Source organism: Lytechinus variegatus, chromosome 1, assembly GCF_018143015.1.
Source record: "Lytechinus variegatus isolate NC3 chromosome 1, Lvar_3.0, whole genome shotgun sequence".
NCBI lineage: Eukaryota > Metazoa > Echinodermata > Echinoidea > Temnopleuroida > Toxopneustidae > Lytechinus > Lytechinus variegatus.
The window spans coordinates 93,802,419-93,868,418 of NC_054740.1; the positions used below are offsets into that span (position 1 = coordinate 93,802,419).

Below are 66,000 nucleotides of genomic sequence, written 5' to 3' on the forward strand. Positions count from 1 at the left end.
TTTCCCGGTGAAATCCCCCGGGGAGGGGGCAGCTGTCCCCCTTCTTTTACGCCTCTGATTATTATGAAGTGCTTTGAGAATGTTCGATGGAAAAGCAATATGCAGAGAAAATTAAAAACAAAAATACATTAACAATATTGACTGTATAAGGCTCTCCGGGGGAGCACGAGCAGGATGCCCCCCCAGATCCGCCAGTGCTTACCAATGTCACTATTAAAGTGGAAGATTAGAGAAAGAAAGGGGGCAAATTTCTTTTGAAATGTCAATTATGACCTTTTTCGTTTTTGAAAGCTATACCTTCTCAATATCGTTTACAATATTCGGGACAATATTAAAAGTGCATGTCTATTGAATATTTTATTTGAGAAACTTTGATCATCTAGTTTTTGTTCAGTCGATATATGGATCGTTATGCTCTGTTTTAAGAAGACATAATCTTTCATATTTCATCATTTACATATAGGGTGAGCTTTCAACTTATTTTTTTTCAGAATAATATAGTCTTAATACCAAGACTAGAAATCTAACGATGCTGAACGAGAGGCGTCGTTGTGATTTGATTCAGCACCGAAGATTACAAGTGCAGCCTCCGTGGCCTAATGGATAAGGCATCGGTCTCCTAAACCGGGAATTGTGGGTTCGAGTCCCACCGGAGGTGGCGGTCGACATGCCTTCTTTTTTGTCTATTCATATCATCTGAAAAAGATAGTTTTATTTTGTGTACTGTTAGATGAGTGTATATCGGGTCAAGAAAACAATTGTGGTTATTGGTTTTTATGATGGCCCTTTTATTGTGGACAACACTCTTCCAGTTTGTCAAATTGGATACCAATTTTCTTCACCTATCATGCCTATAGCAACAAATCTATCCTCACCAAAATCAATAAATATATATCAATAAATGTTCCAATGTGTCCCAGATTGTAATTATAATACACGGGACTTTGCACTTTGAATATACAGGAGCTACATCTTATTCAAGACCAACAGACTGTTTACTGGACGAGGAACAATTTTTAAAGGTAAAGGGTATGAAACACTAGCGCTCCTATATCCCCGGTCCTTTTCTTTGACTGAATATCGAAGGGTGAGAAAATGGTTATTGTTTGGGCGGAGGGGCGAGATAAGTCTGTATTGTTATCCTTCTGTAAAATAGTCTTTGTATGGACTCATGGGTTCATGCACTGGCTGGATCATTATGAAATCTAGATCCTCTGCTATACAGTGAACTGCTATTGTCCTGGGATATTCACTTGAAAAGATAACCTAACACAATGTCGATGGTCTGATCTATTATTATCGCTTTTTGTCACGTGTTCTTGTAAATACTGTTGACATCAAAGCAATGACATACAAGATTGGGAGATTACTATATAGGCTAGAGCATCGATATTAGACGCTATTTGAAACGCTGTGTATACCAGTAAAAAAATTTCGTTACTCGACACGTTACATAACAATTGTCATCTGATCTTCGTGTTTTTCAGGAAAGAAGCGGATAAGCACAATTTTGGCCTTTTCTATAAACCTACAAATTTTTTATCAGGAGGCATGCACCGCAACATAGTCTAGGTAGTAATGTGCACTGAAATCATAATCCAAATTAAATAGGACCCGGGAATATAGGAAAGCCAGCTTTGATTAGAAAATACCAGTTGAATAGATCATCAACCTTGTGAACCTTACGAGAAGTGGTCTACATGTATATATTGACACCATAGCATTAATGTTTTTCATGTTTTGATGCATCGAGAATATCGGACTATAATGTAGGATCGAAGAATATACATTGGACATTAGCTATTTCATATCAGGACTGTGCTGAATTATTTCGTTTCTTGTTTTCCTCGGGAAGAAACTTAAAAAAATTCTGATTTAATGCAATGCTGGAATACACATTTTATCTCTATAAAGTCAATTGAGCAACAAGATTTCATGACCTTATCCGGATACGGACTTTCTGCTGGCCCTGCATCTTCTGAATAAATAAATATTTTCTTGTGGGTGCATGTGACCTCTTGATAGTGTATTTTCATACTCTTGGACTTCAAGTTGGTAAGTCATATCTTTCTAAATTCTTAGTAACAAACCTTTTGGGGATGAGTTTCTTTTAAGACAGCCACCCAAAGCGATCAATACCGGTATTGGGGTCGGGGTTATGGTTAGGACAAGGGTTAATAAGGTTGGTTGCGGCATTGGGTCCATGGATGTCGCAAAGGAACTCTTTCCCAAACTTTCTAGTCTCCATTATCCACTAGAGCATTTAATCATGTCAATTCTCCTGAAAGATTTCCTACTAAATTTTATTAACACATATGTAGATATCAATTTTACTAGATGAAGAGCATTTCCACGTGATTCCAGTTAAAAGAGCCATAACATAGACAAAATTCCATGTCTGTAAGGCTACATGTATCATAACCTTGTTCACTGAATGAGTGCATGTATGGGGTATAATTATAAAGTATACCGTGCCGGGAATCGATCCTTAAATTTTCAAGCGTTTACGTTTATAGTCAGGCGCCATACAGACCACTCGGCCACAACAAGGGCTTGTTTTCTGCTATTTACATGTTCATATTTAACCCCTGGATGATTTTATACATCGGAATGCCTTCATTGGGCTCATATCTCCAAAAGCAGGGGAGCAGCTTTTTAAAATTTTCCCTTCTTTCCCTTTTTTCCCTCTTTCTCCCTTTTTCCCCTTCTCGGTCCTTTTTTTTCTATATTTTTCCCGAGAGCTGCGTTGATTTACTGACGTTATCCAAATTAGTGGGGGTGTCGCCCCCCGGCCTTAGCGACGGCCCTGGCAGTACACTAATCTATCGGTAAAAGCATGTTGAATCTTATTCTTAAACCCAGAAGGCTCTGTACAGCCTAGCTATTTATTACTATTTATCTATTCATTCATTTTAATTCTTCTTTTTTTTGGGGGGGGGGTGCGGGGGTTTCTGTTTCTGTTTGTGGTAACTCCCGTAGGAACTCGGCAGGACAGCATTTTGCTGGTAAACGCCAAACTGGTATATAACCAATTACCTATGAAACATTTTACGTCTAGGTTAATCAGTCATAGTGGCTGACGTTATAGACGACAGATATCACTCTCGGGCCTTTTTATCAAAGTGAAGACAATGGCAGAGTTGGGATTCGAACTCACAACCTTGCGATTATGAGTCCAATGCTCTAACCACTGGACCACACGACCCGTTAATGCTGAGAAGATGAATAAATCGAATTAAAATAAAATAAACGAAAAAATTACTAGATATACATGTATGTATTTGAGCTTCGATCTCCCCAATAACATCTTTGCCCCCCCCCCTCTCTCTCTCTCTTTCCCTCTCTCGTGTCCATCTACAATGTTTATTTTAATTCGATTTATTCATCTTCTCAGCATAAAAGTTATAAATAGCATGCGTGCACTATAGCTGTTGGATAAGAATGGAAATATTGAATAGGAGCATGGATATACATTCTTGATACTCCATTATCATGATTATTGACTGTTTATTGTTCACGGACTATAGACTTTGACACTGATACCATGTACATGTAGCTCCATGCTGACATCATCCCCGGTTAATACACATACTTTATTGTGTCAAAATTTCGTGTTCGACACAATGGTGTATTTTTAAGTCAAATCATCTCTCCCTACCGGTTCGATGACATTTGCTTCGACGACGATTGCTCAGTTACTTCAACATATGCACTAATCAAATAACTAACTTCAACCCTATACTGTAGTCATGCTAGTGGAATTCGACACTATTACCTAACCACAAACCTAACATAAAACCCTGCAAGAAACCAAATCCAACTTATAACCCTAAGCCCGGACTTTACGGTCCTATATCGTGTCATCTCATCTCCATCTACCAGCTACCATGGGGCGGGGCTTTCCCTTAAAAAGTTTTATAAAAGAAGAAAAAGGTGAAGGGACATGAAAGGGCAAAATATGATTATGATTTCTGGACGGTTTAAAAAATGTCATAAAAATTATATTTTAATTTAAAAGGGTTATTTTTTGCTCGCTCACTTATTTCGCTCGATTGCGACTACTCATGTGGAAATTCCCTCGCATGATGTGCCCCCTCAAATTGTTCACTCAATAATAATAAGCCATTGGTTTCTGTAGTTGATATACATTCATTTACCATACGTACATGACTCCTTCCAAAGACGCAGGAAATGAAATGTGACAAGTTTTTTTAACTTTGAACAAAACGAAATGACTGCGTACGAGTTTCAGTTATCCATGCATTAAAGGACAAGTCCGCCCCAACAAAAACTTGATTTGAATAAAAAGAGAAAACTTCCACAAGCATAACACTGAAAATTTCATCAAAATCGGATGTAAAATAAGAAAGTTATGGCATTTTAAAGTTTTGCTTCATTTCACAAAACAGTTATATGCACATCTCGGTCGGTATTCAAATGAAGAACTGATGGCATCACTCACTCACTATTTCTTTTGTATTTTATTATATGAAATATGAAATATTTTTATTTTTTGTCATTGTCATGTGAAATGAAGTTTCATTTCTCCCTGAACACGTGGAATTTCAATTATTTTAACATTTGTGCTTCAAGCAAGGAGGTCCTAATCGTCAAATTCGTAAAAATTGAAATATTGTATAATTCAAACAATAAAAAACAAAAGAAATGGTGAGTGAGTGACATTATTGACTCTCTCATTTGAATGTAACTGGCTCGTTCATATAACTATTTTGTTAAAAATAAATAATAACTTTCTTATTTTACATCCGATTTTGATGAAATTTTCAGCATCCTTGTCTGATTTTTCTCTATTGATTCAAATTAACATTTTTTTCTGAGGTAGACTTGACCTTTAAGTTTTATATTCTTAAATTGCTGTGTATATACATGTAGAATAGCAATGCCGTATACGCAGATTTTTTTTTTCGTTGGGACCGGTGCAACCTGTACAAACTTTTTCGAAAAAAAAATCGTAAGAGAGGGAGCGAGGCGACCGAGCTTGTCATTAGGGCGTTTTTGTACTTTTTTAAAAGTGAAATTGTAGGTTTTGGTGCATACCTTCGGTGAATTTTGTGAATTTTTAGTTAAAATGGCCAAGTCACCCTCAATATAGAGATCATTCAATATTTGAGTTCCGTTCACTTCTCCATTCTGTCTATGTCCAAACTCCCACTGTCATCATAATTATACCTGGGCCAAGCTTCTCTCCACAACTTGCCTTCTCTCAATACTCTACACATTCAAGTTGGAAATCTACCTGTAGAAGAGCTACATAATTCTGTATTAATGATGGAGACGCGGTATTGCAATGTCTTAATTTCCCTCTTCCTTTAGAGAAATCTTGCAATGCTTCCCAAGACAAATCTCTTGTACCCTTCCCTACTTTCTCCACATCTTCGTGTTGCATATGAGCCCAAATTTATTTTCACCTCTACCTATACACAGCAAAAACTGTGGTGTTTACCGGTGTACATACACATGTAGAGGACCACACCAGTTATTCTACACCGGTGTTAAATTGGTGGTGTTAGTTTTACACCTACATGTATAGGTGTTATTACAACACCTATGGTTGTTACATTTACACTCTTTGGTGTTATATTCAATTTCTAGGGTGTTATTTTAACACCTCAGGGTGTGGTCCTCTATCAACACCAATTGGTGTCAGTTTTAACACCACAGTTTTTACAGTGTACCATATACATTAAGCAATGTTTGGCAATCATCGGAAGATCCCAGATACAGGCTATGTGCCCCTGGGGATGTCCCGGGGATGGGGACTGCCTTCATCTCCTTGGCTCTAGCCCTGTCTTTCGGACGACGCCTCCATCAGAGTCCATCTCATTCGTTTCGCTGTAACACAGAAACTTAAACAACCTGGGGCCCGTTGCAGAAAGAGTTGCAATCAAGCGCAACTTGATTTTCAACCAATCAGCAGCGCGCATTTGGGACTTGCGATTGATTTTTTGACTTGCGTTTAAACGCAACTCTTTCTGCAACGGGCCCCAGATCTGTTTAACCTCAATGATCCTCTTTCCCTCTCAAACATTACCTTCTTCTTCTTCCTTCTCCTCTCTGTCAGGGGCCGCAATTTTTTTTCTTTAATGTCGGAGGGGGCTGACGATGCAAATTGTATCACAATTACATGTAGATGGTATTTTTGCGATTTTGTAAACGGATTAAAAAAATAGGGAAGGTTAAACACTGGCGTGAATCTGGTATGAACAGTGTGTGTGTGTGTGTGTGTGTTTGTGCCGGGGGTGATATAGTAATATATTGGAGGTGCTGTGGCCGAGTGGTCAAAGGCGCCTAGCTATACATGGAAAGTCCGGGGTTCGATCCCCGGACGCGGCACCTATGCCCGTGAGCATGGCATTCTGCTTTGAAATAAATGGAAATGGTATATGCATTATTGGTAACTAGGTGTGCACTTGTTTAACAGATACATATTTAGATAATACATATATGTAGGCCTATATATATATATATAGGCCTACATATATATATTATCTAAATATGTATCTGTTAAACAAGTGCACACCTAGTTACCAACACCTAGTTACAAGTCTCTGTTCACGAGTCATATATATTATATATGACTCGTGAAAGAGACACATATCTCACCAACAATGCGAGCGCAAAGGTCGAGCTGAATTTTTAGTATATAATACCGTATACCTGAAGACAGGAAACAGGTAGTACCTCACGCGGACGATAAATATCTCACTGAATACGCGAAGAGCGAAATATTGTGGTGGGGGGGGGGGGTGCAGGATCGTGACCTGAAGAGCTCAAGTAGAAATCCTTAAAGGAGAATGAAACCATTGGAACAAGATACATGTAGCTTGTGTGAAAACAGAAAAATCAAAGAAACAGATCAACGAAAGTTTGAGAAAAATTGGACAAATAATGAGAAAGTTATATTTGAATATTGCGATCACTAATGCTATGGAGATAGCAAATTGGCAATGCGACAGAGATGTGTGATGTCACTTGTGAACAACTCTCCCCATTACTTTAGTATATATTTCACTTGAATTGCCTCTTTTATCACATCGATCCATAAATCATACTGTTCTTTCTACATGAGGGCATGTAATACATATTTTTTAAGAATACATCATGGATAAAGAGTTTGTATCATAAGAAAAAGCAAAAAGAGACATTTTGAGGGTATTTTATAGTCCATCAAAGGGAAAGTTGTTCATCAGTGACATCACACATCCTTGTCGCATTGCCAATGTGAGGATCTTCATAGCATTAGTGATTGCAATATTCAAATGCTCATAACTTTCTCACTATTTGTCCGATTTTTCTCAAACTTTCTTTATTCTTATTCTTTGATTTTTCTGTTTCTACACAAGCCTATTTGTTCCAAAGGTTTCATTTCCCTTTTCAAATGGCCGAGAGGGGTTCTCAATGATCAGAAGATATAAAAATACCAATATACTTGCTGAAATGTTGATTATTATGTTTGTGTATTCAGTTTTGTTGTTGATGAAGGTCGTGCTTGAAAAGCAAACCGGGTATTGATCAGTGGTAGAGCGTCAGCCTCATGAACGGGGCTGGAGGCTGGGGGTTCGATCCCTAACAGAGTCATACAATATAATATATATATATATATATATATATGAATGGAAACTTCTGCCTTCTTGCTTGGCGCTCAGCATTCAGATTGGAGAAGGGTAGTAATAACATACATGAAAATGCAGGGCCCGCTGCAGTTCCCTAACCGAAATTGCTACCCTGAGTAAATAAAACATAATTATGATTATTATTAAAAGCCTGTTCACAAATCTATGTTCCCATATTATGTACATAGTCTTTGTACCAATCGTAATTTAATACATTCAATAGATCCTTCATAAAATGTGGAGCGTTGTGGCCCAGTGGATTAGTCTTCGGAGTAGAAACAGAGGGTCGTGGGTTCGAATCCCAGCCATGGCGTAATTTCCTTCAGCAAGAAACTGATCCACAATGTGCTGCACTCCACCCAGGTGAGGTAAATGGGTACCGGTAGAAAGTAATCCCTTAAAAAGCTGTATGCGCTATGAACGCCTATATAGCTTAGCCGGGTAATATAGGAGCGCCTTGATCACCTAACAAGGTGGATATGTGCGCAATATAAATACCCTATATCATTATAAACAGATAAAAGGGATTATCGAATACTAGATTACCCAACATCAGAGGAAATCAAATAGCATTTAGATTTCAAAAAGAGCTGAGTTCCCCCCCCCCTTGTAATTAAATGATCAAACCTCAACTCCAGATTAATAGTAGATCATCCTTTTTATTTTCTAATGTTTCCTTTTCTATACCGGTGTCAAGAGTAAGCTGAAAACTTGATATTCTAAGCATTTTTGTTTCCAATGATTAAGATGGGTATCTCAAAGAATAATGAATGCGAGCTCAAAGCGCGCGAGCTGAAATTTTTGATATTTCGATTTGAATAAATCATGACAGTTTAATAATGTGTTTAAGAGCAAGATATTTATCCAATAGACTATAATTGCATATCAAAACGGGAGTTCTTTTGAGGTTTAGAACTAAAAACGGGACAAGGCTGTTTAATCATGAAAAGTATGGGTTTTTTTGCAAAAGAAATGATGCGAGCGCGAAGCGTTATCTGAAAAAATATATTCCAATACCTGTAAAGCGGACATTTTGAGCAATATTTTAAATAAAGAACGGGTTGTGTATTTCAATCTCGCTTGCCGATTTCTGTGTGACATTGCAATCTTATTTTATTTTTGCCCATCCGGAATTATGGGGGGGGGGCAAAACGTTATGTTTGCCCCCATATTTTCATTGGTGGGGCGATCGCCCCCCCCCCGATCGACGCCTTAGCTATACGGGGGTATATGGCCGTGTATACCATCTCTCAGTTGTTTTTTTAACAAGTTTGCACCTATATGGTTATCAAGAATGTGTGTAGCATTTCCATTTATTTGAATGCAGGATAAAAGTGCATTGTCGATGAATTTCCTTGCTCATGTGCTATAGTAATGCTTTAGTAGTGATATATACTACTTTTGTTGTCATGTTGGCCTATATGTGTTGTCACAATGTTGTTTCTTCAATCTACCGGTATAATAGATGACAAGAATTGTTGCATAGAGTTGAATTCAAACATTCAAATGCTTTTACCAGGCCGAGATTTAATTAAAGATAATTGACGATTGCATCATTTCATAGAAATAATGAACCAATATAAAGCCATTACTTCATTTTATTTTATCTTATTTTTATTCTCGTCTTCGTTAATTGTTTGATTGTACCCATGGGCTGCGGAACAATTTCACACTGAGGAGTGCATCGTTGAACATAATTCATTTTTCTAATTAGGCCTATTATTATTTTTTGTTTTATAACATGTTTCCATTGTCTACTTTCGAGTCAAATAGGGGTCAAATACATGTATACAATAAGAATAAGTCTCAAGAGCAAAATCCCCGGGCAAAATCCAGTATCACAGAATTATACATTTTGTACAAACGATCATAGAAAAAGGAAAATATAATTGTGCACTAGCTAGATGATCGATTGCCATTTTCACTTGTGTATGTGTGTGTGGGTGGGGGTTACATGGTTACTTAAAAAATGTAGGATGCCCTGCAACCCCCCCCCCCCCCTTGTCCGCTGCCTGTGTACATGATTTCGGATAGAGTGTCGAATCCGATCCCTCTTCAAAGTTTAAGTTATTGAAGAACTACTTATGTAGTCTAAGCCTGCGAAGTTCCACAGATAAATTATTGCTCCATATCCCCTTTCAGGAAACAAAAGTAACACTTGGAGATCGTGCGCATTTGCTCTGACTTGCAAATTATGGAATTGAAAAGCCTGCTATAAGCTCTCCATCATTGACTATCTTCGAATCAAACTTAAAAACATATTTCTTAAAATTTGCTCTGTACCACTCTGTACAGTAGAATCAGAGACGTGTCTCCCCTCATGACCTTGGTAGAATTAAGTAAAAAGAGTTCTGAATCAACAAACCGCAGCTAAATATAATCATGTAAAAGCTGCGCTATACAAATTAATGCTTATTAATTTTACATGTAGGGAAAGATCGTATCTCTGTGGAAAACAAAAGGAGCTTACGTATACGTAAGATCGTATCTCTGTGCAAAACAGGAGAAAGAGCGCCACCTCATTGCGCGTTCATATTAGGTTCATTAATTAATTTTTGTAAACAACGGCATCGCCATCGGATCGATATCAAGCTTCCAAGATCAAGGGATTCAAGTCCTAAAATTTCCCCTGCTTAGCTTTTTGGAACCAAACTCATGGTTTTCTTAGAACCTTGTGCCTCATTCATCGATTTTCTGCCTATTGCAATGGTAAGCTAAGCTAAAATTGCATGTGTCAATGGAAATTATACGCCCCTCTCTATATGGTTTTGTGACTGTAGTCCCATATAATCATTTTCATGATGGTGTTCCAGAGGCCTAGCCGGTAGCCCACTAGGCCTCTCACTCGGGGTTCAGTCAGTCGGTGGTTCACTGCACTTGTTCACTGCTACCATCTGGCCTGTGGAGAATCTACAGGTAGGACTATGGTATGCCAATGCACAAACTTTAAAAAATCATTAAAATATCACTTTTGTGACCAAAATTACTAATTTCCATACAGTTTTATTTATTTATCATTAGTAATGTGGGAATAATTTTTGTATTCAGCAGAGCGCTCAAAAATTTGAATTTTGGGCATATTTTTGTGTACGCCCTCTATTGGTGGAAAGTAATATGGCAAGAAAATTTTCATTTTTTGATCTCTATTTTTAATCAAGAAAAAATGATATAAAGAATCAAATTTAAATAAGAGCCAAGCAGTATGAATTAACAGGTCTAATGGAAACTGTCAGTGTAAAAAAAATCAAGCATTTGCCCCAAAGAAAAAGAGAAAATAAGCCAAACATTGCCACCCTTATTTTGTCATACATGGAGATATAACTGAGAACAAGGTTATATTATAACCTTGTTCATTGAATGAGTGGTTCACTGCACTTGTTCACTGCAACCATCCTGCCTGTGGGGAATCTACAGGTAGGATTATGGTATGCCAATGCTGTATTCAATTTCAATTCAATTCAATTCATTTATTCAATTCCAATAAAACTTACACATATCATACAATTGCGTAAAAAACTTGAGCAGTGAAAAATTCAAAATATAGTATTGAAATATGATATACAATATAAAAAGAACACATCATTATTGGAATAGGGCGGTCATAAAAAACCAAAAGGAATTGTCTGGATAACCACCCTTGATAACATAGTATAGAATTAGATTAATTCAATTTATAAATCATATTTAAGTAAAGAAAATTTATGAATAGGTAATGGGCATATAATTGTATAATGAAAACAAAACAGAACACAACAAGATACAAAGTCCGCACAAACCCAAAACAATAACAGGCAGTGCAGTAAAGACAGAATTTAAGTACTAGTGATTAAATAAAATTTCAATTTCCTTTTGAAAGAATACATTGAGTTGAGAGACTTTATTGCAATGGGGAGATTATTCCACACGACTGGTGCATGATGTCTAAATGAAAATGATATATAATTTTTATTAACAGTCCACAAATGATATTTATTTTTATTTCTTGTGTTGTAATCATGCACAGATGAATTTACAATAAGCATCGAAGATAATGATTCATGAAGTAAATTGTGTTTATGTTTGAAAAGTAATATTGCACAGTGATATAAATTCAGTTGAAATACAGTAAGAATATTGAATTTGATAAATAATTCTTTTGAATGGGCTAATCTAGATGAGAATGTACATATGCGAATTATCTTTTTTTGTAACATATATATTGGGTTCAACTTCGTGGGATATGTGTTAGCCCATACTACATTGCAATAAGATATATAGGGTAATATAAGAGTATTATACAGAGTAAAAAGAATTTTTTGGGGTAAAAATATGCTGAGTTTGCGGATGATACCAACATTTTTTGAAATTTTGTTTGTGATATCTAAAATGTGATTTTTCCATGAAAGTTTTTCATCAATTATGACACCTAGAAATTTTAAATGAGCTACACGTTTAATATTATGATTGTTCATTTTGATGTGTAAAAAATCTGAAGTATTATGGGAAGTATTACTGAGAGAGAAATATATATAATTTGATTTATCCATATTTAAAGATAGTTTATTAGAATGAAACCAGTCAGTTACGTTTTTGAGCTCAGTGTTTATAACATTATTTAAAGATAGTATTGAATCATCAGAAATTAATATGTTGGTATCATCCGCAAAAAGTAGAAACTTTAATCTATTTGTACAGTTCGGTAGGTCATTTATGAATATTAAAAATAATAGCGGCCCGAGGATTGATCCCTGGGGCACGCCACACAAGACATTCAAAGGTTCAGATAAAACATTGTTAAAAAAAACATATTGTAATCGGTTTGATAAGTAACTTTTAAACCAAAGCAGCGGAAGACCCCTTATTCCATAGTACTGTAACTTACGTAATAAGATAGTAAAATCAATGCAATCAAAAGCTTTACTGAGATCTAAAAATATTCCAATTGTATGGTGCTTCTTATTCAATGAGTTAATTATATAATCATGTAAATTGATAACTGCCATTTCAGTTGATACATTTTTTAAAAAACCAAACTGATTATCATTTAAGAGAGAATTGATACATAGAAAATCATATAATCGATTATATACAGTTCTCTCAAGAATTTTTGAGAAAAATGGGAGCAAAGAAATTGGACGATAGTTAGAAATATCATGTAAATCATTTTTTTTAAATACAGGAATCACTTTGGAAATTTTCAATTTGGAAGGAACTATACCGGATGATAATGACAAGTTAAATATGTGACATAAGGGTTTAGAAATGAGTATAATCGTTTTTTTAATGACTATTGGACTTATACTATCAATTCCACAGCTTCTACTATTTTTCATTTTTTTAACAATATCAAGTATTTCAGTCTCAGTGATAGGTTTAAAAAATAAAGATTTCATACATTCCTGTGGCAAGAATTTGGCATAATCATTATTATCTAAGCAGTTTCCAGATTCATTTATCTTCAATCCAATCTTCACAAAAAAATCATTAAAACTGTTTCCTATATTCTTATCCCCGTGAACATTATTACCATTAACATTTATATAGTTAGGTAGCTTTTTCTTTTTGTTTCCAAGTACTTCTTTAATAATGTTCCATGTCTTTTTCAAATTACCACTAGACTCTCTAAACTTTTGTTCATAAAATCTTTTACGAGCATTCTTTAGTGCTATATTTACAAAATTACGTATTTTCACATATTTTTTCTTAGAAATCTCATTGGGATTTTCACGATATTTTTTAAATAGTCTATTCCTTTTCCTCATCTGTTTTAACAGTGTCAAATCAATCCATGGTTTCTTTGCTTTTCTCTTTTCTTTGGATCTTGAAACTTTTTGAAAGATATTGTTATATAAGTTACTGAATTTCATTAAAAATTTATTATAAACAATTTCAGTGTTTTGACAGAATTGTACATAGCACACACTTTAAAAAATCATTAAAATACAGGGTTGGCGGATTTAAATCATGTTGATTTAAATCGTGATTTAAATCACCATGATTATTTAAAAAAAATCATTGATTTAAATCATTTCCATTGAAACATGTACAAAGTATTTGTTCAAAGCAGTTTTAATTCTTCAAGTCAACTTAAAAACTTTGAATTAACTTTATATCAACAAAAGATCAACAAAGTCTTCATATCTACTTAAAACAAATTAAAATCAAATTAATAAAATCAGGTAATTCCTTAAAAACTGCAGATGTATGTTGTCATTAGGTACTTATTTTTTGTAAATTATGTTGAGTTTTTCTTCTGAAATTTTACATTCTTTGTCAGTTATTATTAGTCAATTTCTTTCTTAACATAAAGTTTTCACATAATCCAAAGACTTTTCAGAGAGCAGTTTGTAAAAAAAAAATATAATATATAAAAGTCAATGAGAAAAGGTTTGTTGGCAGTTTTCCAATTTTGATCCTTCGCCTACACATAACTACTTCTGTCATGTAAAATAAAAAATGATACCTGCATGTAATCAACATATTTAACATGCCTCTTATTTTGTATTGTTACATTTATCATGCATTTGATGTTTTGAATAACATAATTATAAAAATCACATTAACATAATGTAGTACAGTCATAATTTGACTGTTTAGAAAAGCTTTCTCTTATAAACCTTTTAAGTCACTGCAGCCCATTTTATGTTCAGTGCCTCAAATAATGGAAGTTTTGTATGATCTGCATGTAATAATGGAAAGAGCTCTATAACAACGATTTGCAAAACTCAGAATAAACATTTAACACTGCATTTAAATGTTAAGATGCAGGTATTTCAGTTACAATCATTGGCAGTTGTAAGCTGTGTCTCATTTAAAATAAAATACTTCTTTTTGTAATACATATGTTGTAATTTAAGCAGTTTTGCAGTTTTTATCCTTTAAGTTAAAAGTAAGTAGATTTTTTTTCATACTTCATGGATCAAACAGATTTTTTTGTAGAGAATATGGGAATAAAAATTGTAGATTAATGTAAAAAATCACAGTAACATAATGTACATGTAGTATAGTCACCCTTTGACTAAGCTATCTCTTATATTGTTCTCCAAAACTGAGAGTTTTGCATCTATATCTGTAGCAAGAGAAGAGCTTTTTACAAACTAAAAAGATCCTAAACATATACAGTTGTAGTCTCTCTTTAGCTATTGTAAAGCTGTGACTAATTGAAAAAAAAATCATTGATTTGAATTATTTCTCTTACAATATCCATGAATACTAGTAATTGGCAAAGGGTTTGTTGGCAGTTTTGATAAGGGATTTTTTCTCTTGGATTTTTTAAATATTTGAATGAAAAATCCCAGACGGGAATTTTCTCTACTCACTGGGAATTCCCTATGGAATATTCCTTCATAGGCCTATGTATGATAGAATTAAGTTCAGATACATGATTCCTCAAATTTATTTTTAATTGTCCATTTTAACTGGATTTTAATTACAAAATATGTGGATAAGAACAATATTAGGGGTGAAATGTATAACATCAATATTGATGTCATTGTAAGAGTAAGGGGGGGGGGATAATTACCCTTTTTTTTCGAAGAAACTTTTAAAAAATCAAAACAATCTGATTTAAATAAAAAAAATCTGATTTAAATAAAAAAATCTAATTTTTTTTATTTTTTTTAAAAAATCAAGAAAATCGCCAACCCTGTTAAAATATCACTTTTGTGACCAAAATTACCAATTTCCATACAGTTGCCATTCATTTTTTGGCATTATCGTGATATTGGGAACCACCCTTCACTTCATACAGCAGTGCTTTATTCAGTCACACGCACGGTTCCCCATTTCCACCCCCATTCACTTCGTACACAAATCTACGAGTGGTTCCCAAAAACACGATTTGGCCCATTTTTCATTAGTAATGTTGGAATAATTTTTTGCATTCACCAGAGACGAGCTCAAAAACTTGAATTTTTGGCTTTTTTTTGTACGCCCTCTATTGGTGGAAAGTAATATGGCAAGAAAATTTTCATTTTTCAATCTATATTTTCAATTAAGAAAAAATAATTTAAAGAATTAAATTTACATAAGAGCCAAGTTATATGATGAATAGCTGTAATGAAAACTGACAATGTAAGAAAGTCAAGCATTTTTCCCATAGAAAAAGAGAAAATAATCCAAACGTTGCCACCCTTATTTTGCCACACATGGAGATATAACTGAGAACAAGGTTGTATCATAACCTTGTTCATTGAATGAGTGGATGAGATTTGAAAGTGAAAGGTCAGTGAGCAGCACAGTCAAAAACATTTTGCATGTTCAGATTTAGCAAAAAAAATGTTTGGGGCCATCATGCCCCCCCCCCGGAGTATTTAGAGTTAAATATCAATGCCATTTTTTAATTAGCCAGAGGAAGATGACAGCTTGTTCATTGCAGGGTTGGGCGGTAAATACCGGTAGCAGTAATTACCGGTGTTAAATACCATCCGGTAAATAAGATGGGCGTCTGGTAAATATGTAAAAAGCGGGAAGTATGATTTATAATTCTTTTTTTCAATAATTTTAGTTGTTTTTAACCTCAACAAATGAAAATAGTGTTCTGAAATAATTAGAATAAAAAACAAAACTCATAGTAGAAACACACAAACAGATAAAATCCATACTGCATACATGTTCATACCCAAATACACATAGTATTGGATCTAAGTCCACACATACGTACACAAACTCAAATTATTTTCCTGGAAATTGAATAATCATATTAAAACAAACAAATATTTCTCGTGGTTTAACTTTTTACATGCCATTGTATCTCATTGCAATATGATATTTGTTTTTGAGTGTGAATAAAGCTCAGTATTCTACTTTGAAGCACATGGCATTTTGTTCATATGCTAATACAAGTTTATGCTCGTTAAATACATGTACATGTAGGTATTCATGAATATGGCACCCAAGGGTTCATTACCATCCTGTCTGTGGGGGATCTACAGGTAGGACTATAGTATGCCAATGCTGTACTCAGCACACAATTTAAAAAATCATTAAAATATCACTTTTGTGACCAAAAATACTAATTTCCATACAGTTTCAATTTATTTTTCATTAGTAACTTGGGGGTGATTTTTGTATTCACCAGAGTGCTCGAAAACTTGAATTTTTGGCATATTTTTGTGTACGCCCTCTATTGGTGGAAAGTAATATGGCAAGACAGTTGTAGTTTTTCAATCTTTATTTTCAATTAATAAAAAATAATTTAAGGAATCAAATTTACTTAAGAGCCAAGTTATATGATGAGTAGCTGTATTGGAACCCGACAGTGTAAAAAGAATAAAGCATTTGTCTCAAAGAAAAAGAGAAAATCAGCCAAACATTGCCGAACTAATTTCATCACACAGGGGGGGGGGGAGTAACAGAGAACATCATAACCTTGTTCATAGGATGAGTGTGAATATGGTAATTATTGACTGACTTAATGAAGAACATCATATCTGAATTAGATGTATATTTGGGAACTTTTTAGCATTTTATTGTAGTTTTTCCAGCATTTCATGATAACAGACAGTATAGATAACACCCAAACACAAACATAAACACACCAACAAACAAACAAACACACTCACACAAATAGTACACACCAGAGCAACCATACTCACCACCTTTGTTTTTATGTTAAAAATTTGACAATCCTTATAGAAAAGTGAGTAGAAAATTATATTTCCTGGTATTTCCCTGTGAAAAGTGGTAAATACCTGAAAAAAGTGGTAAATACCACTTATTTCCCGGCATCCGGGAAATAAGCCTCCGAAGCGGGAAATATGCCAACCATGGTTAATTGGAGAAAACTTATCATCCTAAGATGCATTACTGTAAATTTCAAGTCTTCTTAAAATTATCTTATGAAGACTTACTACATGTATAAGACATGAAAGTCTGGAATAACTTGTGGTCAGTAAATTCCAATAACTTTTTTGTGGTGCTTTATATTGATATAAGATTGTTTGCTGACCTCACATCCTATATGAAGAGAGCAGACACCTAATGTATCATAACTGTATCCTAGGTAAAACAACCTTGGCCTCTCATCAACAAAGAGTAACATGATTTTTTTTTTTGCAGATGACGCAAAAACCTGAACACTTTGTTCCTCCCTCGGCGGATTAGCTATTTTGAAAGCCTACATTCCTTCCGTGTTATGTCATACTTCAAACTCGATTTTACAATCATGGAATCTGACCCTGACCTCAGTTCAACTAATGAACTCAGTGATGAAGAAGAAGCTGATACCCTTCTGGATCGCATCCCACCTCCACCTGTTGACAGGACACACAAGGCCCGAGAAGGAAGCAGAGTCATCAAACCAAAGGAGCGGAAGCATATCTTGATTGCACTTGTAACAGTACTTGTCTTCACCACACAGTTTGCCTGTAGAGGATACCTGACAGGGGTTCTCTCCACTATCCAGCATAGTTTAGATATCTCACAAGCAGAAGCATGGCTTATTGATATAGCCTTTGATTTTGGCATCATCATTGGGATTGCCTTGTTGCTATCCTGCAGAAGATGTGTCAACCGACCCCGTTGTGTCGCTGGTGGGGCGTTTCTGATAGGCGTTGGTCTCTTTGCTTCGTCTGTGCCTTACTTTATGCTTCATCCATCTCCTGCTTGGTTGAAATCACCTGGTATCTCTAAAGTACCTCAGTATGAACTGTGTGATCTTGGTAAGGTGCCAGACAGTAATCCTGTTGATAATGATGATGATGAAACTCTTGATTACATCAAGAGTTTGAGTGGTAAGGAGTTGGCTATCATATGTGGAATGTTTGTTGCTGGTTTAGGAGCAGCTCCTCAGTGGGTCTTTGGTGTTCCCTATCTTCAAGATCGTACTCAGAAGCATCCTATCGTGATTGTTAGTAAGTATGACCAGACATTCTATTATTTATACAATGTTTACAGGACAAAACCCCAGGGGCCTTATGCATAAAACTGTACCCCTCAGGTCAGCACATTTCTGCCACTGACTTGAACACAGGAAAAACTTATGAAATAAAAATAACCTGACTCATACCTGACCCTTTTTTAGTGAAAAGATAGCTCAGGGATAACTGGTCTATGTTTCAACAAATCTTTTTTGCCAATATCATTTTCTTTCAATACTGTATAGGTCTTTTTAATTGATACAGTCTTCAACTTCATTTTAACTTGCAATTTGATTTTTTTTTCAGTGAAATGCTTACAGGTAAATATTTCTTGATGCTTTCAGATATCTAATTCACTCAGATAGTTATTAATTGATCATTATTAATTGATGAGATTCATTGTCTTGTACTTTTATCTTATTCTTCTACTTGTAGCTTTGTACACAATAGGATCGCTGTTAGGCCGTTGGACTGGAAGTCTTTTATCTTTTATCATTGAGCATAAGACAGAACCAATGAGCTCATATGGTGCTATATCAAGATGGTGGCTTGGATTCCTTTTGCTTGGTAAGTAAGGGTTATTTCACAAGAATTATGTCCAACTGAAAATTGCACTTTGATTTCCAGAGCGTGCGTTACATACTATACAACACATCATTGCATTGGTAAGATTCTGCTGTGGAATGCATGCCACTCGTGCCATGGCACAACATGGCATGATGAGGTTGTGCACAGTTTATGAGTAGTTCATGCCAATAACACCCCCTTCCTTTATAAGAATAATTATTTTAGATATTTGACACTAAAATGATGAATGTAAACCAATTCTTACATTTTATAGCATCCATGCTTTTTCTTAATTTTTTTTCATTAATGGTGAGGATCAGACACCATCCCCCCCATAACCCCCAAAAAATTATTTTTCAAACGGAAGATGGATTGCACACACGTTATAGGAAGGTGTTTTTTGCAACTGTCAGTAGAGAACAACCAGTTGTTGCACAACCGAATGTGATAGCTCATTTACTCTTTAATTCAGGTCTAAATGGTTTCTTGACTGCGCTCATTCTTGTGATGTACAATGATGTACCAGAGGGCGGTGGCTCAAAGACAACTAGGAATGGACGTCACACTAGACTGGACAGTGAATCTTCAACCCACGGCAACAATGACCAATCATCAGCCATTGGATCACCTATGGGGACACCTGATCAGAATGATAGTTTCTACTATATGCGTTTGGATGATGCTGGCAACATGCCTACAAGCTCAAGACACTGTAAGTTTACTAATTATCTAGCATTATTTGATGGATGTGTCTACCATCTTTCAGCCGTCAGTCAACACACTTCCATGATATCCAATCAATACTTCACTCTGTTCTATGAACAACAAATGGCAAACCATCGTATAGATTTTGTGGATTACCATGAAAAGGGTATTAAGAATATGACCAGGCATGGCAAAACCCACACAAAGTTTCACTGTGTGATTTTTTCAATCTATATGAGGACATCGTGAGTGGTTTGGGTCAGAATGGTCGAATTTGAGTTTTTAGTATTTCTTGAAAGAATCAACTTTGATTCTATATGCACTATAAGAACAAGAAATAGAGGGCTTCATATTCAGTGATTTAGATATATTTTTTCATTTTTATTGAGGCAAAATGTTTATCAAGTTTAGAGTGAACTAAATTGACCATTAACTCTTGTATTTTCACAGCACACATCGCTGAAGCCTGTTGCACTGTGTACAAGCAGAGTAACTTAGTCTTGTTGTGCATAGCAACAAGTTTTGAGGCGGCCATTTTGACAGGTTTCCTGGTCTTCCAGCCTAGGTTTTATGGCATCGTATCAGGCATTGGTATATTTGATGCAGAATTCTACTTCTGTAAGTATACAGTAGATACAAGGAGAATAAGTAGTTATCTGGATGAAAAATATTTATGTATGCATGTATCTCGATTAATTGTTGTTCCTGTTACTATTATTATTCATTTTGACAATGATAGTACATCAAGGAATTTGATATACAATGTCATAAGGAACAATAGAATAGATTGCACACCCACTGGATTGCTAGTTCTTATTCTCTTGGATGTATTTGAAATGGAAATAATTGCGGCCCATTTCCCTTAAGGCCCACTGCAATTACGGATGAAGAGTGGATGTAAAACATAAAAAAGATCTTGCCATTCATTGGAAAACGCTATGCATCTGTTGTGCACTCATACGCTCTATCCATTGAGTATCCGTCCACTGTGATTTCATCTTTGCAAAAAGTTTTGAGCTGCACAAAACTTGTAGAACGGATGAACTTTGCGCCGGTACAATGTAAATTTGCAACATGTACGAGCAACAAATGTTCCATGTCCGCTACCATCCGTTAAACGTCCAATATATCCTCTCTGTATCCACTGGGCATCCTCACTACTCAGATCCACTGAAGCTGAATAAATGAAAGAGGGAGGAAAGATAAGGTACATGGAACGTGTATACATCGTTAGTAGCTAGTAGCATGGAAATAAAAAGGATGAAAGCATATGCATCTCATGAATAAAGTATTTGAAACCCCCGGTAACCATTTCAGATATAGCATCCTATTCCATTCTTAACTGCAAGTAAAAAAAAATGCTGCACAAAAACTAATTAGATTAGTTAATTTGCAAATTTGTACTCTTGACTATTTTCAGTTAGCAATACATAGAGGTGTATTTTATCACAGAAGTGTAACATCGAGGTGTGTTTGTAACATACTGTATTAAAACTCACACATGTCTTGCAGTACATGTAAATCAAATAAACCTGTTTGTCTTCAACCTAAAAGATATTTATGGATATATTTACGTACATGTCATATTTTGTTAACTCTCCTCCTATAGCAAGTGCAGTACTGATGGGTGTTATCATTGGTGTAATCATCGGTATCATAGCTCTGGTTGTGATGAAACCCTCTATCTATCACATGTGGAGAGTAACATGGATCATGTGTTTAGTTACTATGGGTATCATGTGGGTTCTGTTCCTCTATAGCTGTGATGAAGCACCTGTTGATGCATACAGAGAGAGTCCTGGTGAACAGACCAAGTAAGAGTATATCACAATCCTTCCATGCCCTTATGATGTCACACCTAAGTGTTAATCCTGGTAGATGGGTCTTACACAGTGTATGCAACACCATACATTCATCATAGTGTTTCTATTTCAATGTGATTAAAACCTGATTTGAACACCACAGTTATTAAAGTTCTACTAATTATTCTCTATTCTTCCCCGCAATTGGGATTCATCCTTTTGTTAATTTTTTCTTAAAATTTACTGTAACAGTTATTATTTGAGGAAATGTGTAGTTTGATCTACTATCATTTTGCAAATATCAAGTCTGTACAGAAGTGTTGGTGTTAAGTATCAGATTAAGAATCAATGTTCATGATTGTGTTGAATTAATGAATGTTATTATGTTCCTTTAGTCAACCTGTCATTATCCTGTATTCTGAAATCTAGTTTGATTTTGACTCTGGTCTTAAGTTGTGGTTTTAACTATAGGTAGCAAATTATCTCTAACAGCTCAATTTCATTTCATCAGCTAATTTTGACTGGAATTATTTGTAACTGCCTAGGAATCGATAAGTTAAATTGCCTTTTCACTATTTAAGCATGAGGGAAAAGCCTTGTAAACATAAAAATTAAGAAAAGCTGTTTGAATGAATTTTTTTATTTTCGGATTCCCTTGGTATTCACACAGAGCTAGACCATGGTCAAAGTTAAACTGGATGTTAGAGTATGATTAGTACACTTTAAAATAATTGTCTTTTTTTCTTAATCCACCCCTTACAATGTCTGTTTCTCTCTGTCTGTCTCTTCTTTCACTTTCTCTCTCTTCCCTTTCCTCTCTATCTCTCTTCTAATTCTTTCCTAATAGGGCTGATGATCTATCACAGTGGATTGACCTCAATCAAACTTGTTCTGATCAGTGTAACTGTCCAAATCAAATATGGCATCCTGTTTGTGGTTCAGATCATGTGACCTACATCTCTCCCTGTCTGGCTGGTTGCCAGTCTTTAACTGGACAAGCAAAATTTGTAAGTCGGGTTTCTAGGATATTGCTAAACTTGAAGATTAACCTGAAAGTTTTTAATTTGCTTGTATTTAGCCCTGTGTGCACACCCTAATAATTTAGCTATCTGTACATTCAGTCAAAGATGAAAAAAAAAACTACAAGATTTTCTTATGGTTTATAATTTATCCATGAGCCAAGAGGATTCCCCACCCATAGTTTTAAGTTTTGTTGACATGAAAATGAAAGGTTACTTTAAAGTTTGTGTAGCCTTTCTCCTTGTGCATTCTAGAATAATTAGGTCATTGCAAGTTTTTTGTTCCATTAGTCAGTCAATGAATAGTACTCGTGCTTAAAAGTTCATATTTAAAGATTATGTGTCATGTTGATGATTGTCATAGTGTAAGCTCTGTCATCATTAATTAGCCACTGTATAAACATAACTTAGAAATTAGAAAATGATCTTCTTAGATTTCACTTCTTTTGATTAAATGAAGCACAGACAGAAGGATTTTTTGTCTAGGTTTCCTCCAATAAGGTTTTGATTGTAACCACTCTGGAATCAGGTTGGAGCTAGGTTTAGGTTTACCTCAAATAAAATGAGAATGAAGTTGACTATTTGATTGAAAATATCTAGTAATCGTCATTGAAATATGGTTGCTCTCACACAAGGACATAAACGGCAGGCTATTGAGTTTATTTTTCAGAGTCAAATTATATTTTCAACAACTTCATATGCATTTAGATACATGTATGACAATTCAAATAACATTACAGCAGCACATAATATGATTTCAACCATTATTGGCTCTAATGGGACATGTGACATTGATTACTATTGTTTTTATATCTATTTTATCATGATTGTTTGCATTTATAGAATTTCACCAACTGTATTGGTATTGAAGGAGATAATGGAGTGATGGGCAGTGCTACTAGTGACCCGTGTCCAGCGGATTGTAACCCTCTTTGGTCTCATCTACTAGCAGTCTTCTTTATCTTTCTTTTAACTGGAGTCAACTTCCCTATCATTCTGCTTCTCATTATCGGGTATGTCTAGTAGAGGAATACACCCCTCATTTTGGTATTCTAGACTTTTCTTATTTACCATGGAGACACTCTCTAACACACCAATGCCTTTGAAAATGCAAGTCAAGTCACAATAAAGAGCTGAGAGGCTTTTGTCCAAAATTGGTGGACCGAGACAGCGTCAGAATCTCCTGACTCTACCTGGACAACAACATATTTGCAATTGTTCGTCTGGTTCAAATCTTTGGATAAACTACTGTCCCAGTCAACCAACAAAACCCTCCTAACTTCTTAATTGTGATTTCAATTGCATTTTCAAGGGAATCGATTGATTCAGAGTCTTGTGTTGCTTAGTTTTGTGACACACAGCCCTGAGGTGGGTTTTATCTTTGAATACCCTATTAAATTTCCTTGGTGCCCTATGTGAAAGTGAAGTATGAAAATATTTTATTATGTCCTTGAAAGACTTAGATGATGACCTTCATTCAATGTTTATGAAAATTACAATGTACAATGGAAGTTTCCAGCTTGTAAAATGTGAGACACACCAATATTTGAAGGATTAGTATGCTATCAAGAAGATGTTTTCAGGATTGCTAATTTGATTATTTTGTTGTTTATTCTATCAGGACCGTTAAGGTTCATAAACGAAGTCAATCACTCGCTATGTTGGTCATCATGTGGCATCTTCTGGGTAAGTCTTATATTTTTCAATCATGCATGATAACAGTTATATTTATATCTGAAGCATCTTTCACCTGAACCAAGTCATTGTAACACAGAATGAATTCAAAGAGAATACAAGAAAATTACTACCCTTGTGTTTGCATATGAATGAACTTTATGTGCCAAATGAGTAATCAATCAGTAATTTGCCAAATAGTCATGGTGTTTTATCAATATTGAATAGACAGAACGTTTCCAGTCAATGATTGATAAATAAAAGTAGGAGCCTTTTTTTCACAGATTTGTTTTTTAATGGGAAGTAATGGCCATTTGAACTGTCAAAGTTTTGTGCCAACTTGTGACATTTATTTCTCTGGATCTGTTCCTGTTATTAGTGTGTTGTTAAATGTGTGTCCCTAACAAACTGACAATATTCAGTATGAAACATAGGCAAGTACATTGAAAATAAGTCTAGGCTACTTGCTTTGTAGGACAAAGTACAGGACTAAAGTTATGAATATACCGACAGATTTGAAAGTTTATGTTACCGGTAATGAAATTTTTACTATATGTCCTTTGTTTTAGGTGTGTTACCATCAATTGGCTACTTCAGTGCTGTTCTTGGTCAAGCTTGTTCTCTCTGGCAATCTGATCATGAGTTTAGCGGTCAGCATTACACGGACTGTCTTATGTATCATCCTGAAAAACATCATTTCTTCTTTATCTCATTGGTTCTCTTTCTCAAGGCTTTTGCTCTTGTATTCTATGGGATCTCATTCAGAGTTACATCAAGATTGAAGCAAGATGAAGATGATATATCAGGCAACCGTGATTGGATCGGTTATAATGGTGAGAGAGCGAGCGTTGAGCTTGGTAGGATTGATCAAAGAGGAAATTCTCCTGCTTTTATTTAACCAAACAACGTCTTTCACTTTCATTTTAATAGTGGAAATATCATTCCTAGTTGAACATATGGAAAACCCAAATTGAAAGGAGTCTTGGATTTGATTACTTGTGATGTGATCCTCTTGTTTTGAGCAAAACAATTTTGTAATCAAGCAGCACCTCAGTCTAGACAGGGGATAACTGTTTTTTATACTCTGGAAAAGCATTATATAGATCTTATTTTTTTCATCATCATTAGTATAACAATATATTTTTGTCATGTTTTGACCTATACTTTTAAACATTGACTTTATTTGGTAAATTTTTCTAGATGTCTTGTAATGCAGGAGGTGAATAGAACTTGATAAGAAGGAAATAAAAGGAAATTGGGTATTATTTTATATAACAGGTTGACGGCATTTATAATGTATCATGCTCTGGTAGTTACCATACAAGGGTTTTTGCTTTTCAGCCTATCAAAACCAATTATTCTACTTAAATTGTCCAAGTTGACAATTCATTTAGTGCTGATAATTTTTATAAATTAGCGCTGATGATTCACAGTTTCAATATTAACTGAAAAAATCAAGACTCTTGGGAACAATTATGTGGATTTGGGTGTAATATTACTTGTGTTTTAAACAAGGCCAATTTTGCATTGTATGTAAGTAATAAACATTAAATGAAGTGTAATTGGAACACACTGGGCCATTACTTACAAAGAAAGTCACTATTCATCTGATCAAATACATCTATGGACAGCCTGCAATGCCAATATCTGCAAATGCATGTTTGTTCTAAGATTTTTCTAAACATATGTAATAAAAAAAACTCATGAATGCATCATTGTTTTAATTGATCTATGTTTCCGTGTTTCTGAAGAGACATTGTGTATATCTCCTCTTTGAAGAATTATGACATTGCTGAATTTTCATAATTGAGATTAATTGAATCAACACAACCCTTTGTGATACCGGGCCCCGGTATCCATCTTGTCTGAGACCATATCACATTGTAAGGTTACTCAACACTAAATATGAAGTTATCATCAAATGCTAAATATGAGTGGAACATGCCTGATTGCTGATTGCTTTTGTTGCAATAAATTGGTGTGAAGTTATAAGTATTTTTTTTCCAAGATCATAGTCATGACCTTTGCTTGATTATTTTGTCTGCATTTATGAAGGTTTTTATATTATAATGAACATTCATTCCCTTTCCACCTACATGTATCCTTTGTGTCTTTCGTTGAAGTAATCATTGTTTTATTTCTTTCAGAATTTCATGATCATTTTGTCATTTATCTCATATTTAAGTATTATTTCTAACATATTTTAATCTTTTAAATGATGTTGTTTTTCAAATGAACATGTGGATATAACTATGAGTCTTGGATATTTCATTCCCGTCGAAGCAACATTTTGTCAACTCCATTATATTTAAATCTTGTTTTGTACAATGTTTTCAGTTTTATCTTCTTTCTTTCTCGTTTGATATCATGCCAAATATCCTAATCAGTTCATTATCTTCTTAATCATGTATTATCTGCAATCAATCACATTCAGACTTTGTGCTTTCTTTTACATCTTATAATTTGAAAAGTTACATGTTAATAACGAGTTCTCTTTTAATGTTTGGTAAAATTTTTGTGGTCATTGTTTACCTGTATAGATTACATTAATTAGGAATTTATGATACTTTGTAATATATTTTATGCTGGTTTGATTAAGTGTTGTATTTACATTTTTCATTCATATAGACATCAGTTATTTTCCAATGATCCTGCATTACTTTTAAACATTCTATACAACTTGATCTAATCATCTTAAAAATAAGGGTGTGTTTATGCTTCCATTGCGAGGACAGAATCAGCGATTTCAAACGTCGATTCAAAACGCCGATCGTAAATGTGGTTCTGAGAGTGCTGTTTATGCTCAACTTTTCAGAGGCAAATCACGATCTCCAGCTGGCTTCGCATCGTAAAGCAAGGTCAAATTGGGCACGCCTTTTTTGAAAGTTTTTTTTTTGTGTGTTGTTATTACGTGGAGATAACACGGAGCAATGCAGGCTGTATTTGCCCGCGGATTTTCATCTCACCGGAAGCATGTACCAAATGACGTCATTTAAACACGTTTACGATCGTGGTTCCATTTATACTTCCCCAGAAAGCCCGATTCTGGTCAAACGACGTTTACAAAGCACCTTTTTGTGAGTTTACGATCGGCGTTTTGAAACAGCGTTTAAATGAAAGTAAGCATGGACGCAACCGTGTTTTGGACTAATCACGTTTGGAAACGCTGATTCTGGCCTGAAAAGTGGAAGCATAAACATGGCCTAAGATGCATGGATTTCATCTTCTTAATGATAACTGTCTTGCCATTCATGCCTTGGTTTTAAATTAGGACAATATTTTGACATGACTTCACACAAAGGACTAGGAAAATTTCTTTGAGGTGAATTGAGACCTTTGTAAGGTTTAATGAGCTACATGTATACCAAAACTGTTCCATTATCATTATTATTATATTAACATTGTACTTCTTTATCAGTACTTCATCTTGTTTTAAACCAAATGTTGCTTAACAAGTGGGGATGAACAATGTCTTTTAAATCATTCAATCTTGCTTCAAAGAATGAAGTTTTTTTATATATTTTTTGCACAATGTTAGCAAGTGATAGTTGTATTGTATTGTAAATTTGCCAAATTTTAAAAGTATTAATTTGATATTTTATGAATTGTGTTATGTCTGTATACTTGTTGTATGTATTGTTTTTGCACAATTATTCATATTGTTAATTTTACATCTCATTTTCCATGACAAATAGGTATCTTAACTTTTGTTGAGTCTTTAATTAAATTGTATGGTGATCATTTATAATCCAATATCATCTGAATTTCATTCTAGAGATTATGAAATTTTTAAGATTTTATTTATTCCCAACTATTATCAAACACACATACCCAGCTGGTACTTTTTAAAGTGATAAATTACCATTGTCCCTGTACCCTTCAAAGCTTAAGCAAGAGAGAGAGATATTTAGGCAAGGGATGATTTTCTGTAAATAAAATTTTTTTGACCTTGCAAATAAACATCAAGTAATCAAACAATAATGCTTCCAATTGATTACTTTGTAGGTATAAGAACCTTTAGTCAACTGCATTTTCGCTTTTAAACTAAAACAGTGTTTCTTGACAAGCATTTAAAAAAATTGTTATTAACCCAAAATAAAGAAAATCTTCATAATAATAAAAATAATGTCATTTATATGCAAACTTCTTGCTGGTTATGAGGGTAATCTAGAATGATATTATACTTACTGTGATGTGCAGAATACAGTATGTTTACAATGTCCTTGTTATCAAAATAATGATATATTCATAAGTAATTATCAATTTTAAGAGTTGACATTTTGAATATGAGTACATTTGGAGAGCAACTGTTTCCACTTGATCATATTGTCAAGATGTGTTATGGAAGTAACTTGATTTCTCTTGATTATTATTTCTATTCATCCCACTTTAATCACTTTAATATGTGCATTTAATTGAATTAATTGTGCAGGGTGAGGCTTGTATAATACACTGTGTTTTGTACTCCTGAACATTTACTACCAATATCCTATGACAGTACTCAGTTTTCTCTCGCTTTAAGATTGCATTGATAGTACTACTCTATTCCTCTTATTGGTGTACATATTTGACTGAAGGTGTAAAAATGTAGATGGCTGTTAGAGTGGTATTTTTATAAAAGTGGATGTGATTTTTGTATCTGTAAAATCAAGTATAATAAAATCAAATCAAAGATGAGGAGGATCAAACATCAAATTAGATGTGTCAATATATTTATTTTGTTGTTTTAAAGTTTCCTTGTAGATATGATTAGTTTTCTTAGTGAAATGTTAAGACTATCTTTCCTCAGCTTCGCTTTGAAGAGATAGGCACATTAAAATTGTCTTGACTATTCGTGTGCCTCACCACTTTAACCAATGGCAATTACTTGCTTATTTCGCTAAATATGCACACTCAAACATAAGTTACTGTCTTAACAACTTATTTTTGTTTACAATGGGACAGTGCCCATCTTGGGTTTTCATTACCTGAGATTGATCAATGGCAGCCCTGGGATGGCAGCCAGTGTTCTTGTGGTCTTAGTGGTAGAATCAGTCTTGGGTAAAACAAGATCTATAACATGTTACTTTAATTGAGATATGAGAGAGGATGGGTACTGCCATTGAGCAATTGAATCGGATGAGTTATCGAGATGAATGGACAAAGCTTTTGATCTTTGCTAATATTAATTCAACATGGACGACGGTTGATCACTGTAATTACAAAATATGAGAACAGGCCAGTTGTTCAAGTTTGCTCTAGACTTATTCTATTATTTGCATCAGATTCGTTTGTCCAGTGCTTGTAAATGCTTTTATTTACTTCCCCAGGACAATATACTTTTAGATGAAAGATGATGCAATAATATAATCAATAGCAGTTGGGGTTTTGCCAAACTAGCCACTGACAAAGCAATTCAATAAAGTGGTGTCCGGGAAAGGGTGACCAGGGCAATTTGCTTTTCTTTTGAAGGGGTTGGTATCATTCCAGGGGCTTTAAGCGTTCTCTGCAGTCTAGAATACATCTAAAGGAGTAACATATATCATCAAAGTAGTATATTGGTAAAGATCCCACATAACATCTACATCGGGTTTTTTTTTTACTCGAATCTCATCAACGTGGGGATGGGAGAGACACAAGACCAGTTGTTATACCCTATAGGCCTACCCCGGTTGGCGAAAATAGAAGAAAGCGGATGGGGGGTTTTCAGAAAAACATGACCGGTGACAGGGATGAAGCGATTTCTTAACTTTTAAAGAAGTCACTCCCACAGTATGGTAATAATACATGTTCATTGCACTGGTGGCATTTTAAACCTTGGAATCGACTTTATAACGTGAAATGAGTGAGATAAATAATGATGCATTTTACAAGATTATTTCATGGGAAAAATCACATAACGGTTTTCTCAATAAAATAATGCATTTGTTTAAGGAATAACTTCATTTCAAATGAATGTGCTTCTTTTAAGTGTGTTAAAAGTGTGTAAGGTGACCGTGACCTCCTTATTACCCCCTCCCCTCCTTAATTTGTCACAAATATACACAGGAATAGCCGTGACTTCATGAATAAACCTAAGTTTCCTGTTGTACTTTTTAGACATGTCAGCATGAGCAGTGGCAAAAAATATTGCTATAAGAAGCCAATGGGGCTATTTTATCAAAATTGCTTTGTGTTTTAATTATTGCGTACAAATATAATACGGTTGAGCTATTAAAGTACAAAGTGCCTACTATCATGCAAGCGCTTTGGGTCAAAAGCACAGTACATGAATAATAAGTGTATAGAACCCGGGGAGAACCCCCCCCCCCCCGGTGAAAACAAAAATGAAAAAGGCAATAGGTAAATGTGTAAACAAAGATAATAATAAGCTTGCCACCTCCCCCCCCCCCCCATCAAGGAGGGGGGGGGGGTGCTGCAATGACTGTTCAGCTCACTTGTTTCACTTCTATTGGACCGAATGATTATCTTTCGCTTTATTCTTTTCTTCCCTAAAATTTTGGAGGAAAAGGTGTAACCTCTTGTGCCCCCCCCCCCGATTCTTTTCTAACAAGGCCTTTTTTCCATGCATCTTTAACCAATGCTCGATTTATAAGAAAGATTTGTTCTCAGATAATCAAATAAAACAAAATCATTAAACATATACCATCCCTGGTTTGTCAAATAGCATGCCAGATTCGCAAATGATTAGCGCATTAAACCTGAATTAGAATTATCTTTTTATGATTCAGAACGTCATTTATTTGTCATTTGCCAAGGTTGCCGAATTTAATACGGAATAGATCTATAAAAGTGATTACACGATTGATCTATATACACTAATACTTCGTGCAGGTGTCCGTTCCCGAATACAAATATTGGCACGCCAAATTCATAGAAAAGTGCAAATAATGACAATTATTGATCAATACAACGATGACAATAATCATTAGGGTAACAATGAGAACGATAATGAGATTCCAAAAAGAAAATAGGAATTGTCATTATTATTAATTAAAACTGCACCAAGATATTTGTAATATTGGATTGGACTTGTATCGTTACAATGTAAAGACTTATTACAATGTTTTGGAACATAAAGTTTAGCTTGAACTTTCACCTCCTAATTAAAAAAAAAAGAAAATTGTCATTCAGGTTCACTTATTAATACTCACCTCATTTTCCACTTCCTTCTCTTTCCTTTCTTCGTCTAAGAAAATGCTAATAGGAAAAATATCACTTTCACTTTTCCTTTCTATTAAATCTTCGGTATTTCACAGAAGTGCATGTTTAATGTTCTGATAATTTTTTTAAAAGAATATTTTTAAGATGTATTTGATGAGAACAAATATGGAATAGTGATCCTATTTCATTTTATATACACATGTACGTATAACAGAACAATTAAGAGCTAGGGGTCACCAAGAAGAAGATTTGATGGGGATGCTTTTCTCATATGGGTGTAATCAATAACCTTTTTTAATCACCGATGTACTTGGGGGTTACTTTCCCTGGTATTCTGCATGGCGTTTGACAGGGGTCGCGGAAGCAGGGGGGGGGGGGGGCTGAAGCCCCCCCACACTTTTTTTTCCAAAACCGTGTACAAAAACGTAAACATGATTATAGGATTGGGTTTTTTTAGCATGGTCAGCCCCCCCCCCACTCTGAAACCGTTCCGCGGCCCCTGTTCGATAATTACGTTATAGTTAAACACAATCATTTCCCTACCGAATTATCCTATCACTGCAGATACAATCCATTAGATTTTGCTATTCCTTTCCGTCTCTGGCAAAATTATTAGTGCACCATATTCAATAGGCCTATATCTTTCCATTTGGGAATTATAACTCACTAACTTTTGCATTTGAGCAAACTATAGAAAATATGAACACTGACGTCAAATGCCACGTTAGATGGTATATTTGTATTGGTGAAACTCTCATATTCAAATTAATACCAGGATTATTTCTGTATTTAATTAGTTGTGTATCTCCATTTACACAGCTGTGAACAAAGGACACCATCATTAAATTTTGTAAAGATTTATCTTCAAGAGTAAATATTAATCAGCACACCAACTGGAATATATCAATCAATAAAATGACGTAAGTTTTCATTTTAATAGATGTAAATCTAACGAATGAATAAATTGTGAGAATATTTTAGGGATCTGTAGAAAAGGATATAAAACGGAATAATTATCATTATTTCATCGACATTCGACATCAGCGACAATACGTGCTTTTGAGCGAGTCTAAAAGTTTCAGTTTTCATTCAAGCGTGGTATTATTTTGTAAGTAGAGCTTATCCTTCGATATCTTTATTATTTCTTGTTAAAATGGTATAATTTTCAATTGTAAGCTATGCCTATAATATAGGAAAGATCAGTGACGGACCATGACCCGGAGGAGACAAAGCATTGGAGGGGCACAGCATTGTACACAAACAAATACAGTGCCCCTCCAATCATTGTCTCCTCCGGGTCACGGTCCATGAATAATGTAGACCTCTTTTCCGAACGACTGAATCGTTCAAAATTATGGAAAAGAGAACGAAGCGACCAAGCTCACGACAAATATTTTTTTAATCTAATAGTTAAAGGGAAGGATCTGTGGATTTTTAGGGCGCAGCTGCAACCCTAACTCTCCCTCCTTTTCGCACGGCCATTATTGGAGACGAAATTTTGCGATTTTTTTAAAAAGGTATCATTAACTTTTCTTTTATTTTTTTCTGCTTTTAAGTTGTTTAAGATATTTATTTTGGCAGTAAATTCGATAATCTCGACGTGTTCCATATTTTTTTATCGAGCAGACTTGTGTAAATTTTTCAGAAACTTTAATGAGAAGAAAAACAAGAATTGGGATGAAAACTTGCTGTTCAGGGATATTATTTTTTCTGAAAAAAAAAAGAATTTCAAATCCTATTACAAAATTATCAGGTTTTAGGTCTACAATAATTATTTGCTCGCTTCGCTCCTGCTATATGCATTATTGATAACTATAGGTGTGCACTTTTTAAAAATATGTTTACATTGTGGTTCTTATTACGCCATTTATTTGTAGGGTCTCTTTTCTATTATTAACTTTAAATTGCAATATGTCACAATATATACGGATTATCATTTTCTCCACTTTATCCAAGAAGGAAAAAAGCATATTTAACATTATAATATAATATCGGACGCAGGCGCATACGCAGGATTTTTGAAAGGGGGGGGGGGTTTCGAGCTGATTTTTTTTTTAAATCTCCCGCCCAGTCTCTAAAAAGTGATGAGCGGGGGGGGGGGGGAGGTGATGATTTTTTTTAAATTTTTTTCAGCGCTGCAAATAAGACAATAACATTTAAGTGGGGATGGGTATGTAACAGTGCGGTCATGACCCGCGAGCGAGCAGAAATGTTCTCGTTTTTGCGTTGAAAACATAACCTTAATTGTCAATAGTTTGTTGGTATCATAGTCGATGCTACATGTCCTTCGGATCGTAGCACTCATGATATGGCCAACCGCGTAGCCAGGATTTCATTTTGGAGGGGGCGGTAAATGCACGCGAAGCGTGCCAACACTTACAGAGCGCGCGAAGCGCGCTCCCTAGGGGGTGGGTGCAGGGAGGGGGAGTTTCCCCCTCCCGCGCGAAGCGCGAAGCTTTTAGTGTTTCATAAATTAAAATGAAAAGGAGCCGTTTCTCTTATCTCTAGTACCTCCAATTCGGTTGACTATATTGCGATTTTGAACCTTGTTTTCAAAAGTGATTGTAAACGCACAAAAGAGGTATACAATGGAGGAAATTAAAATGATAATAACTCCGCGCAAAGCGCGGAAGCTAAAGTGATTTATCAATTTTTCTTGCCATAAAAAGGGTCCCGAGAAAAGGGTATTCTCAAAGATATATTGAAACTTTCTTTGGAAAGATCAGATTTGATTACAAACAATTTAGCATCAGTGCATATTTTTAACTCGCAAAACAGAGGAGAAGATTGGTAGAGGAAGATATTCCTCCCCGCAATGAGCAATGAAACTCTGAAATTTCAAAGGGCGGACGTTTCATCAAATGTAGATATCTCTAATACCCAATCGTCTCTAATTCAATTGATTTTCTAAGATTATTGAACTTCATTACAAGGAAAATAGTGCGCATAAAGTTGAAACTTCTGTGATTTATTGAAATTATCTATCTATATAATAAAGGATGATTAATTTTTTTGACTTATCCTGAAGCGCTTCATTTTGAATATAAATAATACAAAATTTCAAACTGAGGGCGCAAAACAGGACAGGAGATGAATGTATACAGGGAAATGACATGAAGTTTAATACAATTTGATAAAAAAATATTGTACTTTTTTATTTAATACGACACGAATTCCATACCTTCCTCTTTTTAAATTAGGAACCTGTTTGCCCCAAAATTATGGTTGTTTATAGTAATGAGCTGAAAAGCGGGAGAAGCTGACTTTATGGAGGTGACGGCAGAAACTGATATAAAGATTTTTACCCGCTCGGAGCCGACCAGACCAGAAGTTGCGCGATCAATTGAAAAAAAAGATAACTTCATACATTTACTTCGGCCTAACCTTTCTCAAATTCATGCCCTAATGTATACAATTTTAACTTTAACTGGCAAGAAGCACATAGCTGAGGTGGAAAAACAGGGTTAGAGAAAAGGTGGGGGAACAATGGAGAACTTCAATATTGTCATTTAACCGCGCACAGCGCGGAAGCAGAATTCATATATGAATTTAAAGCAAGAGGAGTGAACTTAGGAGTTTCTCTTTTGAGAAAAAAATAAAGAATAAATAGAAAAAACCTTTCTTCCCTTTTCCTTTTCTCCTCTCCTTTTTCCCTTCTTTTTTTTCTTTTTGGGGACGTTTTTTTTGGGGGGGGGGCGACCGCCCCCCTGGCTACGCGCCTGGATATGGCCTTGATCAGAACACTATAGAAACTTGAGAAATGTCATGAATAATTACGAGCGAGCGGAGCAAGCGAGCCGAAATGTTTGCGTTTTTCCGTCAAAACATACAATTCTTCTCAATAGCTTGTTGGTAATGATTACATATTAGTTGATGATACATGTCCTTCTGCTCGTAAGTCTCATGATATGGCCTTGATCAAGAGACTAGAAACTTAAGAAATTTCATAAATGATTACGAGCGAGCGGAGTGAGCGAGCCGAAATTTTCGCGTTTTCCCGTCAAAACATACATTTCTTGTCAATAGTTTGTTAGTAAATCAAGTATTAGTCGATGCAACATGTCCTTCTATTCGTAACACTCATAATACGGCCTTGAACAGGAGACTAGATACTTATGGAATTTTATAAATTATTACGAGCGAGCGGAGCGAGCTAACCGACATTTTAGCGTTTTCCGTCATTTTGGTTTTCATATTGGTAAAACATATTTTGTAAGAAAACGTATGTCTTTGTCTTTGTTCACTTGTATTCATAAGTATACATCATGATAATCATGTATGGCCTTGTTAATGGCGATACCGTGATCATGTCGGCGACATGCGGAAATAAAAGATATAATAAAATGGAGAGAGCGAAGCGAGCGGAAATTTTTTCTGTGTTTTTCGTCGGAAACATGAGATTCTGTTCATTATTGCTGTCATATACATTATTGGGTAGGGGAACTGTCCGTAACCAGACCAAGGAGTTATCAGGCGCTTGTCCGATAACTCCTTGACCAGACCGACCTCTGGGGAGACAAGCAAAAAAAAAAAAAAAAAAAAAAAGGAAACGAAAAGGGGGGTTTGAACCCCCGAACCCCCCCCCTTGCGTACGCGCCTGATCGGACGAAGCCTATTCACATATACCCTTTTATTTCATATGCTTATGACTTGCCAGACAAGTAAGAAAATGTGGCTATCCTGAGCCGCAATATACCATGGCCCTGGAAAGCGGGGGTGCTGTGGGTGCTTCAGTACCCCCTAAATTTTCATTGGGGGTGCTGCGTATATTATTCTCCATAGGCAGCACCCCAGGTATTCTGAAAGATGTGTGAAAATGTAATCAAAATGACCTTCATTTTGCTTTTCAAATTTCTCGTTGCCAATTTTATCTCCATTTTGTAGTAACCCCCCCCCCCCTTTTTTTTGCTTTTGAATACATCACCACACTTTACACAAGTAAAAAAAAAATCAATTCGATATAGGTCCTACATGCAGTTAAAGAAACATAAAATAAGTTACAAGGCTGATGACATAAATTGTTGGGATCGATATCATTGCAATCGAAGCCTCTGCTCAATAATACGTTTAGAGGTGCCGTGGCCGAGTGATCTAAGGCGCCTGGCTATACATGGAAAGTCCGGGGTTCGATCCCGGCCGTGGCACCTATATGCCCGTGAGCAAGGCAGTCAATCTACAACGCTCTTTTAGCCTGCTTTCAAATAAATGGAAATGCTATATGCATAATTATTGATAACTATATAGTCTGGTCAGTTAGCGGAATTATGTGGACACGGTGGACAAAAGCATGATTTTTTCTCCAGACCTTTGTTTATGTATAAGAATTAAGAATGGGGTATGCTCCAAAAAATCTGGCTGCAGGAACAGTGAAAAAATGGGTGAAAATGTCAGAATTTATGAGTTCAGATTTGTCTGATATATAGACTAGCGCTAGTGCAAAACTCAATAGCAGTGCATTATTTTGCATTGAATTAGTTCTTGAATTCAGACCCTTTTTGAACAGATCTTCTGTTTGTCCTCGCATCTCAATGCACCAAATATCTGAATGAAGATGCTAACCAAGCCGAAGGGTGACGGTGGAGGGGGTTGAATGTTGGTGTGTGTGTACATATTTTGGTCTTGGGGTAAAGGTGTGCAATACACATTTTTTGCATGTGTTGGAAATTGTGTTGCCATGGTAACAGTGTATTATTGCAAAAATAAGGTAAAAATCTTGCAGTTAGAACCACTTCCTCTGTTTTTAACCGATTCTCATGAAATTTGGCACACACATTGGTCTTGAGGTGAAGATGTCTAAGACACACTTTTGTGTGTCTTTCAGAAATCTTGTTGCCATGGTAACAACATATCTGGTGAAAAATGGGGAAAAAACCTTACAATTCAAACTGTTTCATCAGTTTTCAATCAATTTTCATGAAATTTGGCACACACATTGGTATTGAAGTAAAGATGTACATAGCACTTTTTGTGTGCATTTTCAAAATTGTGTTGCCATGGGAACAACATATTATATGGCGAAATTTAGTAAAACACTTGCAATTTGAACTACTTCATCAGTTTTGAACCAATTCTCATGAAATTTGGCTCACACATTGGCCTTGGGGTAAAGATGTGCAAGAACCTTTTTTTTGCATTTGTCAGAGAGTGCATTACCAGGGTAGCCACATATGATAGCCAGAAATGTAGGAAAACTTATTGTGGATCAAACTTCTTCCCCTGTTTTTAGTCAGTGCTCATAAAAATTGGAAGAAATATTCATCTTAGGGTAAAGATTCATATTAAATTCTAAATGTCTTCTCTGCATTAAAATGTGGGGTATTAATCACCTTCATTAATATTTCTGGGTTTGGGGGGAAGGGGCAGGATTAGTCCTTTAAATCTGACATCAAAGAAGGTAAAGGCAGTGGCCATTAGAAACATAAAAATGATAAACACTCTTAAAAAACGCATCCCCTTAAGGGCATATAGGCTGGAGGTACACTGGGTGAATATGAAACCTTCCGCTGAAGCAGAGGAGTTCCAACACTGGCAAGCAAAACAAAATGTGTAGCCGTTGTACTTTCAACAGCTGATTTTCCAAACCTTAGTTCCACCTCCCCAAGATGTGCACCCCTCCCCATACCACTTTTAGTTCTATTTCCCCATGCTCAAACCAGACAGCACCTTTGTCCCTCAGGGGTCAATGCATTTTTAAAGCTAGACATTACTCTTTTTCTGCGGGGGGTGGGGTCTTTAGAAAATGACCTCATTAAAATTACAGTTAAAGGATTATGACTAGGAACTTAACCCCCCCCCCCCGAAAAAAATAGGGGGCTGATATACTTTTTAGCAGAAAATGCCCCCCCCCCTTCAAAGGTAAGAAGAGTCCTTTGCACTTCAGACCATTCATTTGAAGCTTAATGCATTCTGATTTGATAAAAAATTTGTTTACAGTACCCAATTAACCATTGTTTATTTATATTCTCCTACTCAGTCTTTTATTCATATTCATATTCCGTTCCTACTCTTTCTTTTTAACTTTCACATCACTCTTGATTTTGAGCTTCACCATGCCATCTCTTTCTGTTTCCTGTCTCTCTCTAAGTATATTTTTTCTGACATTTTAAAGTGTACCTTTAATCATGCAACTAATTATTATAGAAATATAAATATATATCAAAATATCTGCACTTGTTTTAGAAATTCACTTGCAAATCCATGACTCAGTAACATACCATATAATAAATATACCTATGTGCACAATAGATTTTAGCCTTATATTTTCTTTCATTTAATTTTTTCAGTATATTTCTGTGGCAGCCCCTGCTTCATGCTTCAAATAAAACATTGATTAATTGGACACCGGAAACTTTTTTTTTCAAAGCAGAATGTTTGAGGCTTTAAATTAATATGCTGAAGTGTAAAGGATTTCCCTTTTTTTTTTTGGGGGGGGGGTTAAGTTCCTGGTTGTTATAATTTCATTTTAATCTTTATGTGGCAATTTTCTAAAGCCCCCCCCCCAACAAAAAAATGTAAGGGGTGTTTTTTAAGGGTGTTTAAGTTCCTCATGGTCATGGCCTTTAACCTTCTATATTTTTATGTTGTCAGTTTTTAAGGACCTTCTCCGCCCCTCCCCCAAAAGCCTATAAATATTATTGAAGATGATTAATACCCTGCGCTATTATATGACGTTATAAAGGGGAATCAAACCCAAATAAACACTTGTTTTTAGAGGAAAATGAAAAATCAGACAAGTTTATAGGTCAAAGTTTGAACAATATCGGACAAACCATAACAAAGTTGTGAACATATTAAAGTTATAAACATTGGTAATCAATATACCCATGAAGACTTCAAATTGACCGCATGTGTGATGTCACAGTGATTTAAGAAGGCAAGGACCACTCTTCCATGTACTGGAATAATTAATTAGCTAAAATTTCTTTTTTCAAAAGTTTTACTTCAAATTATATCTTTCTTTCATGAGGACATAAAGCATACTACCGGGTTTATATTACGGCCCCAATGGAATAGGGATTTAGGAGAAAACCAAAAATCCTGATAACTAGTGTTATGGGAACGTTGTCCTTGCAGCCTCACCCCTTGTCATAATTTACTTACCCAGTTGCCAATTTGAATTCTACATACTAGTAGCCTTAGGGATCTTAATTTCAAAGCAGCCATAACTTTATTTTGCTTGTCCGATTTCTTTAAAACTTTCACCATTCTTATTTTTCTCCTTTTTCCATGCACACAACATTATGACCAAGGCTTGATTCCCTTTTAATACTGAATATGAATCTTTACCCAAAATAAATATTTGTGTCAACTTTTATGAGCACAGGCTGAAAACTGAGAAGTAGACTGATCCACAATGAGTTTTCCCCCATATTTCTGGCTAAATGTGGTTACCAAGGCATTGCACTCTCTGACAAAAGGTTCTTGCACATCTTTACCCCAAGGCCAATGTGTGAGCCATAATTTTTTCATGAGAATTGGTTCAAAACAACAACAACAAACTGATGAAGTAGTTCAAATTGCAAGGTTTTTACCTAAATTTTGCCATATAATATGTTGTTCCCATGGCAACACAATTTTGGAAACACACAAAAAGTGCCTTGTACATCTTTACTTCAATACCAATGTGTGTGCCAAATTTCATGAAAATTGATTGAAAACTGATGAAACAGTTTGAATTGTAAGGTTTTTTCCCCAATTTTCACCAGATATGTTGTTACCATGGCAACAAGATTTCTGAAAGACACACAAAAGTGTGTCTTAGACATCTTCACCTCAAGACCAATGTGTGTGCCAAATTTCATGAGAATCGGTTAAAAACAGAGGAAGTGGTTCTAACTGCAAGATTTTTACCTTATTTTTGCAATAATACACTGTTACCATGGCAACACAATTTCCAACACATGCAAAAAATGTGTCTTCCACACCTTTACCCCAAGACCAAAATATGTACACACACACCAACATTCAACCCCCTCCATCGTCACCCTTCGGCTTGGTTAGCATCTTCATTCAGATATTTGGTGCATTGAGATACGAGGACAAACAGAAGATCTGTTCAAAAAGGGTCTGAATTCAAGAACTAATTCAATGCAAAATAATGCACTGCTATTGAGTTTTGCACTAGCGCTAGTCTATATATCAGACAAATCTGAACTCATAAATTCTGACATTTTCACCCATTTTTTCACTGTTCCTGCAGCCAGATTTTTTGGAGCATACCCCATTCTTAGTTCTTATACATAAACAAAGGTCTGGAGAAAAAATCATGCTTTTGTCCACCGTGTCCACAAGTAGGGCATTTTTGACGCTAACAGACCAGACTAATAGGTGTGCACTTTTTTAAAATATGTTTACATTGTGGTTCTTGTAATCATTCCATATAGGCATATTCATCATTGATTATTTCTAAGGGTTCCTTATAGTCCTAAGTCATTTTGGTTATCCCTGGTGATTTCGTATTCATATTTCAATGATAATGACAAATATGTTTTCTAAACTGTATAGGCCTATTAGGTTATGGGTAATCGTTCATGGTTGGTCTACGGGATGATCAATGCTTATCAAAAAATGAATGAATAAAGATCACCCGGCATCCTCTGAATGGCGAATATGTGTTTAGAATTTTATACGTAACCGCAAACCGACTCATATGAATCCCGGATAAAATTTGGAAGGCTGTATATATAGTTGTATATTGAAGTTATGGATTTATTTATCTTGCCTGTCTTGCCTACAGAAACAACCATGAAGTCCACTATGATTATTCTGATGTTGCTTGGCATTGCTTGTCTAGCAATAAACACAGTGATTGCTGACAGCGACGAATCGGACGAGTCCGTTGATGAAGTCGAGAGCGAATCTGCAGATGACAGCGATGATGACAGTGCTGCGGATGCAGGAGTACGCAAACGACGAGATGATAGTGATGAATCCAGTGATGATAGCGATGATGACAGTGCTGCGGCTGTACGCAAACGACGAGATGATAGTGATGAATCCAGTGATGATAGCGATGAGGATAGTGATTCCGTCAGTGATTCTGACAGCGATTCCGACAGTGACGAAGAAGAAGATAATGAAGCAGCTGTTGTGGAAGAAGTGGTTGACATCACCGTCTAATAAATATCAGGCAGTCTTATCTTATACATCATAATTGGCATGTAAAGAACAGTCTAATCTTATATCGAAATTGTTATATATTGCATGAAGACCAGCTTATTACTAGCAGTGCCTTTTGAATTTCTTCTTTTCCAAGCAAGTTCAAATTCATGTCTATAATTAGAAATGAACATACATTTGGAAAGACTTGAACTATATATATAGGTTGAATAAAAAATCTAAGCTACCCAAAGATGTGACCTGAGAATCATGATAACGTATCGTGTAGTATTTGGAAGCAAAAAGGACACATAGTATCAAAGAGAAATTACCATGATTGTGACGGAAAATAATGCAGAGTAAAATGTCATTTTTTGTTATCACCTATTGGTATAAATACAGTATATACTATCTGGTTAACATGTCGACTATAGAGCAAGCGCTGTAGAATTTCAAGCACGATGTTGAAAGGGGAAGTTTGCCCGGACGACAAGTTTATTGTAAAATAAAAAAAAATAATAATAAATATTGCTGAAGGTTTGAGGAAAATCCATTGAGGATTGAGAAAGCTATTAGATTTTTTTTAATCATGGCGTCATATACGAGCAAGTGCCCTGTTTTAGTCTGTAGGCCTAATAAGTGCATAATTTTCATTTTTGTATAATGGGTTCATGATGACTAAAAAAATCTTCTTTCAGGGGCGGGAGTGAAATGAGCGGGAGTGAAATGAGCGGGAGTGAAATGATATACTAAATGCGCAACAAAACCTTTTTTCAGAAAACGACGTTTCATTTTTTTTAATTCATGTTTACATGGAAGCTGCTCGCATGTGACATCAGAAATATAAATAATAAAATTCTAATAACTTTTTTAATCTTTGGTCATTGGTGGATATTCCTTAAACTTTCATCAATGTCTTTAAAAAAAATCATTTTATGATACTATTTCTTACAAAAACTTTTTGTCAGGGTGAACTCTATAAAATTATATTCAAACTTTTTCACAACTTTTAAAAACAACTTGTTTAAAGTTTAAGCAACCAGTTTAAAACTTTGAACATAATATAGTTGTTAGAAATGCGTTTTACTACCAATGATTACGGTGTACGATGAGTCAACGGACATGACGGAGTCCGTAAATGCATCGTATGTCTTTGCCTATATTGGGTCCTCGTATAGCCTTTCTGACTAAAATATTGTTTAGAGTGAAGTTTGTTTTTGAAAGATCAAAATGAATCAAAATTAGTATAATACAGGGGCCGCGGAACGGTCTAAAAATCACAATCATATGGTCATTTTTACGTTTTGTACACGGTTTTGGAAAAAAGTGGGGGGGGGGGGTGCTGAACCCCCAGCCTCCCGGTTCCGCGGCCCCTGTAATATTACCATAGATGATATCAATCATTACATGATGGGTGCAATATGGAGGCTGCATTCCAAGTAATGAAGAAAAATAAAGGAAGTGAGAGGGTAAAGAAAAGGAAGGGAAAGAGATTGTAAAGGAGAAGGAATAGAAAGGAAGGAGAACAAAAGGGAAAGGAGAAGAGAGTGAAAGGGAGAGGGATGGATTAAGAGGAAGAACAGAGCCATTATATCAATGACTCTGAATAGAGTGATCCATCCGTATATTTTTATGTGCATGTTTATATATTTATATTTAATATGATTTCTTGTGCAATGTATTTTTTATTTTTATAGGCCTACGGTAAATAAAACCAAACCAAGGGGATTAAGGGAAAGGGCGAGAAGGAAAAAAGGGAAAAAGAGGGAGGAAGATAGGAAAGATGAGGGGACAAAAGAAAAAAAATGAAAAGACCAAATGAGGGATGGAAGAGGAAAGGATCGAATGAAGAAAAAAAGAAGGGAAAGGGAGAGAGGAAAACAGGAAAGAGTAAAGAGAATTCCGGGAGAGAATTAGGGAGAGAAGCTATAGCTAGGGAAAAGGTGAAAGGAAGGAGGAAACCTCAAAGAAAGGGAAGAAAACATGTTTTCCCGTTCGTTATTTTCAATCCTCGGAAGCACAGCCGTATACGTGTTCTTATTTTTTCTTTCTCCTTTTCCTTTTTCTTCATTTTCAAATCACCCTTGCCTTAATGATTAGCTCATTCCATTCTCATTTCCCGTTTCTTTTTTGCCTTTTTTTCTTTTCCCTTCCCACCATAAATTCCCGTTCCATATTGCCATTTATTTATTTTCCCTTACACCTTCAGTAATGTTTTTAATCTTTCTCATCGTTCTCCTTCCTTCCTTCCTTCCTCCCCCTTTCCTTCTGTTTAATCTTTCTCCTCTTTCCCAGTTCCCTTCCTTTCCCCCTCTTTCGTCTTTTCCCCTTTCTTTATTTCTTTTTTTTTCTTCTTTTCTTCATAATTTTTCTTATACCGTCCTTGTTTTCTTTCTTCCATTTTTTTTCTTTCTTTTTTTCTTTCTTTCTTTCTTTCTTTCCTTCCTTCCTTCCTTCCTTCCTTCCTTTCTATTGAGTAAATCGGGGGGGGGGGGGGGGGTAATTTTGGTATATAACCTCCTCCGGGTTTGCTTTTGTAGACTACGTTGCACGTGTTATTGTTTTGCCCACGTTGCAAGTTGCATCATCGCCCAATGCAATTCCAAGGGCCAATAACCCGAGACTGACCCGAGGCCGGCGAGGAGCTGAGAACCAAATGCACCGACAGCATATTTTATGATTATTGTGCTTCTGAAGCTTTCTAAATCATCGTTTAAGTATGTCGATTGGTACGATAGGTTTTGTTGGGGCTGGAAATGTCGCACTGACGCTCACAAAAGGTCTTCTTTCTGCAGGTAAGTAGAATAGGGCCTATACCGTATATCTGTATCAAATTTTTTTCAAAAGCGTATCAAGCTTAGCCGTAGACTCTGGTCCCACACCTTGCCATATGTGTAACGTAAAACGTTACTCATCCAGCCACTCACTCACCACAACAACATGCGAGGTTAGTAATACTAAAAACCACTCTAGGCGACACCGCAATACTTACCCGTGTTAAGAAACTGAGACTCCACTCACGCGCATTTGGGCAGCCCTAGCTTAGAACTAAGCTTTCTTTCCGTAAGAAATCTTTATTCTTATGATTCAATAAATGTTAATGAATATATAATTACTCTTAAATCGGTACTCACCGGTTCTTTTCTTGAATTTTCTGCCAAATTCCCACGCTTCTGGCTTCAATTCTGCGATGGATTCTGTTGCCATAGACAGCTACACATGCAACTCTATTTATAAATGGAGCGCCCCTTACGAGAGTTGTTAATGCCGCGGAAAAATTGTTAGGCATTTTGGCCTGTGGTCAAGGCGTTCTTTTGTTCTATTTTTTTTATAGGTATGAGATCGAAATCACAGCGACTATTCACACTGTTCCATAATGATTCCGAAAGGAGGTGCAGCACCCCCCACCCACATGGGCGCAAATCCCAGGGGGACACTTCCCCCTAACCCAAAATAGTAGGGGCACATTATCAAATGTCCCCCTACTATTTTTGTTCTTTTATATATGATGGAAAGAAATAGGCCTACATCATTTAAATCGAAGTAAAACATGTATTTTGGACGAGACGACCTTCTTTTGGGGGTGATAAACCTTCCTTTTTTTTTTTTTGTTAGTTTGTTTTTGTTTTTTTTTGCCTGTTTTCCAGCCCCTGGTCCCCTACCTTAGATTTCCACCCTTGCCTCCCACTACTCTTGATATTGTTTGCGAATCTGTTTTGTAAATTAAAGGGGAATTTCACCCTGATAAAAAGATGATGAAAATATGAGAAAAATCATTTCAAAATATCGATGAAGGTGTTATTTGACAAAAAATGGAGTTGATAGAATTTAGAATGCTTGATTTATTGTGACGTCTATAACGAGCAGTTGCTCTATCCTAAATATAAAATGCCCAAATTTCCCATTTTTAATGGTCCGTAACGACCCACTTTTTTCTTTTTGATAACAAGTATGAATTGATATAGGCCTACTAAAATGTACCATAAAAATCATTATCATGTATTTCTTGACATTTCATTTACTTTTTTACCATAATAATAGCTGCTTGCAAAGGCCTACGCCGTCACAAAAAACCCGGGGGCCGGGGGGGGGGCACTTACATTGACGAGTGGATACCATGCGCGACCAAAAAAAAACGTAAAAAGGATGTCCTTTTCACGATAGGGCACGTTACCTACGTAACGTGATAAGGGTGTCAAAAACACAAAAATAACGAAAAAAGGGTATCTATTAATTCGCTAGGAAAACCGTCGTGTTTAGGGTCTAATTTGCGGGGATGATAAAACAAAATCAAAATGTTTTATAAAGGATGTCCTTTTTGCTCCAACACTTCGTGTTTAGAGTCCGATTTGCGCGAGGTGTAGAAGGTGGGGTCGTACTAAACCAAATAAGGTAAAGCCGACGACCGAAGGACCCGTAACAATAAAACATTCCTGTACTTGTTTAGGGGTTCATTTCAGGGAATATTTGCCAAGAGTATCGTTTTGTTTCCAATACTTGTTAAGGGTAGGGTTTCACACGCCAATACTTGTTAAGGGGTGCATTTTCAGAATATTGAAATTACGTGTTTAGGGTGCTTTTCGAGACCCCATGGTCGCGCATGGTATCCACTCGTGAATGGAAGTGGCCCCCCCCCGGGCAAAAAAAAAATCTTACCTTTGAAAAAGATTGGTGGGGGATGGATTTTCCTCGAACGCATACCAATTTTTTTTCTGCTATTTTCATAATAAACTTTAAATGAATTCAACTTTGCACTACTTAATTTTTTCAAAGACAAAATAACAAAATTACATCTCGTCATCATCATCATCACCACTATCATATAGCATCACCATCATCATCACCACAACCGTCACCACAACCATCATCATCACCAAGATAATTTTCATCATCGTCATTGCCATCATCATCTTTTTTTTTCTTTATTTTTTCCCCATCCCTTCTTTTTTTTTTCTTCCAATATTCCTCCTTTTTTTTAGAGCGGCACACCGTCATGCTCCCTCACTGATTATCCGCCTCTATATGCTTGGTGTTGTATAAATTGGCGGATACCTGAATGAAATACTGAAGAGAAAATAAGGAAAGGGAAAAAGTAAGAAGAAAAAGAAGATGAGGAGAAGAAAAAAAGAAAGCCAAACAAATGAAACAAAACAATGTCAAAATTTCGTAATAAAGTCTTCTACATGTACGTCAGTTTAATAATGATGTTTTCATTGAAATGAGAACAAAAAAAGAATTGAAACCATAGGCGGCGGAAGCGGGGACGTTCCCCCCTAAATTTGTTGTTGACCTTTTTTTTTTGCTTGTCAATTTATTTTCCTACGTCCCCCCTAAAATGTTTGGGTTGAGAGCCTTTTTTTTTGCTTGTCAAAATTTTTTAGGTTGTCCCCTCCTAAAATTTGGGGCTTCCGCCGCCAATGATTGAAACAGGACTACATTATAATATAGTGTAAAGAAATAGAGGGAAGCTCCGAGACAATAAAAAGGTTGAAAAAGAAAAAAATGTGAAAACACAAAGCTCTCACAACATGAGCATAATAACAAATAATAACAAATAAGCGAGGACAAGTAGCTGAGGGACCCCCCCCCCAACTCTCTCTCTCTAGTTATCTATCTATCTATCCGACTCGATTATATAAGAGAAGAATTTACTAATCAAATGATGAGCAAAAAGCACGAGCTGATATTTTTTATGAATATTCAAAACTGATAGAGAGACGCAATCGAATTATTCGATTGCGACAAAATTGATGATCTGAGAATTTATTGTTTTTAGGAATTCATTAAAAGCATAAAGTTGATCAGCATTAAAATATGGCAGGCGCAACGCATGAGCTAAAGCTTTATAGGCATACACCGATAAAAAATTTTAAGTATTTTTGGTAATCATGAAAAAAATTGATATTTCATGAAAGAAAGCTCAAATCCCGAGGAGGAATATTCTTATGAATTGACTTTAAAAAAAACTGTGGTAAGCCCCATTTAATATTTGATTATAAGTCGAATAAAACAGTAAAAGCTGACAAACGTTCGCGTGATATTTGGCAACCTCCCCCCCAAAAAAAAATAAATAAATAGATAAAAAATAAAAAAAGTTTTTAACTATAATAATGATCGAAGGTAATTTTGTCTCGCGTAGAACTGGACAAATGAAAAAAAGATTGTCACTAAAAAAATGAAGGTAATTTTGACCCACGTAAAATTTGGCGAGCCCCCCCCCCCAAAAAAAAAAAGGAAAAAAGGTTTTAACAAGCAAAAAAGGCTAAAAAGGAGAAAGAAGAGACAAGAATAATTATGAACGAAATATCCCCATTACAAATAATGCTGTGATCATCATAAGGGAGGGGTCGCATAACTAGTATGAACAACGTATTTAATTCCAAAATATTTACTACAAATCTCAATAGGGGGATCGGGCAGAAATGCTCACCCCCACCCCCACCCCCCCCCCCCCCGATCCGCCACTGATTCCAATCAATAATGACATTTATCTGCAATACTGATACTTTGGAATCAAGATACTGAAGATTGATACGCTTTACATAAATTATGAACGTCTGACAAAAAGATAATCTACCGATCACCTGACCGATCAGCTGACCAGTTCGCGTATCACTTCGGAGTTGATCACTCGTCGCAGCTGTGTGGAACGCTCACCGAAAATCAACAAAAAGGGCCTGAAATGTAAGTTTAATGATAATATATTTTAATTTGAACTACTTAATTAATACTTTTAATGTCTCCCCAACAAATGAAAGTCATATCACGTAACTCCAATTTGTATTAAGGCGTACATTTACCAAAGTCTTGGGTTGGAAATCAGAACAGCATTGTCTAACCCATATTTTTGGGTAATGTCGCCTATGAGGTCCATACATGTTAATGTTTGGACCTCATTGGTACTAGGAGTGCTAAAAACCTCGCACAACGCATGTGGTTTCATAGTGGACTTTGACGTTTTCATTCATCACACGAATGTGAGGGAATAAAAAACGCCAAACGTTTCAGTATTTCTCCACTAATGATTTCTTTTTTAATGGTTTGTTTTTTTTTTTAAATGAATTGGAAATTATTTATAAAACTGTTTTTATCGCTTACCTCCAAGTCTCAACCAGGATACTCCGTTCGATCCGTCCTTAATACTGCGGTGGAAAGTACGCAAACAACAATCGAAAAGCAATTTTTCGTATCGAACATTCTCAATTCAAGTCGTCAGCGCGTAATCAATGGTAATAGGAAATTGTACCAAAAATCAACAGGTTGTATCTCATGTACATGTATATACTTATTGGTAAAGTACGCCATCTTTTGACAAGATGATGATGAAAGTGGATTGAACGAGCAAGAAAATAATGCTGATCGCCTAGAATGCAGCTAGCTTGCAACACCGTAAACAAAGGTACGGTAGGCACTTAAGAACCAAGTTTGAAAGGACACTCGTAAAATTATGTCACTCTCGCGATGAATATTCATTAGATCGTGGTCGTGCATGTTCAATACAAACTCTCTGCATGCATGCACTCGGTGTGTATTGAACACGCACGACCACGATCTAATGAATATTCATCGGCGAGAGTGACATAATTTTATGAGTATCCTTTCAAACTTGGTTCTTAAGTGCCTACCGGCTTGGTGAATAATATCGTGCGCCCTCTTTAGGCAAAAATTGATATCAACGCTGATCAAGAGGCATCTGCGTGAAGATCACGAAAAATGCTCTTATTTTATTAAAAAAAACAGCAAAGAGAATTCAACAAACGATCCATATGGTTCGGTAAGTGTTATAGAAAAAGTACAATTCATAGCTATGATGTAAAGTCATAGTTATTTTAGTAAAAATGGTGTGAAAGATTCGCGTGCACCAGGTGCATATGAATCCTTCACACACAAGACGATTTGAAACCATGAGTGCCAGCCACTTGCAGTTGCTTGCTCACTATAGTGAGTGATTGTATTACCGACTGGCCTTGCATTACCGAACGCGCGCATCATATGCGTCAGAAAATAATCAAATACGCTCAAACCTTTGCAACTTCCTTCCAAAGGGAACTTAAATAGAAAAATGATGAAAAATTATCAAAAACACAATTTCAAAGTCTTTATATCCTCAAACAAAATATGGTCAAAATAGCTAATCAGTGACTTTGATGTTTTCCCAACGGCCAACTTTTCCCATAGAAAACACACGGTCGGTAATACGATACCTTTTCAAGTGACCAAAATTTTTCACTTGCGAAGAGGGGTCTGATTGGAAGCTGATGTCGTAAAAATGAAAAATAATTTCGGCAAAATTTCTGCATATTTATATTTTGTAGCTATTTGTGTATTTATGGTGAAAATTTGGTTAATTTTATTGGAATAATGTGTTTGATATGATCAAATTCATGAAAAGTGTTCGGTAATACGATCCACTACCATACCACTCATTGAATGAACAAGGTTATGATATAACCTTGTTCTCAGTTACATCTCTATGTGTGGCAAAGTAAGGTTGACAATGTTTGGATTATTTTCTCTTTTTCTTTTGGAAAAGTGCTAGTGCTTGATTTTTTACACCGTCAGTTTCCATTACCATGATGATTACGGCTTTTCTCATGTTTCTGTTTTCGCAGGACAACAAAAATTTCAAAATGTGTTTGTCGTCCAAAAGAATGATATCAAAAAATTTCTTAATATCTAATTTATCATGTGAAACCACTTAAAACAAGTTTACGTAAAATTCATTTAAACTGTAAAAAAGAGCGATTTCATAGCACCAACATGGGTCGAAAAAGTCAGACATCGCGGTACATGCGTTATGCACTGTAGTTAGGCAGGACAACAAGAATTTCAAAATGTGTTTGTTGTCCCCAAGAATGATATCAAAATATTCCTTGATGTTTAATTTATCATGTGAAACCACTTAAAACTTACGTAAAATTCATTTAAACTGTAAAAAAGAGCAAGTTCCTAGCACCAACATGGGTCGAAAAAGTCATAGACATCGCGGTACATTTGTTATGCACTGTAGTTACTATCGATAGTTTAAACGATCACGATGTGCTCGCTAAATGCGCGAGCCCGTCGGCGTCTGCTAGCCGTCCTCTGCTGCGACTCTTAAATAGCCCCGCATGTGCAATTTTTTGTCAGATCGTCCCATATGCTGTTTTTCATGTTAGTACATACATGCGTGCGCATTTTTTGCGGACGCAGATCATGTACACATCTCTGTCGTCTGCTATGGCTCTCTATATCAGTCCCAAGTGTGAAATGTGTTTTCATGGTGTATGTTCATTTGGTCTACATGCAGTTTGCCCACTTGTCATTTAGTCTAATGCCAAATGGGCTAAACCCATTTGGTCTACTGAATTGCCATTTGGTCTACACTTGGTCTAATTCTCATTTAGCGAAATGTCCAGTTGGTCTAATTTCAGCATAACCTACATAATTATATTTTTTTTACTTTGTCAAATACTGGTACATAAAATTGGCTTTATATCATGCAGTTCCACAGTGTAAATATGTATATTCATTTGGTTCACATGCAATTTGCCCACTTCTCATTTAGTCTAATGCCGAATGGGCTAAACCCATTTGGTCTAAACTTGGTCTAATTCTCATTTTGTGAAATGTCCAGTTGGTCTAATTTCAGCATGACCTATATACATATATTTTAGTCTTTATACCAAATGGGCTTGACCCATTTGGTCTAAAAAAAATTCTAATTGCCATTTGGTCTACACTTTGTCTAATTTACATTTTGTCTACACTACACTTGATCTAATTTTGAGTCCAGTCCAGGGTCGAATTTTAACATGACCTACATAATTATGATTTTATACTTTGTGAAATATTTTTTTTCTTTATATAATTTCATTTCACCTTGTAGTCTTAGCATTGGTTTTCAAATAAATAATACTTGAACAGTGGCATAATCATAATAATGGAGCCAAAAGTTTTGAAAGGTGTATGTATCAGTTGAATTTATAAAGTTGTAAGCAGAAGCAAACAACAAAAAATGTTGAAGCGGGGGGGGGGGGGGGGGGGGGGGGGGCGGTGTTAATTAATTTCCTTTTATTTTCCAATGCCAGATCAATCTTTGTTTTTGCTTGCTAAATTTTAAAAAAATGATATGTTCTGTTCACTCTACAATTTTTACTAATGATCCTTTTTTTCTTAATTATCATTTTTTTTTCAGACACATTCGCACCCGAATCGACTCTACATGGGAAGAGAAGGAATTATGGAACCTCTTGAGAATATATTGGTCAAGGACTGTAATGCAGGGGCACTTCCTGGGAGAAGTTTAATTTCATTTTAATTATGTGTTTTCAGGATTTTTAAAAGATATCTAATAGTACTATTGACATTGCGGTGAAAATTATTGCCCCTGCTGTTAAAATTTTTCAGCTGTGCATGCCCCTCCTTTATTTTAGTGAATAAGGTGTGGCACTGCCCTCTATGATTCATTTTGAATTTTAATGGGCTCCAAAATGCAGTAATTTATAAATGATAGCATAATCTTATTTCGATAAAGCATTTTACTTAAAAGGGGGGGTGAATTTGACTACTACACTAGCCCCCCCCCTCCCCTGTCAAGGATTAAATTTTTTGAAAAAAAAAACAAAGCATATATATAACAGATATAATTATTGCATATCAGAATGTTTTTTTTTCTTGATGTTTTCTCAATAACTCTAAGCTGTTATTAATGAATTCTTTCTTGAAACAAAAATAAGCAATTTATCCAAACATGTTAGTTTCATTTTGTTTTTAGACATATTCATTGAATTTACCCATTCAGTTTAAGGTATGCAATCTTTCACAAATGTTGATTTTTATCACTGGTGGATCTGGGGGAGGGCATATCTGGCTCAACCCCCCCCCCTTGAGAGCCACAGTCAAGATGTAATGAAAATATGCCATTTTCATCAAAGTATGCTCGACAAATTTTCATCCTGAAAATGTGCCCCCCCCCCCAGGATAAATCCTGGAACCACCCCTGGTTTTGATTAAGTTTACATGTATTTTCATTTTGAAAAAAAAAAGATTTCCTAGAGATTTATAAACAGCATGATTTACACTGAGCATTTCATACACTTTGTGCAGAAGAAATATTATCTTGAGAAATTTGGTTATTAAATTATGGAAGATATCTTTTGGAAATGAAATTACTTTATTGCAGTTATTACATTGTATTGTCATTTTACATGATAGAAATTCATTATTTTTTATAACCATGACAGTGTTATAAATTCATATTTGCTAAATTGTAATAATCATTTTGATGTTCCTTCATCTTCATGAAAGTATGAATTCTAGTCATCTGCTTCAAAGTCTGCCCAATGCAATGGTTACAAAGGGCCTAAGCATCCCTTGTCATTTTTTAATAATTAGTTAAGTCAGTAGTCAAGTAAGGGGTCAGACAGTTTGGCTGTATTATATTTGTTTAATTATCTTACTAGTGTCAATTTACTAAACTTTTTCTGCTTGTGATTGAACCACCAAATTGCCAGATAGTACCATTTTGTTGGGCAGACGTTAATATTGACTAGAAGACTTTCCAAACCAACCTGAAGATAATATGATACTTCACGTATTACAGGGGTATATTGCCTCCATTCCATTGTTGGGATGTATGCTATGGGCTGGGTAATATCATCTAACTTGTCCTGGAATAATCATTCTCTATAACAAGTTCACAGACAAACGGAGATTCTACTTCAGCAACTCTCAGTTGAACATCATCATTCCTGGCATTGGTGGCGGAAGCCAAAAATTTTAGGGGGGAACCGCCAAAATCTTTTGACCCCCCCCCCCCCAAAAAAAAAAATAGTGACCAAATAATATCTCGGGGGGGGGGGGGGACACAGGAAACAAAATTGAAAATTGACAAGCCAAAAAAAATTAAAAAATAAGGTTATCAACAAAAAATTGAGGGGGGGGGAATTGTCCCCTCCCCACCTCAAATTTAGGGGGATACATCCCCCCCCACTTCCGCCGCCTATGATTCCTGGTGCTTGGAGATCTGCGAAAGGCATGCTTTAACATCCACTTAATCAGTTTGTATCTTTCGTGGGATTTGTTTTTATGTAAATCTGGATTCTTCTTGTTAGTAGGGCCTTAGGTCACTCTGACTTGAACTTAAAACTTCCAATCTCAAGAAGGCAAGATATATCTCAGTAGATAGTCATTATCAAGATGTTTAGGAGTTCAACCTGGTGGTGAGGTACTCATGATGGCATCTGATATTCTGGCAGAAACAATGAGAAATAAAAAGTGCATAAATACAATTATTTATTTTTTTCAATGCAAATTGAATTAAACGAGTCATTCAAGATAGTGTGTATTTTTTAGAGGGGGGGGGGGGGGGGTGATGGCATGACAAGTTTTTAGTCCAAATTATTTTTATCTTCATTATTTTTTTTCCACTTTGTATTACCATTTATTCAAAAATTGCAATAAACATATTAATAAATGAGTTTTAATCTAGTTGGCAAAAGAAATCCAGTGGCCATGGTGGCGGCGGCAGTGCAAAGAAAAGGCCAGTAAAAGGCAGTAAAGCACTGAGTGACTGACACCACGGCACTGACAGTGAGGTGAATGTTCATTTTCCAGTGCATGCACATTATTGCTCCATCATATTCACTCGTTTTCAGAAAATATCTAGTTATTCCTCATATGACCATGATTATCTCCTTCATGTCATTACTCTGGTGTTTATTCATGATTTTAAATTCAGGATATCATTTAGCAAACAAAGAAAACAAAGCATTTCTTGACTGTGATTCCGTGTGATTCAAGTTCAATTTCATTTCTGTGTATCACACGTACGCACGTACGTGACGTAATCTTGATCTCTAATTGTGATGTTAATTAATCATCCCGTGCGCGCAATTAAAATGGCTCGAAATTCGACCAAATTCAAGGGCAGCTCAGCTTGTAAACCTCACTGAGAAGGGCTTCCACAGCCCTTGCGATTCCCCGTGCTGCAATTTCACTGCAAGACACAGAAAGGAAATCAATTCAAGTTTCACAATCAACGGAAAATCCAGAACACTTCGAGACCCATTTTGCAAGAAATACAACTAAATAAGGTAAGAATTGAGAGCAACTCAAGACATTTTTGACTTACCGACACTTTCATGGTTATTTTTGGAAGATTTCATGGAATTTGGGGCACGAAAATGACTTCGGTAGCTCGCGAAAGTCCTATGCATTACGATGACATATTTTTCATCGCACGGGAGGACAATCACAAAGAGAAAATATCATATTCATCCGCGCTGACAGGGGCTTAATTTTGACGATATCGCTATGCGATTGCACTGATTGACAAATTTTGAGCACTTCTGCGACAGCGCCATCTAGTGACTACGGCCGTGCCTAAACTTGGCTCTTATTCTTAATCATAAGTTAGGCCTAATTTGATTCTAATATTTTTTCTTTATTAAAAATATATCTTGAAAATGGAAATTGTTTTGCCATATTACTTTCCACCAATAGAGGGCGTACACAAAAATATGCCCAAAATTCCAGTTTTTGAGCGCTCTGTTCAATACAAAAATTATTCTAAGTTACTAAATTGCACCCATGGGTTCAAAGCATCTCACGTGCGAAGGAATATCAGTCGTATGCACGCGACACACATGACACAGTTAAAGTTTGCTGGGCTTTTGCCCACATTAAATTTCCCTTAAAATTTTATATATCACATTCTGCTATGACACTTACCGAATCATTTAGATCCTTCCGTGACTTCTCCTTGAAGTTTCTTTTAAAAAACATGTATATTTTCTTGATCTTTAGTGAAGATTTTACGGAGATGGAATCTGCTCAGCGCGGATATCAATTTTCGCCTAAAGAGGGCGCGCGATTTATATTCATATCAAAGACACGACAAGGGAAAGACTAGGCACCTACACTACTTCTACACGCAAATCTACGCAAGGCATTACGCAAAGTCCGTGAAGTGTCCAATCTTTTCATTGTATAGACTTTGGGATACCGTATACGTATTATTGACGCTCGTTAAAGCTTGTACTGCTGGTTTCTTTCCAGGCACGTATATTATTTTCATTTTTTTTTATTAGTCATCTTTTTAAATTCATTGCAAATAAGTGTTATCATCACCAATAATAATCTTTAATTATGTTTTTGAAGGTATTTCATTCATTGATGCCCATAATTAGTAAATTAATTATAAGGATTGCGCATTCAAAGAATTTAGATACAGTTATAAAATTACCGAGGAGCTGAATCAAGGTTGTGAAATTATTAGCGCCACCTACGGGCTTCCTTGTATTTCCGTGGAAGAGACAAGCGAAGTCACTTTCGAGGCCGAGGTAAGCGAAATTTGTTTTTTTTTAATGATTATGATTTTAAAATAATTTCCTATTTGTTGCCCCCATTGCTACTTACTGGCAAGAGCCCCGGTGCGTAGCGAGAAGGAGTTTCGTCAAATATTACTTCAGCAATGAAGCGATGTTTGCCGACTACTTCGAAATCCAGGGTCAAACACGGTCCATTGTACGAGGTTAGTACATACCGTACTAACTTCGTACAATGTGTGAGTGACTAAATTGCAACTGTATGGAAATTAGTATTTTTGGTCACAAAAGTGATATTTTAATGATTTTTTAAAATGTGTGCTCAATACAGCATTGGCATACCATAGTACTACATGTCGCATGTCATACTGAGGTTTTACCTGACTGTTAAGAAAGCACGAATGCTTGTGAGCAAGCAACCAGGGGACCGACAGCTTAAGGTCCTCTCCGAGGGACCTGGTAATGAGGATAAATGCCTTACCAAAGGGCACTAGCGCACCACTTGGGAATCGAACCTGGGTCACCGGAATCCGAAACCCCCGCTCTACCGACTGAGTTATCGCGCCTCATCATGTACCTGGCTGTATATTCTCCACAGGCAGGATGGTAGCAGTGAACAAGTGCTCACTGCCACTCAAGGGTTCAATACATTGTGTACCGAGTTTTTTTTTAACTGACTGCTAAAAAAGCATGAATGCCTGTGAGCAAGCAACCAAGGGACCAACGGCTTAAGGTCCTCTCCGAGGGACCTGGAAATGAGGATAAATGCCTTACCAAACTCCAAAGGGCACTAGCGCACCACTTGGGAATCGAACCTGGGTCACCGGAATCCGAAACCCCCGCTCTACCGACTGAGCTATCGTGCTTCAAATGCCGCCGTGCACTACTTGTTCACTGCAACCATCCTGCCTGTGGGGAATCTACAGGTTGGACTATGGTATGCCAATGCTGTAAGTAGCACACTGAAAAATCATTAAAAACATCGCTTTTGTGAGCAAAATTACTAATTTCCATACATTTAAAATTTATTTTTCATTGGTAACTTCGAATGAGTGCCGTGCACGGTAAAATGAATGCACTACGCATGTTTCATTATTTGGAGACTGGATTTGCTTTTAAATGGGGAATATCTTAAATGTTCATTTTTTTATTAAAATGCAAGAACTATGTTTATTTTTTATTCATTTTTTTCACTCTTGTAAGAAAATACATGAAAACTCAGAGGAAAGAATATTTCATTTCCAGATAGGTCAAAGTCCTGTATTTGTTATTTTTTAAATTTTATCATTTGTTTTTATATCCTTTTTTTCATCAGGGGTGCAGGTGGGGGTTGTGTTTTAAACTGAAATATGAGGATGGGATTGTTTCTCTTTTTTTGTCTCGCCCACTAGAGGTGAAGGCCAGACTTAGGGATCCAAATGTCATCCGGTGTCCGTCCATCACAAACCTAATGACACATAACTCACAACCATAAGTTGCTTTTCGACCAAACCTGGATGGTAGATGGACTTGGGGGACCTGCATGCTATGCTGCAGTCGGAGGTCACATGTTAAGGTCAGAGGTCATTTTCAGGTCAATGTTTACATGCAAGACTCTCTTATGATACCTAACTCCGCAACCGTAAGTCGCTTTTCAAGCAGACTTGGATTGTAGAAGGACTTGGGGGACCTGCATATTATGCTGCAGTAGGAGGACACATGGTATGGTCAAAGGTTATTTTCAGGTCAACATTAAAGTTTACATGCAAGGCTCTTATGACACCTAATTGATTGATTTTATTCGTCAAGAATATCACAAGAGATTACAATGAAATTGAAGAATACCTTAACAGGATAGCCCATGAAAGCAAAAAGGCTTATTTCCAATGGGGTCCTATAGTTGGTATAAAACATTAACATATTGTAACAAAAGGTATAAACTACGACAAGTACTGGAATATGGTAAAAAAAAAAACTCCGCAGCCGTAAGTCACTTTTGAACAAAACTTGGATGGTAGATGTACTTACGTGACCTGCATATTATGCTGCAGTTGGAGGACACATTGTTAGGTCAAAGGTCATTTTCAGGTCAACATTACAGTTTACATGCAAGGCTTTTATGACAAGTGTTATTCCATCTCAGTCATTTCACAATAAAGTTTTGATACAATTCTGATGCGTGCCCTCGCAAATCTTAATATTTCTGGTTATATTCATCAGTGGGCAAGACACAAAATCGCTTTTGCCTTGTTTGAGTGTTTGGAGCATTGATGTCTGTTTTTGTTGTTGTTTAGAGCTTTGATATAAAAGAAATAGACCACTCTTTTCCTTTTCTTTTGGCTTCAACTAATAATTTGGTGCCTTTCAAGTCTATCCATGGGGAGATTGGTAAATTTAGATTGTTAAGTTCTCTTCTACAAATCTTGCTAATTTGTTTGTTTTGTTTCATAAAAGTATAGAAGTATGTGTAAAAATTTGTGTACATTTATGTGCAGTGATTTCACTCTAGAATCTGAATTTAGTTATTTTTCTTAAAAAAAGAGAGCTCAAACAGGGCCTTTGTAATACAACGTATGTATACAAATCTAAGAAGTGCATTGAAAACTGATAAAATATATTAAAGCTTAATTTTTGTCCTTCTTGATACTTGTAATAAATTGCCTAGAATGTTACATATTTTACACTCAGCTGCTCATCCCTCCTAAAAAAATTGTAATCAGGCCTTGAAATAAGCAGCTGCAATCTAGAGGCAATTTCAAAAAAAAAATTGCCCCCGGCTCATGGGCTTTTTACAGGAACCAGGGGCAATTAAAAAAAAGAATATAACGGTGAACCACACTGCAAATTTGCTTATATAGTAAGCGCAGCTCTTGCAATTTTTAATTAGTACATGAATAGTGTGCTAAGTAATAGGCTTATTCAAACATTTAAGAAATCAGATTTAAATGTTTAAGTGTGTTTTGACACCCTCACTCCACATCCCCTTTACAACCACACATACATGGGCTTATTTATTTTTCATCCATCAAGGAAACTACAGATCACTGGAATAGGACTAATCAGGTAGTGTGTGGTGGAACTGCTCGACACATTACCAAATTACATGGTCAATCACAGGAGAGGGGTCATGACTGTGCCATCTTTTCCGCCACTCTTGAAAATACTGCAGTAATAGAGATAGGCGGCAGGTCTGCCAGTGGTGAAACCTTTTGTTTCTTTGGAATGGGAGTAATCACTGCTCTTTTCCAAGTGGAAGAATAGACCCAGTACCAAGAATAATATTGAATATGATCGAAAGTGGCTCTGCCAGCTCCAACACGAATTCCCTGATAAGTTTGATAGGGCTCAAGATTTTGAACTCTTCATGTGCATGGATCGTAGGTGGTCTTGAAGAAGACTGTAGGTAGGATGGTATGGATGCAAGATTTGATGGAAGCTGGCTACGAACTCCAGCGAAGTGCTCATAGCAGCTTTCTGTGAGTCATTGTGGCCAAAGCAGGTTGGTAATTTAAGCGGGGCTTTGATGACCCCAGCCATGCTCCAGATCTGATGATGCCATAGGGAAGTTTCACATTTCTTTAGCTCTTGAACCCTCTGAACATAGAACGATTCCTTGCACTTTGATGTTTCTCTTTGAACTAGATTCTGTACCTTTCAAAACACCACACCATTATCAGAATCATAGGCCCGTTGTCGTTTACTGATAAGATCTTTGATACAGTGTGTGATCTAAGGTTTGTCAGATGACTTTCAACAAGAGAGGGCATCCAGAACTCTTAATGACGTTAAATTAAGAGAGTTGAGATGACCCTATCATCAATACAGTTGCATGATCTGAGTTTGCTATAGGAGCCTTGATAATGCTATAATGCCCTGGATGATCTGTGAATATCATATTAAAGATCTATGCGATCATTCCTAGTGGGTTGCTTGACCGTCCGTCATAAACTCAGGTGTGTGGCAAACTCATCAATGTGTAGTTCGTTAACCACCATGATCATGATAGATGAATTTGAATGAGTTGTTTTAACATCCCCCATAATGATGAGATGGTTAATAATGTCATGGTATTGAGTATGAGGAGGTGAGTACAGCAGGTACACCACACAAAGAGAATGACATTTCCTCTAACATAAACTTTCAGATTAATTTTATTCCAGATTTTTTCGAGATGAGACAAGATGGACAAGGTGAGGTTTATAGGCTACAGGTTCTACATGTAGATCATCTCTTGCTTAGAGATCAGTGCACCCATCCCGCTCTGTAGTTCTGCTTGATGAAAAAGATTGAATCCTTTAATAGTATTGGCTAAAGTTGGATTTGAATCACTTAACCAAGTTTTGGTTACACTGATTATATCAACATTGTAATAACCAGGAGTTGCACACATTTCATTAAACTTTCTGTTCAGAAATTGTACATTAATTGTAAATTAAAGAGAGTTTGTGGTTTCCAATTCTGACCTTCACCAACAGAGGGCCCCAGAAAAATATGCTCAAAATTAAAGTTTGAGCACTCTGGTGAATAAAAAAGACATACTCAGAATATATTCATTCATGCATTACTTAGTATTTGACATGCATGTGCAATGTTTTATTGTGGACTGTGGAGTTTGCTAGTCTCTTTCCTATCATAAAAAAAAAATTATTGTAATGCAGTATAAAATTGAGATTTTGCCCTTGCGTGGTCATGTTTAGGCAAAAAACCCCCAAGTATTTCAGTTTGTTTTATCTTTTTATTCATTTAGGTGCTGTAGGAGCAGAGAGGATCATTGCTAGTGCACCATCAGATAGGAACCGAAGAGTTATTGGGGTAATTTATCTTATTGTCTTACAGATCCTCACTCTTGTTTTGGGAATGGGAACGCCCCTTCTTACCTCGGTGATATCATTCAGAGAAGCACATGTAAAATCCAAGACCTGTAGTGATGTAGCTTTGGGGAAAATGGCACAAAATTGTTGAACAACCTACCCCATGAAATCAGATCAATATAGACAGATTCAAATCTGTGTAAGAATTATACCTATTTAATAAGCAGCTGTATTAGCCCTGCCAAAAAATTTAAACAAATCTTCCACACTTATGAAGACTATTTTGTATGGTATTGTGCATCTCCAAGAACTGACTATTATTATCATGTAGTAACTAGTAGTAGAAAATGCAGATAATTTCATGCTTACAAGTCCCTTTATCATGCGTTTAAATTATGTAAGCCATACAAATCTCTTTCCTTGGATAAATTTCAGTTATCTATGTACATCTCGCCACAAGTAGAGAGTCAACATTGAATATTGTTGTAATATCATATAGTGAATGTTCGGGGGGGAATGTGCTAAATTGAGATTGGCATTATCATGGTCAGTATGTTTGTCCTGTAAATCCCTAAATTTGGCATATATGCTCACATAGTGATGTTTCCAGTTAAGATTCTTGTTAATGGATGTAATGTACCTCCACCCCAAATAATATTGAAGATTGATAGCAAGTTTTATTCCTTCTATAGAATTATTGAATGCTTCAACAAACAAACGTTTACCAGGTTTCTTATTCAGAAAGACTTTGTTTTACAGAATTAATGTGACAAACTTGATATTAGCTATTCAAAATACCACAATTTTCAGTAGCTTATAACAAGAATATTATTATGCTAGTGCTTTATATACATGTTTATTATTTGAGTCTAAGGAAGAATGCAAGAAACGTGACTATCTTGATTAAATCATTTTGTTTGTTTCCAAAACCCGATATTCCAGACTTGTTAATATCTTTTCAACTGAAAACAATTGACAAAATTGAGGGGTTCCAAACTTCCAATAATAATCTTTTTGACTAATGGTCTGATCTGACAACTTTTCATGTTCTTTATTGGTTCAGAATCATAAGGGAATGTCAATTAATGATTTTCAGAAAATAGTCCCAGGCTTCTCCAAAGTTTTAACCAAACTCTCTGTTTTATTTTATTACTGTAGGATCTTGGAGCAAAGACAACGAGCAGTAACAAGCAGATCTTTGAGACCGCTGACACCATCTTCTTGGCCACCAAACCAAACTTAGTTGGCACTGTCATCAAAGAAATAGCTCCGTTTTTAACAAGAGATCATATCTTCATATCCTTGCCTGCTGGTATCTCGTTAGATTATCTAGAAAGTGTAAGACCAGTTTAATAGAATTGAAATAAGAATGGAAAGTAGTTTATTGATTTCAAAGTAGGCTAGAGACATACAAGAGTGGGTATAAAATGATGGTCTCCTTAGGCCTTTATTTGGCTTGACAGATTTTTTTAACCCTGTCCCCTTTCCCTGATAAATCCTGGATCTGCCCGGAGACAAAAAATATTCTGATGATTAACCTGGGGATGTTTCATGAAGCTTTATGTGTGAGTCACTCCTACATGTAACTTCTTACTTGTGTACAGGGAAGAAGGCATTCTTCACCGCATTGGTCAAATCATGCTAAAAGGATGCATAATGATCAATTGGATTGCATGTTATATATAAGGTACACATCAGAATTTGAGCTGACTATAAGTGACACAGTTGTAACTCTTTGTGAATCTCTCCCTCCCCCTATGAATTTATTCTTGAATTCCTTTGATCTGTGATTGACAACCATTAGATTCTAGAGAAATGCAGGATCAAGAAGTTATTTGTTTGTAACTGCACTTCCTTACAATAAGCTGTACATAGTATAGGGCACCTGTTTTAAAGTATCAATAATAAATTACTGAGTTTCTAGTACATGTATGTACATGTAAGTTAAACCTTTTGTATTTATTTATTTAATAAAGTATGAAAAGACAAAGTTTGCACAAGAATGGTTTGCATAAAATTTGAATATATAAATATATATTCTCATATGGGTAGGAAGGTTTCAATTTCAATTTTGTCTTTTCTTTATTACAATCTGGAGATTTTAAATTTTAAGAATAATTTTGTTAGTATAATCATCATTAGTCTGTAAAGAAAAAATAATTATCGGCCTATTACAAAGACAAGTGGAATGCCTCTGGCCGTCTCACCTGCATCACGCGGTTCAATATAGCAGCAGTGCTGACTTTGAATACTACTCTAACTCGCACAAGATGTTCAGTGATACATGGTTACTCTTCTGTCCACTTTTTATGAACTAGACCAATAAACTTACAGAGAGATGATGGTTATTCAACAAAAAACCCCAACATGGCCAAAGTTCATTGACCTTACATGACCTTTGACCTTGATCATGTGACCTGAAACTCGAACAGGATGTTCAGAGATACTTGATTACTCTTATGTACAAGTTTCATAAATCAGATCCATAAACTTTCAAAGTTTTGATGGTAATTCAACTGATACACCCACTTCGGCCAAAGTTCATTGACCTTTGACCTTGGTCATGTGACCTGAAACGCGCACAGGATGTTCAGTGATATTTGATTACTCATATGTCCAAGTTTAATGAACTAGACTAATAAACTTTCAAAGTTATGATGGTAATTCAACAGATACCCCCGATTTGGCCAAAGTTCATTGACCCTAAATGACCTTTGACCTTAATCATGAGACCTGAAACTTGCACAAAATATTCAGTGATGCTTGATTACTATTATGTCCAAGTTTCATGAATCAGATCCATAAACTTTCAAAGTTATGATGGGAATTCAACAGATATCCCCAATTCGGCCAAAGTTCATTGACCCTAAATGACCTTTGACCTTGGTCATGTGATGTGAAACTCATGCAGGATATTCAGTGATACTTGATTAACCTTATGTCCAAGTTTCATGAACTAGGTCCATATATTTTCTAAGTTATGATGACATTTCAAAAACTTAACCTCAGGTTAAGATTTCAATGTTGATTCCTCCAACATGGTCTAAGTTCATTGACCCTAAATGACCTTTGACCTTGGTCATGTGACATGAAACTTTAATAGGATGTTCAGTAATACTTGATTAACCTTATGGCCAAGTTTCATGAACTAGGTCCATATACTTTCTAAGTTATGATGTCATTTCAAAAACTTAACCTCAGGTTAAGATTTGATGTTGACGCCGCCGCCGCCGTCGGAAAAGCGGCGCCTATAGTCTCACTCTGCTTCGCAGGTGAGACAAAAAAAATGACAATAAATTTTGATGTTTGATAATGTTACTACATCAATTTATAAGGTACAGCCATACAAGTATATGATGATCATTAATATCGTCGCACACACCACGAACTGTCCTCTCTGCGCACTTCGATGCGGAGTTACTTTTGCAGGAAACGCATTTAAAGAAAAGTTTTTTTTTAAACCAGCAATAAGTGTACCTACGAGGAGAGCAAATTATTTACCAGTGTCTTTGTTAAAAAGATCAGGTTCCAAAGTTTCATCCCGTATCTTTATATTTTCTTGAAGTTGATTATTTACGCCACAGTGGGCAATGTAACAGAGAGGACAGTTTGTGGAATAGATACAGTGCGCTTAACTTTCGCATCGAAGTGCGCAGAGAGGACGGTTCGTGGTGCGTACGACGATATGAAGGCAACCTTGGTCATCCCAAGAAACTGGGTTCAGGTTTCTTCCCTTTCATACAAATGAGACACAATCTGTTATATAACATCATATATAGGCCTATAGGGAATTCCGGAAAGAAAAAGAAAATGAAATTGAAATATAAAAATATTACTTAATTGGAAAATGCTTTAGAAAGCATATTCATGACCAACATACAAGCTGTCTAATTAAAGCAAAATCAAAATATTATATACCAGATCAATTGTCTTCAGTAGTAAAAGGATTGCCATTATATTTATTTATTTATTTTAGGAAATCTTGATATCTTTGTTTGATTCTGTATCTTCAGAACCTACCAGAGAAGTCAAGGGTTGTACGAGCCATGCCCAATACACCAACTATCATACAACAGGGTGCTACTGTCTTTGCCTGCGGATCTCACATCAAAGAGGGCGACAATCGCTTGATTCATTCTCTATTCTCCAAACTAGGAATCTGTATCGAGGGTGATGAGAGTATTATTGATGCAGCTATGGCTGTCAGTGGATGTGGACCTGCTTATGTGAGTTATTTCTTTATTTAGGGACATTTACAAGCTCAACCTAAATACTGATGTACATGTATAGTGAGTCCCAACATTGCAACATAATTATATTAGCATATAATGAGAGCTAACATCTGTATTCATCGCATAATTCATGCTACTGGTAAAATATTTTGACTACATTTGTCTTTTAATAGAATAAAAATCGGAAACTTCATATGTGCTCTCTAATGCATACAGTTACTTCTGAATTCTGATGGATGTCTCATGAAAGTTGTCATCACCGACTTCAATTGTCCTTTATTGCCCTGAAGAATAATTGTTGAATTGATCTCAGCTATATTTGGTCAGATGGAGTATAAAGTAAAAGTGATTCTTACTCCATATAACCTTCATAAATAACACACATTGAGTTTTAGATTTACACTGACATAATGACATCAAGGCACTGTACATACATGTATGTCCTATCTACTTGTTATTTGTATTTTTGCTTGCATGACGTCATCACAGGTACCTGTATCAGCACCGGTATATGTCAAGTGTAATCTAACGTGACTATGATGACATGTGTAATCATTGGACTGGGATCAGGCAAAACCTTCTTTTTTTTTATTTTCAGGGGCTACTTTTTACAACCTACTGCTTCAATCTGAATTTGGATAAGCTTTAACATTGCAGTAAATGTAGATTTTTGGGGGCTCTTTTTTATTTTCCAGGGCTCTTTTGAGCATTTCTGGGGCGAATTTGCCCGAGCCCCCATTAATTTTTTTCCCTGACTGGGATAGAGTTCTCATCTACAAAATCCCTATAGATATTTACTCATCTATCATTCATATTGATGTTTTATTGTGTTATCTGTTCATTTGCATATCTCACAGGCATATGTTGCGATTGATGCGCTTGCTGATGGAGGAGTCAAGATGGGTCTTCCTAGGGATATTGCAATCAAGTTAGCTGCACAAACTTTATTAGTGAGTACTGTGTCAGTTTAAAGAGAAAATAACTATGAATACAACTCTATTCTAAATTTGAATTGATTCAGCAAAATATTTAAAAGATGATCATTTCACATATGATTTAGATTTGGAAGTAAAAAGTGAGCATGTGACGCGGTCATACATTTTGCGCAGCGGATTTATCGCAAAAATGTTGAGGTTGGGCTAAATTGGCCCCTCCCCCTCAGTCTTATTAGGGTTAATTTGGTTGTTAA

At 35.9% G+C, this 66,000-nt stretch overlaps 3 protein-coding genes and 1 non-coding gene across 5 annotated transcripts in view; all 4 read left to right on the forward strand.

Moving 5' to 3' along the window:
* Positions 1 to 585: 585 nt before the first annotated feature.
* Positions 586 to 658, forward strand: TRNAR-CCU. Its single transcript has one exon. It is a non-coding gene; the product is annotated as a tRNA-Arg (tRNA).
* Positions 659 to 1,367: 709 nt separating this feature from the next.
* On the forward strand, positions 1,368 to 26,990 carry LOC121428998 (solute carrier organic anion transporter family member 5A1-like). 2 transcript variants are annotated; one of them, XM_041625904.1, is made up of 10 exons: positions 1,368 to 2,055; positions 17,673 to 18,466; positions 18,908 to 19,039; positions 19,512 to 19,751; positions 20,195 to 20,362; positions 21,354 to 21,558; positions 22,394 to 22,553; positions 23,409 to 23,578; positions 24,187 to 24,251; positions 24,809 to 26,990. In XM_041625904.1, the coding sequence occupies exons 2-10, from the start codon at positions 17,749 to 17,751 to the stop codon at positions 25,135 to 25,137; spliced, it is 2,187 nt and encodes a 728-aa protein (XP_041481838.1). In that variant the 5' UTR covers positions 1,368 to 2,055; positions 17,673 to 17,748; the 3' UTR covers positions 25,138 to 26,990. The 2 variants fall into 2 exon arrangements, with proteins under 2 accessions (XP_041481838.1, XP_041481831.1); XM_041625897.1 differs by lacking the exon at positions 1,368 to 2,055 and adding an exon at positions 10,183 to 10,343.
* A 5,391-nt stretch (positions 26,991 to 32,381) lies between these two features.
* Positions 32,382 to 41,698, forward strand: LOC121406593 (clumping factor A-like). The gene is made up of 2 exons (XM_041597604.1): positions 32,382 to 32,490; positions 41,119 to 41,698. Exon 2 carries the CDS (start codon positions 41,127 to 41,129, stop codon positions 41,499 to 41,501), a length of 375 nt encoding a protein of 124 aa, XP_041453538.1. The 5' UTR covers positions 32,382 to 32,490; positions 41,119 to 41,126; the 3' UTR covers positions 41,502 to 41,698.
* A 2,404-nt stretch (positions 41,699 to 44,102) lies between these two features.
* LOC121429015 (pyrroline-5-carboxylate reductase 1, mitochondrial-like) overlaps positions 44,103 to 66,000 on the forward strand; it is a 23,007-nt gene continuing 1,109 nt past the window's right edge. Inside the window, exons 1-5 of the mRNA XM_041625913.1 lie at positions 44,103 to 44,275; positions 60,516 to 60,580; positions 61,738 to 61,917; positions 64,593 to 64,805; positions 65,669 to 65,761. Of these exons, the coding sequence (XP_041481847.1) occupies positions 44,200 to 44,275; positions 60,516 to 60,580; positions 61,738 to 61,917; positions 64,593 to 64,805; positions 65,669 to 65,761 (627 nt within the window). The 5' untranslated portion in view covers positions 44,103 to 44,199. The remainder of the gene's footprint in view (positions 44,276 to 60,515; positions 60,581 to 61,737; positions 61,918 to 64,592; positions 64,806 to 65,668; positions 65,762 to 66,000) is intronic.

Bases quoted from the DNA above. Each gene is read 5' to 3' on its own strand.
- LOC121428998 (XM_041625904.1), top strand. From the start codon at position 17,749: ATGTCATACTTCAAACTCGATTTTACAATCATGGAATCTGACCCTGAC. The intron at 18,467-18,907 runs GTAAGTATGACC...TTCTACTTGTAG, and splicing joins GCATCCTATCGTGATTGTTA to CTTTGTACACAATAGGATCG. The intron at 20,363-21,353 runs GTAAGTATACAG...CTCCTCCTATAG, and splicing joins TGATGCAGAATTCTACTTCT to CAAGTGCAGTACTGATGGGT.
- LOC121406593 (XM_041597604.1), top strand. From the start codon at position 41,127: ATGAAGTCCACTATGATTATTCTGATGTTGCTTGGCATTGCTTGTCTA.